Source organism: Podarcis tiliguerta (assembly GCF_965153285.1).
Source record: "Podarcis tiliguerta genome assembly, chromosome: Z".
Classification (NCBI taxonomy): Eukaryota; Metazoa; Chordata; class Lepidosauria; order Squamata; family Lacertidae; genus Podarcis; species Podarcis tiliguerta.
In genome coordinates, this window is record NC_139553.1 from 43967751 (window position 1) to 44039839 (window position 72089).

The window sequence follows — 72089 nt, forward strand, 5'->3', positions numbered from 1 at the left end:
TGATATTTTTCTCACGATAGTACCTGCTGATTGTAGTACAATCCAATACAATCAACTGCAAAAATGCATTGTCCATTGTACATAATGATCTTATATTGTACCAGGATTTACAGATTTGGAATTATATAGGGATTGGGGTGTGGGATTTTTGTTGTTGCTGCTGTTGTTGTTCTTTTAAATAAAAGTTTGATAAAAATCTGATTGCAGTTGTTGTTCTACAAAAAATATGATCTCATTCTTAAAATCATTATAAATTGTTTTACAAAGCATACACTAGGGGAGAGTGTGCTTTAAAATGTATGTTAGTGAACATAACATATAAAAGCTTATAATGTTAGGGCAAATTGCTTGCAAGGAGAGTGTTAGAAAGAATTGCATACAATACTGGTAAATTGTGCATTAGGAGAAATGCACATTAAAACACTGACAATTTTCTGAGAGGACTTGTTTTCTTTAAAACAGAAAAACTAGCAAGCTGATGGAGAAATTAGGCAACCTTAGCTGAAAACTGGACTTTTTTTTTTTTTTTTTTGAGAGAGAGAGAGAGAGAGAGAGAGAGATCATGCCCAGAGAAGTGATGTTTATGTTCAGATTCAGGCTTTATTTTATGTGGGGAACACTATTTCTTGAGAGTTTAAAAACTTTTTAAAAAGTTTAGAAGGAAAATTCAGCTCAACCTTAACTCTAATTTAAACTGAATATGCATGAGAGAGATGCATAAAAGAAAAAGAGTGGGGGGTGGAGGGTTCTTTCCAACCTGCAGATATAAGAGTTCTGAAACACCATCAGTCAGGTAGCTACTTTTAAAAAAATCTACCAGGTATTCTGTGCTGTGCATATGTTTATACAGAACTATCATTTGCATGCCTCCAAAAAACCCTATCCCTAAGGTTGATGTTCTAAGCACAGAGATTTCTCAAAGTGTAATTTATTTTTTGGTTCATTTGCTTCTCTTGGCTCCTGCCTCAGGAATACCCATGAACACTTCTGAATCAGCCACGCTTGCAAATTAAGCAAGAGACGATAAATTCTTTCTTAAAAATAATGTGTGTTTTTTTCAATTAAGTATACCCTGTGAGAGAAAGCACAAATGTGTTTCTGTTTTGTCTCTCTCCAACAGCGCCACTGGTCCGAATGTTTAGCTAAGTTCAGAATTATATCTATTTCCCACTGGATGGGAGAACGTGATTTGCTAGTTAGTTTTGGTGCGGGTGATTTAGTAGGGGCAATGATGAACCTATATATTAAGCCATAATACACATCCCTTAGAGCTAAATTTCGGCAAAAACCTCCTTATTGTTAGAATTCAGTATTTACAGCCCTTCGCTTCCAAATGATGCCTACAGCTATGATTGACAGCAGATACTCTCATACTCCCTTTGTATTTCCAGGAGCCCAGAAACCGATGATCTGCCTCACTATTTGTTCTTTTGTTCACTTTACCCTGAACCAAGAACTAAATTTCTGGGATCTATTCTGCCTCATCTATATTCCAATACCATTCCAGAAAAGGCTTTCTACCTTCTGTCGAAGACCAATTGTAGGGCAACCCACAAGGTCTCTCTCTTTGCCCTAGCAGCAAGGAAAATCCAGGCAAGAGTTATTAATGAGATTGCAGTCAACTGCTTTGGGGATGCTCTTATTTAACCATTATATCTTTTAATAACTAATGTTTCTTATCTGTATTCAATTTCACCCTTTTAATAATACAAGTTACATGTGATTTATGTAGTATTTTTAAGATGTAGGTTTTATATATGATTCTAGGTGGCAATGTGATCTTATGCAGTATTTTATACTGTCGGTTCCTGTATCGCACCTATTTATCTGACATGTGAATGGCCCATGGCCCAAGCATTAATAAACTATTACTGCGTTGTCTGAATTCAAGAGCTGGAATCATTAAATTTTAAACAATGCCTTAGAAAACCATAATGGGGTGATCTACCCCACACGGACACAGCTCCATGCACCGGAAGAAGGAATGTTAAAACCCATTGGGGTATTCCACCCCAACCCCTTTGTCTGTACACATTGGCATATGAGCTGTTTAATATTTTGCTTCTCCCTGACTTCATAGGATCATAGGATTCTGACAGGGGTGCCAACTTGAATAAAATATTGGGGGGGGGTGGAATGGTGGTAAGTTCCACTCCATATAATTGATCACATGATGAGGTGCATGTACACCATTTGAATGGCAATGCCAATCAACCGGAGGGGGGCTCAAATATTTTATTGGGGCCCCCAAAGACCCCTCTACCACTAAGAGTTGGCTCCTATGGATTCTATGGATATTCATCTCCACAGAAGGTGAAGGAGGTTTGCCAACAGAGACGTCTTTGTTGTCAACTGAGAAAACAGAAAGGAGAGGTTCCATCGGAATACTGGAAGAAGTTTTGAGTCCTCCTGTTTGTAAGAACATCAATGAACCTGACTGGATCAGGCCAATGAGCTGTCTGTCCCAAATCCTTTTCTCACAGTGATCAACCAGATGTCCAGCTGCTTGGATCATGCTTGCATCTGGTCAGCCTCTGTGAAAACAAGATGCTGACATAATTGGGCCACTGGCTTGATCTAGCAGGATGTTCTTATGTTATTAACAGGAAGTTAAGAACCTGCATGGTTCACGCTAGTGATTCCCAACAGTTAGTACTCAGAGGCAAACTACCAGTGAATCGAGAATCTAGTCATCCTTGTTAGTAACTGCCAACAACCATTCCCTCAACTAGCTCCCATAATAGGCAAAAGGAGGGTATATGCGGGGCCCGGGGCTGGCAAACAGACCTATGGAAAGGAAAACTTAAAGAAAAATGGGGGGAGCAAAGCAGGGAAGGGGAGAATAAAGAAATTGCATCCTTCCTTCCCTTCTTCTGTGCCAGCATGAGCCCGGCAGAGCTTAGGATTTTTGGCAGTTCCTGTAGCTTCCATCCACCCTTTCCCGTCGCTTTTTGGATTGCTCTGTAATTTAGCAAAATGATGCTTGATATTACTGGCTTAGAATTCACCAAGTCTTAAGCACTGCTGTTAAAAGACCCCCACCCCTGTTCAAGAGCAACATTTAGTCCTTTTTTAAAATACCAGAAACAGTTTCAATTGCAGAATTCTGAAAGCGTTCAAATTTCAAAATTTGGGGCCAGTACACATACATGTGCCACTGAAACTCCAAGTACTAGAAAGACTATCATATATTCACCATATCACTTCATATCAACCTTTCAATGTTTCTAAAATGAAACTCATATCTTTTTTTGGGGGGGGGAAACATGCTAAATATCAGCCTGTTTTTCTTTTACAAATATATACATATCATCTCTAAAATCTAAATATAAAATATTTAAGTGTGTTTAATCATCAAAATTCCTTCCCTTTACAGAAGCAAGCAGTCTGAGGTTTAAACTGGCCACATCCACACTATGCATTTAAACCACCATGATACCACTTTAACAATCATGGCTTTTCCTAAAGAATTGTGGGAACTGTAGTTCGTTAAGATTGCTGGGAGTTGCTAGGGTACACTTATTCCCTTCAAAGCACTAACAATCAGTTCCTCTTCCCAGGGAAATCTGAGATATGAAGATCTGCGAGGGGAATGTTGGTCTCCTAATAACTCTCAGCACCCGTTACAAACTACACTTCCCACAGTTCTTTAGGGGAAGCCATGGCAATCAAAGTGGTGTCATAGTGTTTTAAATCCATGGTGCAGATGTGGCCTCTTACACCTAGTTCTTTATTTAAAGGGGGGGGGGATACAGAACTGGTCTTACATGTGCACAAGTCTGGCTTCCCAGACTGGGACCAGAAAGTAATGGGAAATTCCCTTTCTTTCTTTCTTTCTTTCTTTCTTTCTTTCTTTGCTTCAGGTACCTTCCATTCTCCTGAGTGTCCACTGCATGAGCCAGCCAGTCTTGTGTAAGTAACTGTTGTTGGGTTCTGCCCTATTAAAACAAAAACAAAAACAAGCATCACAGAGCATTGTCAATACAGTGACATTTCCTCAAAGCCACATGAAAGGATTTTCTGTCTTTCCTCCTTTTGGTGGGAAGACATTTTACAGGGAATAAAATAAGGAAAGAGAGGAGTAAGCACAATGAGCAGGTTTTCAGAACAAAACTAGGATGAGGAGGGGGAAAGGAGTGTGATGTCTTGTGTCATCTATAAACAACAATTAGAAGACATCACTGTCAGACCTCAGTAGACTCCCAAGGCAAAGGCAGCACTGGAAGGTAATCGGCTGCCTGCTTTGACCTACTAAAGAAGAACAGAAATGATAGAACGAGATCCTCTATTTCCCCCATCTCTCTCTGAAAAATATGAGGCCTCCTTCTCTACATTTTCTTATGAAGAAAAACTCCTTTCTGATATGAACACTGGGAGTAAATGCTGTCACTGCAGGACCACTGCGCACAAACCTTTTCAGATGCCAATGAAGGTGATGTGGAGTAGAAAAAGGCATTTCCCCAACACATACAAACAATGTAGAATAGATTCACAAAGTTCACTGCCACAGCAGCCAGCTTACTGTGGTGTTTAAAGTGTTGGGCTTCGAGAATGTGGGAGCTCAGTGTTCAAATTCCCACTCAGTTTGCATACATGAAGCTCACTAAAGGTGTATTCAGATATGAGGATTGTCATCTTAGCTTTCCTGAATGCAGCGATAGTGCTTCTGTCTTGAATTCTAACCCCTGTTGTTTTGATGGAACTGTGGCTGTTTGTTCAATATGTAGTGAAGGTGCTAGGCTAGCCTCCCTAGGGAGAGCATTCCACAAATGAGGAGCAGGAAAACAGGTAACCAGTCACTTTCCCTGCCATTGCTTTCCCTCTCTGCTGCGTTCCTCCTCTGCTGCCAGTCAGTGGAGACAATGCTGCAGACGTGGCAAGTTTAGCTTTAAATGTGAAATTTTACCAGATTTCTCCCATATTTCTACTTCAAACCATCCAAATATTTCTAGCAAGCCCAATGAAAAAGCATGAAGACAATAGCTCTTCTCTGTCATTCTCGCCAAGCGGTCAGTGTTCAGAAGTATACAGTCTCTGAATATAGATGGCTGTAACCAAAAGCGTTTTACACTGAGTAGACCCACTGAAATGAAAGGACCTGATAGCCAGGTCCATTAATATCACTGGTTCTACTATGAACATTATTCAGCTTTGAAAGCTAGGCTGCAAAGTTGACCACTAGGCTGTTATTCCTTAACACTGGTTTAAATGTGTTTTACTGTGCTTTGACAATTGCTTTTAACATGTTTGTTTTTATTACTATGTATTTTATCATCATGTTTTCAAACATCGTAAGCCCAGGTTGGCCAAAAGATGGGATAGAAATGTTGGCATCCATCTGTCTCGAGAGAGAGAATGGAGTTCGCCTCTGAGGGTGAAGTCAAACTGCTGTGTAAGCTGGCTTGGGGCATAAGCCTGGGCAGGCTGTATGGAGGTCCTGGGCTGTTCAGATGATAAGACAGTCCTCTTGGCCTTGCTGACGGGGTCCAAAGGAAAGCAGAGCAAGATGTCTGGCACCAGACTGGCTGCAGGAGTTGCCAGAAGGAAGCATAACAAGGCACCGTTAGGTAGGCACCCTGGATTTCTGTAAGGTTTATTTCTAAGGCTTTTATTCTCCCGAAGATATCCCGCATGGCAGCGGAGATTCAGGATCAGAGTTTTTCATCAACTAGATGAGCTAACTTCCCAGGTGGACAAGCCCCATCTGCCCCTTATAAATGTGTCGTCATCATCATCATTATAAATCAATAAAATTAGTAATAAGACAGTCCCTCCACTCAGGCATAACACACAAGGAACAAAAGTTTGGTAGAAAGTAGGAAAAAGTGGAAGCTTTGGCTCCACTTCTTAAAGTCTCTACTCTCATAATGACACTTATGATGAAATTTAGAATTATAGAATCATAGAGTTGTAAGGGACCACGAGGGTCCAACGCACTGCAATGCAGGAATCTTTTGCCCAACATGGGGCTCAAACCCACAACCCTGAGATTAAGAGTCTCATGCTCTACCAACTGAGCTATGTATGGAAGTGCTTCCAGTAGCCTGCTGGAATGGTTGCCACTATGTGACAGTGGAGGAAAGGCCAGAGACAGCTGGTCTCCCAGCAGAGCTGGTGAAGCAGCCCTGCCTCACTTCTCTCCCTCTGCTCCACAGCTTTAATGGAACGGGAGAGTTAGCAGCAGTCAGTCTCTCAGCACTGGGGGTGAATAACCCCGTTTCTCCACTTCTTTCAGTTGCCATCATTACCCTCATTTTAGAACAGTGTTAATTGGCTGATGCTGCATAGAAACAGGCAAACTGGATTTGATTCACACTGAGGATGCATTGAAGGGTGGGAGAGAAAAGCTGGGCGCTGCTGCAGGCAGCGGGATCACAGAATCGCAGAATAGTAGAGTTGGAAGGGACCACAAAGATCCTCTGGTCCAATCCCCCTGCAACGTAGGAATCTTTGGTCTAACATGAGGCTCGAACTCACAACCCAGAGGTTAAGAGTCTCATGCTCTACCACCGACTAAGCTATTTGGCCCAGTGATGGGAGTCACTTCTTGGGGGAGACATCAAAATACATTGTCCTTTGTTCCTTCTAGCCATTGGGGGCCAGGGGCTGCACTGCTGATAGATGGAGAAAGGACCCGAGTGAGAGGCAGAGAAGTGAAGATCCAGGTGGGGAGAAGAAAGCTCTCAGGTGAGAACTGGACAGGCCTGTCATTTTCTGTCAATGGCTGGTATTGAGAGCTGGCTTTGGACAGAAAGAAGGTTCTATATTTGTGCACTGTTTTTCTGTATTCTAAGACACCCTGAAACTGATTTCCCTCTCCCTTTATTTTTTCTGCTCTTGTTAGAGAATCTGCATATTATTATGTACTTCTCCTTATTATGGTTGTTTTGATTTTTATGTCGTATAGTTATTATGATATGCAGTGGACATTTGTGTTCTATGTTATAAACTGCCCTGTGGTCATTTGAAGAAAGGTGATACAGACATTTAATAAATAAAACAAAACTTCTAGGCATGGGTAAACCTAGCCAATCAAGAACGGCATGATTAATAGGCTAGACAATCAGACTGGATGATGCCACCACACTATGCAGCCAGTCAGATTTAGGAACATGAGAATATTGCCAAGGGCATTCAAAGCAAATTCAAAGCTAAGTCAATTATCCCTGACTAGGGAGATTCTTTTGACCCCACTTGGAAAGGTCACTGGTGGGGTAGAGGAGTTTTTCCTGTCTGCTGGAAACAGATTTTAAAAATATCACCCCTAAGGATGCATTAGCAAAATTCACTCGGAGAGCAAAACTGCACTTAAAAAGAAAGGAGTATAAAGTATGTTGCCAAATATAAGAGATTTTAGAGGACCTAACTGTAACTCATAGAGAATGTAAAATTGACAAAATTAGGGCAACTTGAAAAAATAAAATAAAAAAACCTCCCAAACCCAGAAGCAAGAGAGGGAAAGATTAAAGCAGAGCAATGTACAAACAGCCCTGGCAGTAATCTTACTTTTTTTCTGTGAATATTATCCCTGCAACATTAATTCCCCTTAAAGGAAGCAACAAGTCTCAGGCTCACAGTATATTTTCCAAGCAGATTATCATAGCAAACATGTCAGTTGACAAGTCTGGTTGAAAACAGCAGGTTTAATGAAGCACATGAGTCTGGCTTACGTTACTAAGAGTGCTTTAGAACACCACATTGGAAGGTGTCTCATACTAGCAACATAGGAAGAGGCCTTATACTGAGACAAACCTGTTGGTTTGTCTAGCACACCATTGTCTACACAGGCCAGCAGCAGTGGCAGACTTTGGGCTCTCAAATTTCAGCAGTGTGGTGCTAATCTTTGGGGGAGGGGACACCTCTATTGCTCCATTCTACATCATTTCTGCTGCTCCTAAAATGCCTCTGCTCGTGATGGTTCTTCAAGGTTTCAGGAAGGTCTCCCAGCCCTACGTGGAGATGTTGGGAATTGAACCTGGAACCTTCTGCATGCAAGGCAAATGGTCTGGCACTGAGCAACAGTCTTTCGCTTTTTTTCTGCTACCAGATCTGTTACTGCAGAGGTCGGAAACCTCATGAGCAATGGGCAAATGTGGCCCTGAGTGCCTCTCTGTCCCACCCTCCAGTTTGCACCCTCTCCTCAGCACTCTCTTTTTCCCCCTCACACACCTCACTATTCTTGCTTTGCACTCCCTTTGTGTGCTTTTGCCTGCTTGGAATATGTCCTTACACTCTGGTTGTTATAGTTTTTTGTTGTGGTTTTTTTTAGAACACAGCATCAGTTCTATGCTAAAACTGTTTCTTTCTTTCTAAAACATGCCCTTTGAAATGCAAGTTTCTCCCCTATAGCCCTTATCTTTAGCTTGCAGAAAATGCTATAAAGGCCCCCAATTCAGAAGTCACCCCAAGGGCAAGGGTGCCATCTCCCTTGCTCTCTGAAGCTTTATTTGCAGCCCTCAGTCGGGATGAATGTACGCTGCTGTCTGGGTGAGAGCCAGAGTAGGAGTGTCTGCAGAGGTGGAATGGGACTCCTGAATGTCTGAAAATTGATCTTAGGGTCCAAACTATTGAGAATAGATGGATTTGGAGTGTATGGATGTTTAGTATACTATTTTTTCCCCCTGTTATAAGCATTGTTCTCTATCTTGTTCAGTTTTAAGCTGTCAAATAAGGTCTGTTAAATGATCTCATTTCTATTCATTTCATTCATATATACCCAGACCCTGGGATCAGCATCTGAGGCCCTTCTTCATGTGCTTCCTCCACAAGAGGTCCCAAGGGCAGCAGCATCAGGAGAACAGGACTTTTCTGCAGTGGCTCCCTTTGTGTGGAATGCTCTCCCCAAGCAGGTTCACCTGGCACCTTCATTACATATCTTAGGCAGTGGCGTAGCGTGGGGGGTGCAGGGGGGGCTGGCCGCACTAGGCGCAACATCTGGGGGTTAGGGTTAGGGGGCGCAAATCCACGGGTTAGGGGGCGCAAATTACTTGCCTTGCCCCGGGTGCTGACAACCCACGCTACGCCACTGATCTTAGGTGTCATGAATGATTTAGTTGAGATTCCTGCATTGCAGGAGGTTGGATTAAATGACCCTTGGGGTCACTTCCAACTCTACAGTTCTATGATTCACTTTGCCTATGGCCCCACCCACCACTAGCATGTGACACACACACCACACCAGAAAGGAATCAGGCCCTGAGGACAAAACAAAATTTCTCTACTCAGGTATATGGGTTGCACCTTTCTGATTGTGGTTGTTAGCACATGCTGAAATCATCACTGGATTCCATCACAGAGGTTTTCTCATTTCCACCTCCATGATGCTCTTGCTGCTCGAAGCAAAGCTAAACCACACACAGTTCTAGGGCATGTACAGAGTTCTGGCTGAATTAGGGTACTCTGCAACAATCGGTCTATCTTGCTAGGTTGTGTTTCCTTCCACTGGCCTTGAGATGGGGGAGAAATTCAATCCATTTAATAATATATAATAATTATTTATTTGTATCCTGCCCTCCCCAGCCAAGGCCTGGCTCAGAGTGGCTAACATCATAAAAACAATACAATATACATAAAAACAGACATCAATGAATTAAAATACATCTTTAAATTATTTAACATTTAAAAGTGAACCTATGTCACATCATCCAACATAATATGAGAACCAAAATTCTCACTTGAAATTCTCACTTCTCCAAATTCTGCAATGCAGTTTTCCAGTCAAGCAATGCATTACAAAAACGCATAAGCTAAGGGTAAAGCGTGCATACGAATGCAATTAATGGTGAAGGTAACATACAAAAATGCAGTAAATTAGGGAAAATAATATACTCATTTGTGTACATTATGAGAGAATGTGGTGAATTTTCATGAGAAAATTAATTCACAAACTGATGTTGAAATGTGTTGAGCTAAACTAGAAAAAATAAGAAACTGAGAGAAACTTAAATTTTCAGCTTCACTCATCGCTAGTGGCTAGTTTTGACAAGAATGACTAACCAATGACTCTGAGGTATATGGTCTGAATAGGGAAGCTCCACTTAACTAATAACTATTGATAGACCTAGCCTCTATTAATTCGCCCATCCCTACTGACACCTGACCTTCAGATTCCAGATGTCAGGCTTTTTGTCCACCTCTGCCTGGATATCCTGGACCCTGAATCAGAGACTTTCAGGATTCAAAAAACCAACAACCCTGAGCTTTTCCACTGAGCTACAGCCAGGTATCTGAGACCCAACCAATCTTATTTGCAACACTGCCCAGTCACAGGAGAGGGTGTGAAGACTAACACTTGCTAATCATCTCTTGACATGATACTACAGATGTAAAAAAATTAGCATTCCAATCAGCCCAGGGGGCAAGGGGTGGTAGGAAGGAAGGTGGAGGTAGCAGGGTAGATGCTAATAATTAGGGAGCCCCATAGGTTTGGGGTTAAGAAGCTTACATAGCCAAACAAGGAGAGAAGGGAATGCAGCTTGTCAGGTTCAGGACTTTGGTCCTCACTCCTTCCTTAATTGCATGAAGAAGGAATGCAAAGAGGAGGCAACTGAGAGGAGGAGAAGTGGCAGGATTAAGGGGCTTTGGAGATTGACAGCAAGGGCCCTACTTGCCAGATGGTGCCAACACCTAATGCTGGTTTTGCAGTGTGTGGTTTCAAGCAGCCACATTGGCTCTTGTGCACATTCCGTGTAGCTTTTTTAAAAAGAAAAATGAAATTGATGCAATACTGGAACAACCCAGGTAGGGTAGATTGAGTTCTTCTAGGCCTAAGAAATCCTGAGGTTATGTTTACAGGAAGCGGGAAATGCCCATAAATGGCAGTTTCTGTTTGTCAAATTGTATCTGACTTCAAAGGAAACAACTTGTTGTGAATAATGGATGCTATACAAGGAACCAGCCTCAGCCTTCGGAGACTGCAGTGAGAAATGTGCTCTTGGCTGACGCGTGCCTCCCTGATGCAGGCGGTAGGTTACTCGCAGTAGCTTGGAGAGGTCTCCTGGATAAACTGGAGGAAGCTAGCTGGAAGTAATCTGGAACCATGCGGAGACGCAGATTTGACGGCATTTCTTCTGCTTTATTTGGCACAGTGCTCGGTTGCAGCGGCTCTGCCTTCCGTGTATTTACAGCTTCATGCTGCTTCCCCTCACATCGGTTCTTCAAAACGGTTGCCTGTGCAAAGACAGATTCTGTGCTGGCTTTCTCTCTCTCCCTCCCTCCTTCATTCTACAACTCCGACAGGCAGTTGAGTTGACATATCCAGCGAAGGGCTGGGAGGCGGGGCGACCATTCCCTCGCTGCCTTAAGAAAGGACATGCCCAGTCATCTGAAGAATCATGACAAGACTTTTCTGTACAGGCATTTTGAGTTTTGTAATATCAGATGCTGCTTGTGGAGGAGAGCAGTTGTTACTGCTCCGTCTGGCAGGAAGAAGATGTTACAGACTTGTTAACTATAAATTATTTTGTCATGGATGTTCCAGGATTCAGCTAGGCTCAGGGCAGCATATATGCTTTGCTTCACAACAAACCAGATGTAGTGACAGCTACCAACATGGACAACTTTAAAAGAGCATTGCAGAAATGCATGGAGGTTAAAGGTTGTTAAGGGATAACAGCCATGATAGCTATGTCGTGCCTCCACTGAAAGAAGCACGATGCCCCAGCAAAACATTTCCCGGGTATCACAAGTGAGGAGAGTGCTGTTTCATTCAGGTTCCACTTGTGGGATTCCCATAGGCATATGGTTGGCCACTGTAAGAACAGGAGTCTGAATGAGATGCAGAGCTCTTCCTAAATTCATGTATTGACCAATCCGACTGTAAGAACATAAGAAGAGCCTGCTGGATCAGGCCATTGGCCCTATGTTCTCACAGTGGCCACCTTGATTCTTGTAGGAAACCCTCAAGCAGAGCCAAACCTGAGAGCACTCACCTCCTGTGCTTTCCAGTAACTGGTATTCAGAAGCATTTATGCCTCTGACTGTGGAGTTGGAGCACAGTTAGCATAACTAGTAGCCGTTGATCACTTTGTCCTGCATGAATTTGCCGAACCCTCTTTTAAAGTCATTCAAGTTGGTGGCTATCACTGCAAGTTCCATAGCTATTTTGATTCAACAACAATGCCCAGTGTTCAGGAAGTTGGAGATGTTCCTGTAGTGTAATCCATCATCAGTTTCATAGTCCATCATCTCTACCTGATGGTTGAGGATACGCGCACACACACACCAGCAACAGGAGGGCTGCAGCGGTAATAGCACCACTCTTTTTTGCCTTGGTCAGACAACACCTGGAACAGTGTCTCCAGTTCTGGCCACCAGAATTTAAGAAGGACATTGACAAGCTAGAATGTGGGCAGAGGAGGGCAACCAAGATAATCAAAGATCTGGAAACTAAGCCTGATGAGGAGTGGTTGATGGAACTGGTTATTTTTAGTCTGAGAAGAGATATGATAGCCATCTTCAAATATATGAAGGGCTGTCACATGGAAGACAGAACAACTTTGTTTTCTCCTGCTTTGGAGGGTAGGTCTCAAATCAATGGCTTCAAGTTACAAGAAAGAAGATTCCGCCAAAACATCAGGAAAAACTTTCTGACAGTAAGAGCTGTTTGACCGTGGAACCATCTCCCTTGGAAGTGGCAGGCTCTCTCTCAGTGGAAGTTTATAAGCAGAGGTTGGACAGCCAGCTGTTGTGGATGCTTTAGTTGAGATTCCTGAATCCCAGAGGGTTGGACTAGATGACCCTCAGGGTTCCTTCAAACTCTATGATTCTGTAGTATCCTCTCTGTCCCATAATACAAAAAATTGGTTACCATGAATCATTGGCTGCATTCACATTCCATTTTCCTCTTTTTTCCTGCATTTTATTGGAGTTTCCATAAAAGCCACTTCTGAAAATACTAATGGAATATCATGCATGTTTAGTGCTCATTCACTGTTGATGCTAGAAAAAAAAAATCATTTTCAGCCTTCTTTACTCAGAAAATAACAGGAGTAAAGTGATGAAATGTGGGGCAGTATATTAGCCTTTGGTTCTTTCCTCTTGTTTTAATCATGGGAGAACAGAAGCAGACATGAATGGAATGGGTGGGGGAATAGTGACATTGCCCAAAGGACTTTGTTGTGTTGCACGACACCCACTGATGTGAATGAAATTTAGCACAACATGCCAGTATATTGGCTTTAAAAAGCCACAGTTCTGTAACACAACGGGTACCGCATTGTGAAAGGAACATGGGAAAATAGGACAAAAGCACTAGAATTATAATCAGGAAAATTAATGCAATATGTCTGAATGCACCCATTGGTTGGCCATAGATATGGGGCAAACATACACAAGCCTGTCTGATCCTTAAGAAGCCCTGTTTGTGACCTGCAAGGAAGGGTCATGAGCCTGGAGCAGGGCTGGCAGAAGACATTTCAGCACCTAAGGCAAGCCACAAAGTGGCACCTCCCTGCCAGGGAATAAGAGGTGAGTGAAGCTCTACATCAGGACAGGGCAGATCTACTATGAAATAATAAAATGTGAGCTTCAGGGCTCCTAATCCCTGCTTCAGGGGCTCCAGAAGCAATTTTAGTCATGCCCACACTGCTTAACATTTTGCCATCTAGGAGGCCCCATTTGAGTTGTACAACTCAATTTTTATTTTTATTTTTTTGTATATATTTTGACAGTGCCAAAGTCTGAGCATCAATAGCACAGATGCTGTAAAGCCTCTTGTAAAAAACCCACTAAAGAAGAGAAAAGCGGCTGCCCAGATCTTGTTGCTGGTTGTGAAGGGGCCCTCATAACCATTCAAGTTTCAGGCCCCCCAAAATGTAGGCCCACCACTTCATCAGGAAGAAGTGGGGGAGGGAAATCAAATCAACCATGTTCAATGGTTGAACTGGAAATCAAAGGCCATGGCAGCGGGGCGGGGGAGCTACTCTGAATCATGCCAGGCACGTGTAGACTCCAGGAGACCCCAGAGGGCAGTGCCCACTGTTTCCTCCCCTGGAGTGGGAAGAGAAGAGCAGCACCCCCAATTTGCCAAGAGGCTGCTGTAGAGGCAGCCTTTGAGGGTGCATCATCCTAATAGGTCTTCTGCCTCTACATAGGGGGGAAGTTGCTGAAAGGCTAGATCTCAGCAGGAAGTGATCTGACCATGACAAGGGACTGATGTCAATATCCCCCACCTTCTTCCTGCCCAGCTGAGAAAACACATCCAGAGTGTAACCTGTCACATGCATTAGGCTGATGATGTTGGGACAGCCCCGTGGTTATCATGGCAGCCATAAAGTGCTGAACCACCCCAAAGCTAACCACTTTGGGCCTTCAGCATGGATGCTAAGTCCCCCAACACCAGCAGTCTGGGAGTCCTCAACACTGCCTCCAAGATCAGCTCTGTCAGGGAGACTGCTGGGCAGTGGGGTGGGTGGTGAACCAGCAGAATCCCTAAACTGCCCTGATTGCCTAGTACCAAGAACACACACTCTGGATCCCATCCCAAACTGGACACACAAACTGTACACACTGTGTTCTCTATAGAACACAGAAACGCTGCCTCCCTTCCCTTCAAGTCTGCCTTGATGCTACCCTGAGTACTTAGAATATCCAAAGACACACATTTAAAAGAAATGAAGAAAGGAACTACATATGTGCATGCGCAGTGAGGTGTTATGTCATTTCTACCAATGTTTATGGGGTGTGGAGGTGACACTGATGCACCACTTCATAAACATGCCCACATATATGTATAGGAACAATGCACAATCCTTACATGAAGATATGCTCAATTTCAAAGGCTCTGCACAAAACTGTTCTGTCAAAAACCTCAACCCTGTGTATTTCAAACCCTATGAGTATACATAGCCCTAATCCACAAAACCATAACCCACCGTACATTTGCTAACCTTTAGGGTGCCCCGAGATGCTTTGTTGTTGTTGTTTTGCTACAATGGACTAATGCAGCTCCTCCCCTGGAAATTCAAAAGAAGAGTTTATTAACAGCTGTCAAAAGTGATACATGATCAGTAGCAGTATATTTATGAGTATTGGATGCTGGAAACTGACAACTAGCCTAGGTGGGTTAGTTTCATACTGTGAGGCTTGTAGGCTTCCCTGAAGTCGGTATATTGTGGAAGTGATGTGAGCACATACTGAAAATTTAGGTTTGCACAATTAAAGTGGATTGACGTGATCTGTTGCACATTCAGAACAAATCCACAGCAATGCACCTTTTGTAGCTAGGAAGGCAACAGGGAAATGCAGTGAGCAAATGTGGAATTGAAGTATGATGAACTAGAAGATACAACAAAGGCAAATCAGTATGCTCAGTGTCATAGCGAACATAAGAAGATCAGGCTGGATGAGCCCAATGGCACTTCTAGTCCACCCTCCTTTCTTTACAGATCCCAACCAGATGCCCGTGGGAAACCTGAGTGCAAGAGTACTCCCCTCTTCCTGGTTTCCAGCAATTTGTATAACCTTCTTGCAAATGCTCAGTAAAGCATGGACATAGCCTAACCCCATTTGAGCTTTTGCGCAAGGAAATCAGGATGAATGCCCAATAAACAGTTTGACTTGTAAGAGATTCTGGAAGCACGTAGAAAAGGATAGGCCTTTGGTTTGGCCTGGTATGGCATTCTTATGCTTTTACGTGCTAAGAAAACACTGGCGGATTTACAATACTATGCAGATTATTTATGCCAAACAGTGGTAGTTTTCTCAGGCCACCCTGCCTAATGCAAACCAGCATCCCAAAATTATATCAGTTACATGAACCCATTTGTCAGTGTGGAGCTGGTTGCAAGGCTAAATAGTTAAGGAAGGTTGCTCTGCTCCTTTAAAACCCTCAATTTTCCCCTTGCCTGGCTTAAGTGCATATTTGCATCTTCAGAACCCCCCCCTCCCTCCCCTCCCTTCTCCAATCTGACATCTCTAAATAAAAACTCTCTGCTTGGACTAGTTGCCTCTTCTCCTGCCTTGGGAAAAATCTGTCCCGGTGCTCCGGGAGATATTCATTGCCACTTTAAATCATATTACAGCGTGCAAAGCAAAAATATGTGGGGTGGAGGGGAAGAATAAATAAAAATAAACCAGTGGTCTCTTAATGAGCTGACTGTACTTTGCATCAAGGGGAAGAATAATACTAAGGAGGGGGAAGAGTGAGAAGCTGTATATTTATGTGTGTTAAAAATAATATATAATTGGTTCCCCCCCCCCCATCATATTGCAGCTGTTGCCTAGGCATAAAGAGCAGAGCGAGAGGTGGGATATATATATGAATATGTATATGTGTGTGTTGATATTGTGTGTGTATATATATTCCTCCTTGCACAGATAACCTCTCTCTTAAAGGTAGAGAGAGAGATTTTTCAAAAAGTTATTATTGGGAAATAGCAAAGCGGCTGGTATTCTCAGCGAACCGAAGTCTGCAGAATTGCTCCGCCCTTCTCAGCTTGTTGGAAGGGGTGTTAAATTCTTGAGCATTGGGAATGGGAGCAGAGGCTTCGCGCTCTCCTTTCCTCCTCTCTCCCCCAGTATCACTACTGACCCCGCCTCGTTTTCTAGTGAGATGCGGTGCAGACACTAAGCCTTAAAGCTCAGGAACGTGCCCCCCGAGAACAAGACGGACTAGTCACCTAGGTCAGAAGGACTGCTAGAAGCGTTTTCTCCTTCTTCTCCTCCTCCTTGTTCGCCCCCCGCCTCGCCTGCCTTCCACTCTTCTCTGCATTACCTGGACGCTGAGCATCGCTCGCTCTCTGTGCGTGGGGGGGGGGGGTGCAGCTCCATCAGAACCTCGAGTGATCCATCTCGGGATGACGCGACAGGGATCCCAACTCCTCGCTTAAAGGCAGCTTCGTTTAGGAGGCAAGCGGTGGGCTCCGGAAGGGCTTTCCCGCACCCACATCTTCTTCCTATTTATTTTTATTTCCACCATCTCCAGCTGGCTGAGTAGGAAACTGGACGAAGGTACGGTGGCACTTCTCCCTCCCTCCCTCCCCCGCCAAAAAAGCACCCAAGCTAGGAACGGCGCGGTTGGTGGGGTGGTTTAGCGGCGCGTATTTCTTACTGGTATGGAGGACGGGGGTGGATCTGTGCCTGTGATTCTTTTGCTTCTCCCTCCCCGCCAAACTAGGTATTCGTCTTCTTTCGTGTATTAAGGGATAGAGAGAGGTGTCTGGTGTGGGGGAGTGGAGTTATTATTATTATTAGGAGTATAAGAAGTATATTCGGTTGCGTGGACGAGGTCTCTGGGTCTTGAGGTTTCTCTGGACTTTGTGCAAAAGAGGATTACTCAAAGCGCAGAGGGAGAGTGCGTGAAACTCTCCTGCGGTTGGACTGAGGGACCTAGAGCCGCGGGCTGCCGTCTAGGTGGACCTGCTGATAAGCGGCTTTTGTGTGTGAGAGAGAGAGAGTATGCAGGCAGTGTGTGTGTACACGACCTCCAGCGGCGTGTGGCCCGCCGTGCGCCCTTCTCTCCAGGCCGTGCGGTCGTGAGAACGCGCGATCCTCCCGTGCAACGTGTGAATATATATTTTTGCCGGTGTAACCTTGGGGGGTATGTGTGTGCGCGCGTGCGCCAATGTCTCCTCGCCTCCCCTCCACGGTTCGGGTCCCTGCATTAGCTCGCCGTATATGTGAGAGTTTTGCATGGAGGACTGTCGGTCCTGTTTCTGTGCGTACGCGTATCTTCTCTTGCACTGGGGCTGTATCCTGTGGCTCGCGCGCATTTTAAGCGCATCTCTGGGCAGCGTCTCTCAAGTGCGTTTTGGACGCCGGGCGCTTGTGTGTGTGTGTGTGCGCGCGCGCGCACGCCTTTGCGCACCTTCTGCTCTCCCTGCCTGCTGGTGTGTGTGTGTGTGTTTAGCTGGTTCCTTTCCTGATCCGTGTGTTTGTGTGTGTGTGTGTGTGCGCGCGTGTGCGTGTGCGCGCTCGTGCGATTCTTTCTCTGTGTGCCCTGCGTTGTGTCGCATGGAGAGCTGCCGCTGAGTACGGGGCTCGGTAGCCTGCTTGGGTCTCCTTTGTGTGTGTGTCTGTGTGTGTGTGTGTGTGTTTTGGGGTGGGGAGAGAAGAGAAGGGAAAGCAAGCACACACACACACACACACACACACACACAAGTCCCCATCACGTAGAGAGACAACCCCAGAAACTGCATAGCAGAGAAAGGGAGAGAAAGACAGAGGAACCAGAAGCCGCGTTTGGGTAGCTTGAGCCGGCTAAGCAAGGTAAGGATGGGGGGGGGGGGTTTGAGAGAAAAGGGGTAGGCTTTTGCCCAAGATAAGAAAAGCGCGCGGGGGATGGAGATTGCATGCATTTCAGCAATGGGGGGAGTGTGTGTGCAGAGGGACGGTTTCTCCTTTGCAAATGGATCTTTCGCTTGCAGTTCTCTGTCTCACCCCCTCCCTATTTCCTCTGGAGATCCACGTGAAAGGGGTTTGTTTGGTGAGAAAGAGAGAACTGATTTTGGGAGCGACGGGGTGGGGGCGCTTGACGCTGTCTTCCACCCACCCGTTTCCCCGCCGGCCCTCCGATCCGATATATCTATCTATCTCCCGGGCGGGCCGCGAGGGTATGAAAGAGAGGAGGAGGTGAAAAGAGAGACCCTCTTCCGAGCGCCCCGAGGGAGCTGCCCGCACGCCGGAGGCAGGCGATCCGGGAGCGGCAAGGCTGCGGCAAAGCATTGCGGTGGAGCACCCCCCGCACCGCACCGCTGCCGCCGTCCCTAGGGAGAAACCGGGCAGGGAGCCCGCCAGCTTCGGATTGGGGGGCGGGGGCGGAAGGCAGCCCAGCTGTGGGTTCTTCCTCCTCAAGTCATAGCCTCCCTCTTCCATCTCATAGCAGTCAGCTTCCCCGTTCCTCGATCCTGCCCCAGAGGCCTCATTCAGTGCCATGGGAAGGGTCCTTCTACGAATTTTTCAGACCTCCGTCCATCATCCACGCCACCACTTTCTCTTCCAAAGAATCCCAACGCTCCCTCAACCTCTCCCACGTTGCCCAGTCCTCGCTGTATCCGTCGCCCCCAAAAGATCCGAGCCTGCATGTTCCTCTCTCTTCCATCCTGCCTTTTCTACTCTTCTTTCTGATTCTCTTACCCCCCCCCCCGTCTGCCACACTCTACCCCTGTTCATCCCTGATTCCCACCCTCCTCTCCATTTTTCTTCCCTTCTGGTCTCCCATGACCTCCACCTTCTCTCCAGGCTCAGTTTTTCCTTACTCACTTTCCTTACACACTCCTGTCCTGGTCTAATCACACATATACTTTCCTTTCTTCCCCACCGGACACAGATTTCGGCATCCTTTTCATCCTTCAAATTCTCCTTGGCCTTCCCTTCCTCCCCCCCCCTTCTTCTCCTTCTCCTTTCTTCTTTTTCTAACACCGCCCCAAGTTCCATTCTGTGATCTTCATTGTTCTCCAAGACAACTCCTGGACTTCCTTAGCAACCCATTTTATTTTATTTTATTTTATTTTGCAACTCATTTTTCTTCTCTTTTCTCCCTCTCCCTCTCTCTCCTTCATAAAGAAGGCAACCCAAATGTTTAAATGTCACAAATGCGGTTCAGCAACTTCTTCCCCCAGGAGGTCAGGCAGGGTCCTGTGTTGAAATAAAACTTGAATGCACATCTGCTGCCAGATTAGGCCATAGATGTGTGTGTTTGTGTATGTGTAAGATTCATGGAATCCACCTCCTGTGAGAATGCAGAGTTTTGGGGCAAATTATATAAGGTTCTGCATGATAAAAGTTGCTGGACAGTTTGGATGGATTTCAGCCTAGTGAATTATGACTCTGGTTTGCACTGCCGATTAAGGTGCCCTTTTGGGATGCTGGATGCACGCACACACACGCCTATAATAAGCACTGTTAATTTGTAAATGTAGAGAGCTGTAGCCTCTGGGTTATGAGGGGGAGTAGTTAATGTTCCTGGGTTGCATTTTTTTGGGGGGGGGGATTTTTAGCATAAATCTAAAAAAAGAACAGGAGGCACATATCAATGGCTGGCACAGAACTCAGAATCAATAGGGGGACAGCATGCATTTGCAATGAGCATTGTGTAAGAGCAGATGACCATCTTCTCTTCCCTAGATTCATTCCTTGCTCACTCCCGCTTGCATCTTTGCCTTTCTGTGCTAGATTGTCTCTCCCGCGCCCCACACACTGCCTCTCTTTCTCCTGCCTTTGGAATGGATTATGCATTGCTTCCAAATACGTGATCCAAATCCTTCTGACTATGTGCAAAATGACCGGCATTGGAATGCTAAGCATACATTACAATGGAAATGCAGTTTAGCGGGGGCTCATTCTGTTTTGGTATTCACGCCGTACACAAGACAGAGTAATGCACTGTATCCATGCATTGTGTGTATTTGAAAAAGAGAGGCTGAAGCTATGGATGGATAGACACTGATCAGAGTTATAATTTCAAATGCAAGGTACATCTGTGCCCTTTTTTGAATTGCCGCAATACATTTTATGTTGTCCTTGTACTGTACCTATTCTTGTTCAGCAACAGTAGCTCAATGTGTGCTGTTCACCTATTTACTATTAGTACTATTTTTATTTTTTATTCCTGGAATTATTACTACTGAAACATATTCTATCTTTGTCCTCCTTCTTTTGTAGATTATCTGTCTTTGTTCAGGAGCAGTAGGCTTGATTGCTGATCCTAAAACAAAACAAAAAAGATGCTTCTGTGGTTCTTTCTGGTGTTGTCCAGCCCAGCTTCTTCTACGGATCCAGAGACTGACTCATCTGTGGAAATTTGCAATGTTTGCTCCTGTGTGTCGGTGGAGAATGTACTTTATGTCAACTGCGAAAAGGTTGCAGTCTACAGACCAAACCAGCTGAAACCACCTTGGTCTAATTTCTATCACCTCAATTTTCAGAACAACCTCCTCCTCCTCCTGTATCCAAATACATTTCTTAACTTTACTCATGCTGTGTCCCTGCAGCTGGGTAACAATAAATTACAGAACATTGAGGGAGGAGCTTTCTTAGGTCTCAGTGCGTTAAAGCAGTTGCACTTGAACAACAACGAATTAAAGATCCTCCGAGCTGACACCTTCCTTGGCATCGAGAACTTGGAGTATCTCCAAGCTGACTACAATTTAATCAAATATATTGAAAGAGGAGCCTTCAATAAGCTTCACAAGCTGAAAGTCCTCATCCTTAATGACAATCTGATTGCCTTCCTTCCTGATAATATTTTCCGTTTTGCTTCTCTAACCCACCTAGATATACGTGGGAATAGAATACAGAAGCTGCCGTACATTGGAGTTCTGGAGCACATTGGCCGCATCGTTGAGCTGCAGCTGGAGGACAACCCATGGAATTGTACTTGTGATTTGTTGCCTTTGAAGGCATGGCTGGAGAACATGCCCTATAACATCTACATTGGGGAAGCCATCTGCGAGACTCCCAGCGATTTGTATGGGAGGCTTTTGAAAGAAACCAACAAGCAAGAGCTGTGCTCCATGGGAACAGGGAGTGATTTTGATGTGCGCATCCTGCCTCCATCACAGCTTGAACCTGGTTACAGCACACCTAATGGCCATGCAACACAAACATCCATGCACAGATTGGTAACCAAGCCTCCCAAGACGACAAACCCTTCCAAGATCTCAGGGATAGTCGCTGGGAAATCACTCTCCAACCGTAATCTCAGTCAAATAGTAAATTTTCAGACCAGAGTGCCACCTCTGACACCTTGCCCACACCCTTGCACTTGCAAAACACACCCTTCAGATTTGGGATTAAGTGTCAACTGTCAAGAAAGAAATATTCAGTCACTGGCTGAGCTTACCCCCAAGCCGCTGAATGCTAAGAAACTCCATGTCAATGGCAATTATATTAAGGATGTGGATACTTCTGATTTTGCAGAGTTTGAAGGGCTGGATTTACTCCACCTGGGCAGCAATAGGATCATGACCATTAAAGGGGAGGTTTTCCGCAACCTTACAAACTTGCGGAGATTGTATCTAAATGGCAATCAGATTGAGAGGCTGAGTCCCGAAATGTTTGCTGGCCTCCACAATCTCCAGTACCTGTATTTGGAATACAATGTCATCAAGGAAATTTTAGCAGGCACTTTTGACCTCATGCCAAACTTGCAGCTTCTCTACCTGAACAACAACCTGCTCCGGAGTCTGCCAGCCTACATTTTTTCTGGGGCTCCCCTTGCTCGGTTGAACTTGAGAAACAACCATTTCATGTACCTGCCTGTAAGTGGTGTGCTCGATCATCTGAAATCCCTGACACAGATTGATCTGGAAGGGAATCCGTGGGACTGCACTTGTGATTTGGTTGCTTTGAAGCTGTGGCTGGAGAAGCTCAATGATGGCATTGTGGTGAAGGAACTGAGATGTGAGACGCCTGTGCAGTTTGCTAACATGGAGCTGAAGACACTAAAAAATGAGATCCTGTGCCCCAAACTTCTGAAGTCTGCTGTTTTCACTAGTCCTGCACCCTCTGTCACATTTACAACACCATTGGGCCCCATTCGTAGTCCTCCAGGTGGTCCTGTTCCATTGTCTATCCTCATCTTAAGCATATTGGTAGTGCTCATTTTGACTGTCTTTGTAGCTTTCTGTCTTCTTGTCTTTGTCCTCCGCCGCAACAAGAAACCGTCAGTGAAGCACGAAGGTCTGGGGAATCCAGAATGCAGCTCCATGCAACTTCAGCTTCGGAAGCATGATCACATGTCAAACAAGAAGGACACTCTGGGGGCAGAGGCCTTCATCCCCCAAACCATTGAGCAGATGAGCAAAAGCCATGCCTGTGGCTTAACGGAAACAGAAACAGGCTTCATGTTTGCCGAGCCATCGGGGCAGAAGGTCATCCTGCGAAACAACAGTGAGAAGGATAAAGATTTATTGCACATGGATAGCAGGAAAAGACTTAGCACAATTGACGAACTCGATGAGTTATTCCCAGGTCGGGATTCCAATGTCTTTATTCAAAATTTTCTTGAAAGTAAAAAAGAATACAACAGTATAGGGGTCAGTGGCTTTGAAATACGGTATCCAGAGAAACAGCAAGACAGAAAAAACAAGAAATCTTTAATAGGGGGTAATCACAGCAAAATAGTCGTTGAGCAAAGAAAGAGCGAATATTTTGAGCTGAAAACGAAACTTCAGAGCTCACCAGACTACTTGCAAGTCCTTGAAGAACAAACAGCACTGAATAAAATGTAGGTCATGCAATCTTATATCCTGCAGAGGACCTGTATTTAATGATGCAAGTGCCTTTTGTTGACTTTTAATTTCCATATAGATATTCAACCAGTAGGCATAGAGGCAGGTGATCTTATGGGTGTGTGATAAAACTTGCTCCAAACAGATATTATTTCATGAAACTCTTGCGCTGTGGAATCCTGTAGGGGTTTACTGCAAAACTCTATTGCCAAAGTGTTGCTTTATACACGTATTACACTGAATTTAACCTCAAGAGGCATATATGTTTTGTACCCTAGTTGCAAAACTCTTCATCACTTTGTGATTTGTTAAAGCAAATGCAAAAGTGAACAGGAACGAAACTGGTACCGCTGTTAGTGTACTCAGCTGAGTCATCCATCTGCACATGGATTAAAAAGTTGGTGGAGGAACTGGAAACAACCATTCCCTATGGTGTGTGATGTTGTAAGCAGCACTGTTTTAGAGAATACCTGAAAAAAAGTTTTTACAAAACAAAAAACTTTTAAAAAGCATGCAAAAGAAAGAACAGTCGATAGTATGTGTAAAATTGGTTACCTTTATGGCCTGCATCTTGAAACCGCTGGATTTATAATGTTAAATTGTGCAGAGATCTTTGTTTAAAATATACCATGCATTGCATCCCTACAAATCAATTTGACCATCTGACGCATACCACAAATTGGCATAAGATGGAACCAACTCAACCCAAGCTTATGAACAAAACAAAAATGGTGGTGTACACAATTGGAAGAAAATACTTGATGTGGGACTACTCTGTGGCTTCTCAACCCCTGTTAACCCATTCTCAGTGATGTGAAACTCCTTTCAAACCCCTAGAGGTTATCCAAAATTTTCAAAAAGATTGCTTGCTGTGTGAGCGTTTCAGAAATTATTTTTGTAATATAATTCATATTTATGAAATACTTTGTATACTAAATAGGAAAAAAAATATGTACTCCTCAATATGTATTTAAATATGCCTGATTTGTTTTCCTGGTCACAAAGGTGCATTAATCATTCAGTATAATTTAAAAAAAGAACAATATACCAAACAGAAACTGTTGATGAAATGTATAGATTTATTTGAAAGTCAATGTGATCAGGTCTAAGACGAATAATAATAATAATGATAATAAAATTATGTTCTGTACTACGCTTGTGAAATTAGCAGGTGATCTTACTTAAGATTTGTCCCAAGAGAATTGTACAGAGTTAGGTAGATTTGCTCTAAACCTTTTGATATTTCATATGCTTCTGGTTGCCGCTAGTGGTTTTGAAACACCCGGACTCCATTAGGCTTTCATTTTGTTCTTAAGTCTACTCAGATTGGGTGTTGGGGAACTTTAGCCCTGCAGATGTTGCTGAACATCCCTGGCCATTGACCATCTATACAATATGAAGGCAGATGGGGAAGCTGTGGCCCTCTGGATGTTGTTCGACTTACTCTCATCATCCCTAACCATTTACCAAACTGACAGGGGTGATGAAAACTGGAATCAAACAAAGGAGGACCATGACTTCCCAATCCCTATTGCAAAGTGTGTAATGTTGATTGTAGTTTGTCAGGTGTTTGTAAACCATCACTGGTTGTTTTTCCCCAGCTTCAGGCTGGAACCAACAACAGGAGGTTTTCCAAGACTTTACTTGGAGGGTTGCACACAGCCATACATGTAAATCGTGTGCACATAGGTCAAATAACCCTATGAACGGTAGTTGTTCACGGTGCTGGGCTCTGTGAGGGGTAAACTACAGTCCCAAGATTCCTGGGTGGGTGTGCTTTAAATGTACAGTGGCTGTGCGCAGCAATTTCCCAGGGACAGTGCTACTCTGTTTTCCAGTTCCTGAGAATCACTTGGCATGTCTGTGTTCCTATTTTTATGTCGTTTGGTGGTGCTTTCTTAAACCTTTAGTTAGTGTCAGTTGCTAGATATGTTCAGGGTTCTGCAACCTATCCTGGTCTCTAACAAGTTCTGTAAGCGGAAGGGGGATACTTTTCCCCTCTAACGCACATTTATGTATGTGTGTGTGTGTGTATCATCAACCACTGCACAATGCAGCTACCAAGGTATGTTTTGAACTGTTGATAACCCAGTTTAGGACAGCCTTTTAGCATGCACTTAATGCAAAAGACAATTGGCTTTAAAATCAGTGGGGCATAAGGAGACAGAGATGGGATGGAGCAACTGCGGCCATGCAATGTTGTTGGTCTCTAGCTCCCATCATCTCTGGCCATTAGTCATGCTGTTGTCCAATAATATCCCAAAGGCACCACTATGCTGGCTACCTATGGTCTAGGAGGATTGCTGAGACACACTGAGCCCATTATTTAGCTAGCCACTGTTTGCAAAATGAAAAAGAAAGTCGGGTTAGAGGAGGGACTGGGACTTGTTATCCTCCAAATGTTGCTGAATTACCAGTCCTATCACCCTTGAGAACTGATCATGCTGCCTGGACTGGAGTTGATGGGAGACGAAGTCCAACATCATCCTTTGAGATGCAATTTGCTCAACCCCGAAGTCAAGCAATTGGTGAAGACCAATGTGCAGTTTTTGTGTTTGTGTTGGGGCAGTTCTTAGGTACTGATCTTTTCTCCTTGGAATTGTTGAAGGATATGCAGTTTTCTGTGCATCCCATGTGGGTCACATTCCACTTGGTAGGCCACCATTTGTGCAGGCTGAGTTTTGAGATATCACTAACTTAGCAGAGGTGGTGATATGCAGTGGGTTTTAATGATAATTTTGTAACACACAGGGCCTGCTCCACCATTAAGCAGAGAGACAGACACATCCAGCAGCAGATGCTGGGGATCAGTGGCTACAGAGCCCGTTCTCACAAATACACCTGAGCCATGGGCATCCTTCTAAGACACTGTCCTGTTTTTGATTCTTGCTTATTGCTGTCCTCAACTGTCCTGACTGTCTCACCTGTTGGCTTTCTCCCAACCTGTCATGGGCAAAGGCCCTTGAATGGAGCAAGCAAGAGGAAAGGCAGACAGCCCAGGCCATGCAGTCTATCACACATTGTACATGTACATGCACTACTCTGCTCATGCAATGTATGCTGCTATTGCCACCAGCTTGCAGAATTAGTTTGATAGTGTCACATGCAGGTGCCAGGTGGAGCAGTGAATGACTGACAGTGAAGTACTGGAGGAAAAAGCTGTGTATGTTTTAGGCAGTTTGGACTACAGTGTTAAGCTAGCTTTCAGCTTTCGTGTTGTTTTGGTCAACATTTAACTCAGGCTTCCTCAGCCTCGGCCATCCAGATGTTTTTGGCCTACAACTCCCATGATCCCTAGCTAGCAGGACCGGTGGTCAGGGATGCTGGGAACTGCTGTCTCAAAACATCTGGAGGGCTGAGGTTGAGGAAGCCTGATTTAACTGCTCATCTGCTCAGCTTCTGTATGTGGAATGGGTTGCTATCTGGGCCTTTGCATTGAGCAACCAAATGTAGCTGGCCAGCTTCACTCAGGTTCCTTAGTAGGCTTCTCATGGCATGGGCTCCCATCAGCTCTGTTCCTTAAGAATGAATGACATTTTAATTCTATGTCTAAAGCCACATAGCATAAAGTGGTGTCACACTTTTGGTCAGATATGTTTCAGCTCAATCTATTCCTGAACCTGCTTTCAGTCCCTGTGATGTCTCAGGCCTAGTTGAGGTAGTCAAATTTGAATCATATTTTGGACGGATGGGGCAGAAGAGATAATGCAAATTTCTGTTGATTTTTCTTCTGTGCTTAATTTGTATTAGCATAACAGACTGAGCAAAGAGCTGTAGAAATGTTAAAAGATGTTTTTGATTAGCCAGTAAACAGGTATTGGTGTGTCTATAGAAGAGAGATTGTCTTGCATTGTAGCACATGCCATCTTTTTAACACATCTCTTGAATTTCTTCTGGTGTCACATTATGGTGTGGAGAGTGCAGGTTAGAAGGATGCATGTTGATGCAAGGAAGGTCCTATCTTTGGAGAAAAGGTTTGAGCAGATGGCTAGTTGATGACCGGGTTGTCACAAACAGTAGATGGAATGACAATAAACCTGTGACTGGCCTATATGTCTTCAAAATGCAGGTGGCAGCCCACAAAGGCAGAACCTTAGAATTCCAGGATGAAGGCTTTGCTAGATCCTTTTCTCCTGGCATCTCATCAACTATATGCAGCGATTTTGATTTTAAAAGTGTATGTGAAGGAGCATCCCATCAAACATGTGGTACCCTCCAGACACAGCATTAAAACTCCATCAGCTGTTTGTGGGGATTAGGTCTACACAGAGCTATTTTCTGGTGATTATGTAAAAAAGAGAAGACAAAGTAGATGATCTGTATCTTGAATATGTGTTTGTGGGTTTCCTGGACCTCCCTACCACCACATCTTAATGAAACTGGCCTTGATTTTTGCTTTAGCAGAGCTCTCCACAGCCTGGATCCCTCCAGATGTTTTAAGACTGTTTCACCCCTGAGCATTAGCCATGATGGATGGAACTGGTGAGTGTTGCAATTGAAAATGTCCACAGGGCACCAGGTTGCGGAAAGATGGGAAAGTCATCAAGAGTTGAGTGATCCAGAGGAATCAAATGATTAAAGGTGACCGTGAAACAGTACATAGATAGTACTGCTTCATATTCTCTGTGATCCTTCACACAGAGGGGCCCATGGAGGAAGCAACAGATGACCTGGTGCACCCACATTGAAAGGCATTTTCCATCCTCCTCACTTGCATACATATCTCTAAAGAAATGTCAGGGGTCAGTCCACATTTCTCTGAGCTCCTAGGTTGCTTCTCCATATGACTAAAGTCCACCAGGCTGTTCTGCATCAGGGGTTGGCTCCAGTGGTTGGGCATCACTAGGCACTTGACAAGGCCCACACCCTTATAGGATGCCCTCTGCTGACCCACCCCCAAAACCCCCTCTTTTTCATGCTGTTTCTGCTCCTTGGTTTCCATTTGCATCTCTGAGCATGAAGTAAGAACGAGGAAGAGATGGAACAGGAACACCTTGCCCTCACCCCCCCCCCCCGGGTGAGGCCTAGAGGGAGAGGGCAAGCAAATGGAGAGTGAAGGCATTGGGGCAGTGGAGATTAGGGCAATTGTCACAGGTTTCCAAATCCTGGAGCAAGCAATGTTCCTCTCTTCGTGGAGAATTTTAGAGTATATAATCCTATCAATGGACTGCTTTATGCATGTACACATTATCTGTTACTTTATTGTTTGCTACTTGGTGGTTTTTTGCAATAGTAGGGGTATGGACATTTTGTGCAAGTTGATCTGATACATGCTTTGTATGCAAAGGATCTTAGGCTCAGTTCCCCAACATCTCCAGGTAGGGTTTCTGAATGAAACCCTGGAGAACCATTGCAAGTCAGTGTTGAGAATACTGAGCTAGGTGGACTAATTAGTTTGATTTGGAATAAGGCAGCTTTTGAGGTTCTGACTGATCTGGTGGCCCATTCACACCTGAAAATCATCACTTGATGTTGCAGACATCAAGAAATCGGCATGTGTCTATAAAGCAGGACTGAATCCCACTTCATAAATACATGAGTTTCACTGTTTTTCAGATTTTTCGGATGCATGAGTTTCACTGTTTTTCAGATTAGTTTCTGAGTTTCTGAGACAGAATTTATATTTTGTCTTCATTTTGATTTATCCATATGAGTAGGGGAGATGATGATGATGTTGATAATTTATTATTCATACCCCGCCCATCTGGCTGGGCTTCTTGGCCCACTCTTGGCGGCTTCCAACAAAATATTACAGTAATCCATCAAACATTAAAAGCTTCCCTAAACAGGGCTGCCTTCATATATCTTCTAAAAGTCTGGTAGTTGTTTTTCTCTTTGAAATCTGGTGGGAGGGCGTTCCACAGGGCAGGTGCCACTACCGAGAAGGCCCTCTGCCTGGTTTCCTGTAACTTGGCTTCTCGCAGTGAGGGAACCGCCAGAAGGCCCTCAGCGCTGGATCTCAGTGTCTGGATAGAACGATGGGGGTGGAGATGTTCCTTCAGATATACTGGACCAAGGCCGTTTAGGGCTTTAAAGGTCAGCACCAACACTTTGAATCATGTCATATGCTCTAAAGTCTAATGTTGAAATGTACCACAGCCATGTACATAGCAAAATATAAATATTAGAAAAAATATATGTTGTATAAGAAATGGAAAAAGAATGGATCCCCTTTGATGTGCATGAAAGAGATTACATCTCAAATGAATAGATCTAAACAAGTAAATCAATCCCAACAGAAAATCCATTGTAGGTTGAAGAAAAACCTATAGCCACCAACAGTTTAAATGAATTTCAATGGATTTCGGCTCAGGCTTTGTAGATGTTCATCCAGCATAGTGTCTTGTTGTATCTGTTGCTCATGGAATCATTCCTCATGGAATATTCAGGTAGTGCAGAATGCAGTGGCTAGGCTGCTTGTGGTGTCAACCTACAGCCAGCATATACCTTACTTATGGGATTTGCATTTGCTGCCAGTTTGCTCCCAGGCCTAGTTCAAGATGTTGGCACTAACATGTACAGCTCAAGACCACGTTATGTGAGAGACCACCTTATTCCTTAGATACCTAGTAGGGTCACTGCAGCCTGCAGAAGAATGTCTGCAAGTTCCAAAGATATCAGAAGCCCTTTCCACAATAACTTGGAGCAAGGCTTCCAGTATGGCTGCTCCTGTTCTGTGGAACAACATTGCTGTCGAGATACAACAGTCGAAACAAAATTTTAAAAATTCCTTCCAGTAGCACCTTAGAGGCCAACTAAGTTTGTTATTGGCATGAGCTTTCGTGTGCATGCACACTTCTTCAGATACACTGAAACAGAAGTGAAACAGGTGCCCACTCTCAGCACTTTTGGAGGAGAAAACTAAATACAGTGGTACCTCGGGTTACAGATGCTTCAGGTTACAGACGCTTCAGGTTACAGACTCCACTAACCGAGAAATAGTACCTCAGGTTAAGAACTTTGCTTCAGGATGAGAACAGAAATCACATGGTGGTGCGGCGGCGGCGGCAGCGGGAGGCCCCATTAGCTAAAGTGGTACCTCAGGTTAAGAACAGTTTCAGGTTAAGAATGGACTTCCAGAATGAATTAAGTTCTTAACCCGAGGTACCACTGTATACCCAGCATTCAGAGATATGGCATTTGATATAATTTGTTTGCATTGGTCTCATGAACTTAACCCTCCAGCCCCATATAGGGTTATAACTCTTTTTGCTAGCCAGCTGTTAAGAAATGTAAAAGAGGCCAAAATGTGGGGGCTTGACTTCCTTTATATCACTTGCTTTGGCAGGAGAAGTTTGGGAAATTTTGTTGGTACAAATCAAAACTGAATTAGGAACCTTCATTTTCCGTGTAAACAACTACCTTCCCTTTGCTAATAGTCTGCCACCAAGATTTGGTCAGATTTAACATCCCCACTGCAGCAGATCAGTCATAAATTCCCAACACAGCATTTATATTTCTTTGTGGGGATTTTAAAGCCTGAACTGAGGCAACTGCTGAGGGTCTCTTGCTACTTTTAGGCTTAGACTTTGAATATATTTTCCTGACCTCTCATTATTCTTTGGACAATAAATATAAGGCCTGAAATGGCTGGAATTTGTATTCTAGTGTAATGTATTTATGTTTCATCGGAGTCTTGTAGACATTTCTATGGAGTCAGTATACTAACATACAACACCCCATATAGTTTGGGACCAGGTAACCTGAGAGGCCACCTTGTTCCTTATATGCTCAGAAGGTCTCTGTGTTCTTCCAGGGAGACTGTCCTTGAAGGCACTAAAATATCAGAAGCTGTCTCCACAGCAACTCAGGCAAAGACTTTCAGTGTGGCTGCCTCTGTTTTGTGGAACGGCATCCCTGTTGAGATATGACAGGCTTTGACTATTTGAAGTTTCTGGAAACAATTGAAGACATTTTTGTTTCAACATTTTTCCACCTGAAGGAGGAAGTGAGGGGGATGAAGAGCTCTGCCTCAAGAGTTTATTTGTATTGTTTTAATGTTATTTTTAGTTTTTATTATGTGGTGGTTAATCAACTAGAGACCTAGGTGACCTTATTACAGTGATAGCTAGATAGCTAGATATTTGAATTGCAATAGAAAATAAACCTTTAATCCAATTCATGAATTTCAAACAGAAAATATGCCAGTGAAGGCTAAATTTGTTGTGGCTATGTCAGCTTTTTCTCCATGATCAACTGCTAATTTCCGAGTTTTCAGATATTGCTGGAAATATATGTTTCTGGGATGGTCCTGGGCAGAAAGCCAGCATTTAGAAGAGTCTTGCTGCAGAAGAGCAGCAAGTCCGTGCTAGTCCAGCATGCTGCTTCTCAAAGTAGCCAAGTTAGAAAATCCTAGGTGGGCTTGAAGGCAGAAGCTCTCCTTTTGCTATCTGCCCCGAATTTTTGATACTTAGGATATATGCTGTGTCTGAAGAGGGAGGTTTAATTTAGCTGTCATGTCTAATAGCCTTTGATAGGCTCGTTATCTTGTGAATCCATCCAGTCCTTCTGAAACAGAGAAGGGAAACCTGCTGTGCTTCTTCAGATGTTTCTGGATTCAAACTCCCAGTAATCCAAGCAGACAGCATGACCAATGGTTAGAGATAATGGGAGTCTACCATGATTTAGTACCATTTTGGTTTAGGTTCAGGTTTCAGAAGCAAATCAGCTTTTGTCATCCTGAAGGATGAAATTTGTATGGGAAGAGACCAGGGGTGAGTGACCATGTTACTTTTTCTCAACCTCACAATGGCTCTTGATACCCTCAGTCATGGTATACCTCTGGACAGCCTCTCTCAGGTGGATTTTGGAGGCACTCCTTTGCAGTGGCTCCAATCCTGCCTATGGGGTTGGGTCCAGAGGGCAGCATTATTGAGTGTGCCTCTTGGCCCAATAGCATTTGTGTCATGGGGTATAACAGGATGAGATGTAACATTTATATGAAGCCACTGGGAGTGGTCATTAGGAGTTTGGGGACAAGGTATAACAAGTATGTTGATTACACAGAGCTCTTATTTCCCCATTACATCAGAGTGAGATTAGACCATGCAGCATCTGAGCTGGTGCCTAGATGCAGAGGACTGCTTGATGATGGCCAGCAAATAAAATTACAAAGCTTGGCTAGAGGGAAACACTGTGAATGAGTGGTTCTCATGTTGGGGGATAGGTTAGTTGCCTTTTCTGGACAGGGTTGCACTCTGATTGAAAGAGCAAGTATGCAATCTGTGTCTACTACTGCATCTGACTTTGCTCCTTGTGGCTTGGACTGCCTTCAGCTGGTGAGCCAGCTGTGACTGTTGCCGGTGGTTCATGCACTGGCAATCTCAAGACAGAGTGCTATAATGCAGAAAAAACTCTTAAGTGCTGGCTGCCATCAACATATAACACCTGTGTTGAGGGACTGCTCTGGCTGCCAGCACACTACCAAGCTCTAAACAACCTGGGATCAGTATATTTTTTAAAGATCACCTTATTCTGAACAGCTTTTGCATAGTGCCACTGAGGCATGTCTGATCATGCCCGGCAGCCTCTGGCTGTCCTGAACAAGAAATGGTCTGCTTAGTGCAGTGACACTGGTGTTATGGAACTCTTTACCTGATGGAATCAAGCTGGGGCTGTCGGTAATGAGTTTTACACATCAAGTTGAGGTTGGGTTATTTCAGCAAGGCTTTTTATGAAAACAGATTTACTGTTTTTATAATCTGCTTGGCAGATGACCATTCAGTACTTCTGTTTCTTTGGTGTATTTTTGCTGTGATGTTGCTTGCTGTGTTCTTTTTCATTTTCGCTGAGATCTTGCACGTTGCATAGATATATATTTTATATGAGCTTGCCGAACAGAAATACAATCCTCTTTTTCCCCTCCTCCTCCTCCTTCTCCTCCTCCACATCTGGTGGGCCACACGTTCCCCATCCTTCTTTTGCTGTTGATAGCATCTATTTATTTTATTAAATATATTCATAGGCCGTTGAACATCTAAAAATCTTTAAGTGGTGTACAAATGGATATAAGGCATGCAATGGCTGCCAGCAAATTAAATCAGCTTAGAATACAGTTCAAACTTTGCTGTGATCAGATACAGTAAAATGCATGACCAACAGCTGTTCTAGGAAAGATGGGGCAAGGGGAACATGGTATTTAGCGTGCACCAAGTGTTAAAGCGTAGTAGCAACCACTATATCATGGGGCAGTGAATTCCATAAGTGTTGTGTTGTGTTGTGTTAAATACTTCCATTTAAAATCCATGCTCAGGCAATGCCTTTATTAGGACTAATCAAAATGTTGCAAAATAGCAAGCAAAACATTGCAAAATCGTGAGAATATGTTGAAGGACTGTAGCTCTGGGGCAAAGGGCCTGCTTTGCATGCAGAGAGTCCCCAATTCAAGCCCCGATGGGACTAGCAGGGAATATCCCATTTGAAATCTCAGTGAGTCACTGCCCATCAGAGTAGACAATACTGAGCTAGATGGACCAGTGATCTGATTCACTGAGATGCCTATGTTCCTGCTAAGCAAATGTTAAGGATAAGATGGGGGAAGAATGCTGGTTTGAAACCCAAACCAAAAAGTCTGAATTGAGTCAATGTCTCAAGGTGGAGTGTGGGAGAAAATGGCAGGTTTAGGGTGCAACTCTGTGGGTTCCTGAGAGGGCATCTCAGCATACATTGGATGTTGTAGACCTCTCCTGAAGGCCCCCCATGCCCCTTAGTGGGTTGTGGCTTTTTTCTTTCTTTCTTTCGTTCTTGGTTCAGTGATGTTGCCTGCTTTTATTTTGTGTATGTTCTATTTGTGTCGGGGTGTGTATAGGTGTTCTACCTGGGTGCTTCTTGGCGGGGGCGGGGGGAGATTTGAGCATTTACTGTTTTTCTTCTGTGAAATGAGTATTTGCTGGTGCCAACCACATATTTTTTCAGATATCCAGTTGAGCCCCTGGACCTCCAAAAGGTTGAGGATCCCATCACTAAAGTATTCCTTTGGAGAGACTATGACAATCAAAACGAGCTCAACATTATATTGCAGGCACTGGATAATTGCTAATTTCAACATCTTCTTTGCAATTAGGTTACCTGATTCATCTGAATTAATTGCTGACAAAACAAATTTCTGAACATTCTGGTTGTTTCTGTGTTGTTTTGATACCCTTCTGTTTCCCTGGCTGCTGCTGCTGCTACTTCCTGACATTATTTTTCTTCTTCACCTTTACTGCCGTTGGTCTCATTAGACTTCACTGTGCCTTCATTTGCCCTCAGTTTCATCAGCAGGGCAATCCTAGATGTCTACTGAGAAATATCCATTGAGCTCAAGGCAGCATACTGACAGGTGAGTGTACATAGGAAAGAAACATAAATCTGATCAGCTAGGACATCCTCTGTGATGGGATTTTTCTCAAAATCCAAGAAGTCTTGGGTTTCTTTTTTAACTGTTGACATTCACTAGTGAGAACAGGGTTGGGGAATGTTTTTTCAATCCAAGGGCCACAACCCTTTCTGAGATACCTTCTTGGGGGTACATTCCAGTTCTGGGTAGGTCCAAGAGGCAGGAGTGGATGGAGCAACAAATGCATATTTTACCTGTGTACAATAGACTAGTTTTCTACGCTTACCCACACACCCATCTCTCCTTGTTGGCATCTGTTGGCCACAAAAGAAAATGGAGTGCATCTCCAGGGGTGAAGTCAAACTACGGTGTTACCAACACCAAATTGACCTCATCAGACTGAAAGCTGCCCAGATGGACATGACCCTCATCTCTACCTTGCTGATGTGGTCCAAAGGAAAGCAGAGCAATACATCTGGCACCAGCTTGGCTTGATGGCAGGAATTGCCAGAAGGAAGCATACAATGTGCCATCCAACTGTCTTAGGGACTCTACTCTGGATTTGTGTAGGGTTTACTCCTTAGCATTTTCTTCTCCTGAAGATATCCCACAAGGCAGCAGAGGTTTAGGACCAGAGTTTTCTTTCTCCCAAATGGGCTATCTTCCCAGGTTGACAAGGTCCACCTGCTCCTGACTTCCCTCTACAGCACATGCAGAATCTGCCTTCTTGACCATCAGACCCACTATTGGTCTCACCCACTCAATCCACTGGAACCTGTCACACTCAAATATTTCACAAATCCACCAGGCAAGCAAAAGGTGTTATCAGAGTTTGAGGACACATTCCAGAAAGGCAAAAAATCTTCAAGGGGAGTTCAAAGCAAGGTAATTTGAGAGGTTTGGCATGAGGAAAGTCCTAAGGACTAGCAAGAGAGGCTTGAAGGGCTAGATTTGGCTTCAGGCCTTAAATTTCCCCAACCCTAAGCTGGAACATTAGCAGTCCCAAGTGAACATCTAACACTAGCATCACTGTCTGTAGCAAAAAATATCATGAGCTGGAAATACCACTGCAGCTCTGCCAAAGCTGGGGAAAGTGTTTTTATCTTTTTGTTTTAATGAGATATGTATTGAACATGGTCTGAATGCCAAGCTGCTGCTGCTGCTTTTCTTTTTTTACAAAGCTGAGCAGTTAAATATTGATCTGTGCAGCAACAACAAAATCATTCCAGAAAAGAATGTAATGCAGATATTCTAATATTTATTGCCCTACATGCAGAGAGCAATAAATATGAATGACCAAATAATTTGAGGTAGAGCATTCAATATGCTGTTCTACTGTACTTACTGTTCAGCTTTTGGAGAAGGGATGGAATAATCTCTTTGTGTTGGTGTCTCTTGGTGTCTTTTTTTCTCCCAGTCTTAAATTCACCCAATGTCCACATCAGCTTGCAAAATCTGCATGCAAAGCTGTATGGTTGGGGTTTTTTAATGCAACCTCCCCCCCCCCCAATTTTTTTGTGATCAGTTTCCCCTAATGGAATGCATTTTGTATGCTTATTCTTCCTGGTACTTGCATTTCCAGGCACACTTTCTCCTAATACATGCCTTTCTGCACAAATTTATGGTTGGAAAAAATGTTGATTTCAAAGGACAGCTGTTTCAGAGCAAATTAGGCAGGCTTGCAAAGCAAACAAATATCTCTCCCAGCTTTATCAGGAGCTCAGATTGGTTACCCCAGTCCAGGCATAGGCAAACTCGGCCCTCCAGATGTTTTGAGACAATTCCCATCACTGATCACTGGTCCTGCTAGCTAGGGATGATGGGACTTGTAGTCCCAAAACATCTGGAGGGCCAAATTTGCCTATGCCTGCTCTAATCTTTGATGGTGCTAGCAGTAGAAGTAGTGACTTGGGGAAGCGGGGTCCCAGGACCTCTTTGTTATGCTTAAATTCTGATTCCAATTTCTTCACAAATTTTAGTATCTCAAATTTCTTGCTTTTTTAAGAATCTTATGTTGAAGATAAAACAGTTGCACTACTCAGTCCAGGCAATTCTCAGTACTTGACAGCCTGAATTCCAGGTGTTCTCATTTATTGTTTGATGCAATGGTTTTATGCCTTGTGAATTCAAGACGAGGGAGCCAGCATATGGCTCAGCAAAGGTCTTTAATGTCCCTTGACTTGGCATTGCTTATCTAGTCTCTTTCGCATTCAGACCTGTATGAGCAGGCACCACAGGTGTATAAACACTTCTTACTGGGTAGATAAGCAAAACATAGGGCTCCCTGACAGATTTTGCAGATAACTCAATGGGAAAAACCTGCATGAAGCCTATCTCCCTGCTCCTTGGCAGAACAGCAAGAATTCTGCAATCCCATCATAGCATGATACCCTTTGTTATTGAACAGCAAACACAAGGTTTCAAGGGATTAGTTTTTTTAAAGTCGTTTCTACCCAATAATAATTGGGCAAAAAAGAAGGAAGGAAGGGAATATGCCTATATGTTTAGAGAACTCAGAGTTCAAATGTATTTCCCCATATTTAAACCTGAAACATACACTAGGCTATTGCACATTTTTGGGTGGAAGGAAAATGCTTTTAGAAATTTGCTAGGTCACAAACAAAGACCAAATAATATCTATAGAACCCCACTGTTCATACAGAAATCTCCCTTCCTACAGCCTGATATCAGGATGCCATAAAACATAATACAGTATGTTTTAACACTGATTATAAGCCATTTGAGGAAGAATAAAATTAAAAAGTGGCCCATAAATTGAAGTAAGCAATAAAACAAAATGGCATTAGTCCTCCAGACGCTTGAATAAATGTTTGCTATTATTGCACGACTAATTCTCCAGTTTTAACAGGGGACCTTCTTCCCACAAGCAGCAGCCCTCCCTGCTCCAGCCAAATGGCGAACCCAATAGGACCAGCAACAGCAGAATGAAGGATCCTTCGGCAACAGCTTATGTTTGCAGATGTTTGTTACTAAAGCACCAGAACAAAATAACATTGTGGCAATTTTATGTACCCCCTGCCCCCAGACTGCTTTTCTGCAGTGCTTTATACCAATGGGTACATTGAAGTAGAGGGGAAATGAAGACAGAAATGAATGGAAGGAACGGAAGCCTGAGCTGAATTGTGCATAGGGCACTCTGGACAACACTGGGAAATCATCATTAAACTCTTCTTCGTACAGCACATATTCTATAGTAATGGCCAGTACCTTGTATAGCTTTAAAATTTTAGACCAATACATGGTGACTATGCTCTGCCTTGATGGCTGGAGACAGTAATGCTAGAAATTGCAGTAGTGTGGTTGCAGAAACTGCCAGTTGCTAGAAATTGCAAGGGTGCTCAGCAGGAGGGGAGAGGGTTTAAATCCTACTTGTAAGTTTCTCACAGAAAGCTGGTTGGCCATGGTGAGAAAAGGATGCTGGATTAGATGACTCACTGTCCTGACCAAGCAAGCTCTTCTTGTGTTCTTATATCATCATCATCATCATCATCATCATCATGCAACAGAGGAATTTGGAGTCCTCTGCTTTGGAAGCAAGAATGGATAATTCAGAGCTCCAAAATCCAGGGAGCATTTCAGATAAGAATTTAAGAAGTATCCCTAGGAATACTTGAGGAATTAGATCTTCATGAATTCTGATATGAAATGAACTCACCTGATCTGTATCCCCTAGATCAGGGGTCTGCAACCTGCGGTTCTGGAGCTGCATGTGGCTCTTTTACACCTTTGCCACGGCTCCGGGGCAGATACTAGTGAGGGGAGGAGGCGCATTGTGCGCCCCGACACTCCCCACTGTGGCGGGCACTGTACTGGCTGTGACATCGCATGGGGGCGGTGCATGCGTTAGTCACGCACCGTCCCGACGTCACCTTCCCGCCCGCTGTCAGATCGCAGCTCCGGAGATATATTTGTTTTAAATGTCGCAATGATTTTGCGACTCCGTTTTTTTCCCTTCGGAAACGGGTCCAAGTGGCTCTTTTTGTCTTAAAGGTTGCAGACCCCTGCCCTAGATTAATGTGTGGTTAGGAACATAATTACCCTTCATATTTTGCCTTTCTCCATGCACTTATTTGCTAAATGAAATGAAATGAAATTCCATGTCCCATCACCACTGGGAAAGCTCTGTCACAAGGAATCATACATGTGATCTCTATCAAGGAAGATATTTGGGTGAAAACATTCTCAGTACCCCCACACCCCACACCCACCCAACAGAAAGGCACTAAAAGGAGATGGCATGGATATTGGGTTGGGTCTGCTTTTCTTTTCCTTAGATTAAAAACTCCTGCCAAACATAATCAAGTCCTTAAGCATACCCAGACTGCCCATTGAACGGTAGTCAGCACTGTATGTATTTTTTGAGCCTTCAAGCAAACCTTTCTCTTTCAGCTTCAGGGAAGGGTGTAGTTCAGTGGTGGAACATTTGATTAGCAGCCAGAATGTCCCACGTTCAATCCTTGCCACCTCCTTGTAGAGCTGCAAGAGACCCCAATCTGAAACCCTGGAGAGCTGCTGCCAGTAAATGTAGCCACTCCTGAGATTGAAGGTCCAATAGTCTGACTCGGTATAAGGCACCTTCCTATGTTCCTTGTATTCTCCAGATTTTGAAATATCTTTGTTGGAAGCAAAATAAACAAATAGATGTATTTCCAATAATGGTGGTTTTGTAAGAAAGTCACTGACATGGAGAGTTGATTGACATGTACAGTGTTAATTACTCAGCATATGGTGGATGATTTCATTCCAACCATTCAAGGCTATTCCTGTAGAATTTGCAGCTTCTTCTGCCCTTGTGTATGGGAAATCCTCATTCAACCTTCACCTTCAAGACTCAGAAAATCAAACAGGACTTTGCGCATGGATTTTTTCTTTTTGCCTTCAAAATCCATTAAATTTAATAGCTGCAAACTTTGTTGTGAATATCCATCTCTGCTCTCTTCTAATCCTGTCTCTGACACATATTCTTTCTCTCTGTAGCTTTGAGGAAGCCGGCAGAAACATCCGACATCGATTTTCCTATCTGAAAAACAAGGATAATAATGCTCAAATGCTTGAAAGAGGGTGTTGTGAGGCCTCATTTATATTTGTAATATGCTTTTTGAGATGAAAGCTCTATGCAAATCATAAATATTATTGGCACCCAGTCAGTTTCACAATAGGGATACCACTGGCTTGTGTGAGAGCATTTGCTTGTTCATAAACAGAATAGGCACAGGAGATGAATGGATGTCCTCAGCCCATTCTTGCTATACACGTTTTCTTTTCTTCTCGGGGTTTAGCCACGAAAACTGACAATGTTCCCTGTCAGGAAGAGGGAAATGTATATGCTTGAACTAGCCTGAATTGAGTAAAGAAGAGCATGCAATAATGCAATCCAAACCATGTCTACTCAGAAATAAGTCCAACTGAACTGAATGGAGTGTACTCCCAGGTAAGTCAGGTTAGGATTATAGCCTTAGAGTTGCTGGGCAACTATTCCTTTAAAAGGGGGACTGTATGCCAATAGCCAACAATGGCCAGTTGGTGTCACTCCAGTGGCTGAACGGCAGCCAGTAGCTACCTATCAATCAATAAATGCATGATTGGCCAGTAACTGTAAATAAAGCAAACAAATGTTGTGTTTCCAGTGCTTTGCCTACCAATGGAAAAACAAAACTGGGTTGTTCTGATCCTGTAACTTTTCCCCACCACCCCAGGGAGAACACACAACAACAATATTTTGTTGGGTGGCAAAGCATCTGTCCTTAACAATTAGGGCACTTTGAACATAATTGTCTTCACTTTGCATGGAATTTGATGTATTTGGAAGTCTGTTCTATTTGATTGGCACTACTATCCCACTGGCAGCATATCAACATCACATCAGTTTCTCTTCCATCAGATTAGATGACAGGGGCTTCCAGCCATGCTGCTGAAGGTTTATGGGTGAAGGTGGTTTTGGATAATCAGCTATCAGAGGAAGGAAGGAAGGAAGGAAGGAAGGAAGGAAGGAAGGAAGGAAGGAAGGAAGGACTCTCCCATGAACATTTACTTTTGCATAATCACCAAGTGAGAGAAGAATACAGTTGAGCCAGATTCAGAAGGACTGTAACTCAGTGTTAGAGCACCTGCATGCAGAAGGTCCCAGGTTCTGTTCATGGTGAGGAAAATATAGGTATAAAAGGATAATTCCTGGATGTTGAGATTCAAGTGTTGGGGCAGGTACTCTTTGCTGAAAGAACCCCAGCAGAGATTTAAAATCACAAAGTATGCAGCAAAGTAAAGCATGGGAATAATATGCCCTTTCACTTTCTTTCAAAAGTTTCCATTTTCCCCTAGCATAGAAAAAGACTATACATTTGGTAAGTTAAAAATGGTTTGCTTACAAACTCTACAAAGGTCAGATTCATGTGCTTTTCCATACAGCATTCAGAAAAACTGCACAGGCAGTAAAACTTAATTCCAAAGTGGCAAAAGTTACTATATTATTGGTATTGGAGCTCGAGTGGCTTGTGGGAGCAATAAGGTCTGAGCTGCACCAACCAAATTCAAACCTCTTCACACGCTGAGCTTCTCAGTTAAACTGAAGGATAACAATAGGCCTGATTACCTATTTCCTCCCAAGGTAAGGGCAATGGACATCACTAAGCCTGGCAGGTCAGCTTACGCTATGGTTTTAACCACTACATGCATTAATTAGACTTAAGCACGTTGGTTATCTAAAGCTGGTTATCCCACAAGGTCAATCCGTCCAGGTAGGGCTGGGAGAGACTCCAGTCTGAAACCTCAGAAAGCTGCTGCCAATCAGTATAGACAATACTGAGCCAAAGGGTCCAATGACTCTGTATAAGGTAGTTTCCCATAGGAGATCCAACAGACCACAGGCACTGATACTGCCAATTGGACAGCATTGTCAATGGGATACAAAAGGAATTTCATTTCCTTTAGCAGCAATATGATGTACAGAGAAATCAACAGGTTACTGTTTTCCACAAGAGGGTAAATATTCCCACCAACTAATGTATGGTAAAGATACATCTCCAGGAGCCAAGAACATAAGAAGAGACTTGCTGGATCAAGTCATAGGCTCACTCTAGTTCAACATCCTATTCTGACAGTGGTGAGCCTGCATGAGGCCTGCAAACAAGTCCTGAGTGTAATAGCAGCCTTTGCACTTCTAATTCCAAGCAACTAGCAAGCTGTTGCAAAAGTTGGTAACTCTATCCAACAACTTCGGGCAATTCCAAATGCATCTCAACCAAAATCTGTTTTGAGTCAGATTTCTCCAAGATCTACACTGATCAGCTGCAGATTTAGGTCTGACTAAATAAATGACTTATTCACAAGATGTACTGGTGGCTATGGTTTGGAGGGCTTTAAAATGGATAAGACAAATTCATAGGGGAAGAAGATGTCTAATTTCCAGCTATTGCCATGGTAAGTTAATGGAACTTTAAGATTCAAAATCCATTAAAGATGATTTTATTTGGAGGTGGGAGAGAGACAGGAGGGTGCTATTGCATTCATATTGTGCTCTTGAGCTTCTTGAAAACATCCTCTTGGTCAATATGAGAATACTGGAGTGGATGGATGCTTGGTCTGATATAGCAGGATTCACATTATGTTTTTATTTTTCTGAATAGGTTCCAAATCCTCTATTGCATGCACATACATTAACATCCTCCCTCTCTTGCCTCATGAGTTCCCTGCTCTTTCCAACATGCAAGTCTGACTGCAGTTACTTACATAGTTGAAATGGTGCTGTCCAGACAGTGTAGTGGAGGGAGGCACCAGCAGACTCAGAGAAAGTCAAAATTAATCCATCCATTCTATCAATCAGTACAAAACAGCTTTGCAATAATAAGGTTCCAAATAATTAGCAAAAAGTGGGGGGATGCAAAAAAAAAAGTCTATGGGGGAAAACAGCCCAGTGAGAAATGAACATGGTCTATGAACATGGAATGGTGGGTGAGAATGAAAACTGGAAGGGGAATGGGATGGAGCCACATGGAAGTCTCCAGAGTGTGACTGACATCATCTTGCAGATCTGACTTGCAGACCCAAATAGTAAGAATATTACTCCGCGCAGATCACTTGTGAGGTGGTTATTATTTTGTAATGAAAAATCATTAGGCAACAGCCATCAGTGAGTTTACTAACATATCTTGCTTCAGAAGGCAGTGCAGAACAAACTTGTACAGTGTAGATTAACTGAATAAATAGAGAAGAACTTTCAATGTAGTCTAAAATGGAATGGGTAGAAATTATTGGTGTGAGTTACAAGAGCTTACAAATTCACAAGTATCCCTACCAGAATATGTGTATATGTGACCTGCTTTCTGCACTGCAGCTGTGAACAGGCTCATCTAGTTTACGTAGGAACAGAGGAAGCTGCCTTATACTGAGTTGGGTCGTTGGTACACCTAGCTCAGTAACATTTACACTGACTGGCAGCAGCTCTCCAGGATTTCAAGCAAGGAGTGTTGCCCAGCCCTACCTGGAGATGCTGCCAGGGACTGAAACTTGACCTTCTGTGTGCAAGTCAGATGTTCTGCTAACAGAGCTCCAGCCCTTCCACAAGTTTGTTTTTTTTGCAAAAGCCTTGGTACCTGTGACAACACATTTCAATGTGGAGTGGTCCTGCTCAGGATGCAACCCATCCATGCTCTTTTTCAGAATTTGCCATTCCATTCCCCTCCCTATATATTTCCATGACCACCCCAAAAGTCAGTGTTCTGTGCCTGCTGAGCATCTGCAATGGGCATTTTTCAGACTGCCCCCCTTTAATGACTCCCTAACAAGTGGGTGGTGCTGTGGGTTAAACCACAGAGCCTAGGACTTGCCAATCAGAAGGTCAGCGGTTTGAATCCCCGCGACGGTGTGAGCTCCCGTTGCTCGGTCCCAGCGCCTGTCAACCTAGCAGTTCGAAAGCATGTCAAAGTGCAAGTAGATAAATAGGTACCGCTCCGGCAGGAAGGTAAACGGAGTTTCCGTGCGCTGCTCTGGTTCGCCAGAACCGGCTTAGTCATGCTGGCCACATGACCCGGAAGCTGTACGCTGGCTCCCTTGGCCAATGAAGCGAGATGAGAGCCGCAACCCCAGAGTTGGTCACGACTGGACCTAATGGTCAGGCGTTCCTTTACCTTTACCTTTTAACAAGTTCTATTTTCCTACTGCCACCCTTGGGATCCCCCATGGTCTGCTTAAACCCACTTCTAATGCATGTAGATAGTGTTGTTTGGGTTTGACTAAGTAAGAATCCATATTCTGAGAACAAGTTTGTTATTAGTACAGACTGAGCCCCTGGCCACGCGGATGTTTAAATCAGGTAAGCCTCGCCCTCTAGTCGACCAGATTGGTCAACCATGGGGCGTGATGCAGCCAGGACTCTCAATGACATAGGCGGCATTGCCACACACACACACTGTACACGGGGAGTGCTCGTGGCCAGCCTGCAACTCCGCCCCCCTGGGAAGGTGAGCGGTTATACTGTACAATTCACCCCCTCAAAATAGTTTTGCTATAGGAAACATAAACTTCCATAATGGTTTCCATAAGCTAATGGTTTTCTTAACCCAGTTCTCACTGTTCAATACTTTAGTAAGCACGCTTGGTCCTGTTGTTCTTTTCTTAAAGCACTCTGATGTATTGATAAAGACTGGTGCAAAGAATAGAAGCAGAATTCCTCTGCCCTTAACTGTTCAGCTAAATGGGGAATGCAATTAAATGCAGACCACATCATCCTTCCTTTTCATCAAATGCAAGAAAAGTTGTCACTGAAAATTGATTCCATCCTCTCTTCTAGAATGGCTACCACCACTTTTTATAGACTATATTTCTGCAGATGTCTGTGATACATCCAGTTATCCCCTCCCCGCCACCACTGGAACAGTTTGGAATTCCATTTACAATCAAATGGGACAGATTCTGGATTTCCATTTCTTCCTGGGGTTACAGCTCAGAATCTTAAATACACAACTACTACTAACAACAATAAACCTCCAATGTTATGGGCGGGAGGGAGAATCAAAATCTACTTTGTATAATGCTCTGAAGATGGCACTGCAGTAACAACTTCTCCCTTAAAATGGCTACAAGATGCCAACGTTTGTTTCTAGGGCCTAGAGTTTTAAAATGCATTTATTTTCTTCAGCAAAATCTGATACTGAAGGTCAGTTTTTAGTGTAGCATCAACCAATGTTGGTAGTATAATTAAGGATGCATTGATGTGGGTTTTATTTAATTCAGTGCACAAGGCTGATGCAGCCCTGTCCTGTATTTCTATACAGCTTAGCTGATCGCATTGATTTAATTTAGTACCCAGATTATTATGTATTTAAAACACAAAGAAAATGCTGTTCTCCTGGTGGAGTCTATGGCCTAATTGCTTGAAACAGGAAATGCAATGGTCAAGTTCTGCCTGGTCTATTCCACTTCCAACTCTATGTAGGGGCTCCTGCCACTGAATTTTCCTCTATTAAAGCAAAATTAATAATGATAATAATAATAATGATAATAATGATGATAATAATAATAATAAATTGCAATAGTAATTTCAGGTGCACAGGCAGCTAGCATGTCAAGGATGTGCAAGCATTCCCAATACACTAGAATTCCATGTATTTTATTTTTATTTTGTATAGAGGAGCATCCAGATTTGTAAACCTCTTCACCTGCTGTTTGAAGTGGTATGATCCAGAATCTAAGGGTGAAAGTATCAATCAGTTTCAATCCTCTCTGTTTCATTCCCACCCCCAACCTAAAATTCATTTCACCAGATATCTGCAGGAATTTGCATTTAAAAAATGCTCATGAAAATTCATTAGCATTTTAGTGCAAATTTATTCTAATGAACACAATAAGATTACGCAAGGCCTAACCCTGTTTTATTTTCCTTTGGGAAAATGCATGATGTTTCTTCAAGGCCTTTCTTACTGACTCTCACATATGGCTGGTCATTATCATAGAATCTTAGAGCTGTTGAGTTGGAAGCGACCACACGGATCATCAAGTCCAACCCCCTGGACTTGGGGCAAAGATTAAGAGTCTCATGTTCTACCAACTGAGTCATGTGGGTTTTTGCTTTGCTTTACATTCATGAAAGACTCATACCTCCCCATGACTCCCTTCACTTCTACCCCAGTCACCTCTCTGGTGGAAGCCCAGGATTCACGAAACAAAAATGCAAAATACAGTGGTACCTCAGGTTACATACACTTCAGGTTACATATGCTTCAGGTTACAGACTCTGCTAACCCAGAAATATTACCTCGGGTTAAGAACTTTGCTCCAGGATGAGAACAGAAATTGTGCGGCGGCAGCGCAGCAGCAGGAGGAGGCCCTATTAGCTAAAGTGGTGCTTCAGGTTAAGAACAGTTTCGGGTTAAGAACAGACCTCCAGAACGAATTAAGTTCTTAACCTGAGGTACCACTGTACTTACTACTCTGCTCTCTCCAGTGTACCTCCAGCCAACCATATTATAACTGCAATGATACTAATTATAGAACAGAGCACTGAGGATAAGTGAACACTTCAGACCTCATGCCACTATAAGGTACCAACCAACCATGGGACATGGGTGGCACTGTGGTTTAAACCACCAAGCCCATTAAGCTGGTAAGGTCAACAGTTGAAATCTGCCTGATGGGGTGAGCTCCTGTCACTTTGTCCCAACTCCTGCCAAGCTAGCAGTTCACAAGCACGCCAGTGCAAGGAGATAAAAAGGTACTGCTGTGGAGGGAAGGTAAACGGCATTTCCATGCTCTCTGATTTCCATCACGGTGTCTTGTTGCACCAGAAGCAGTTTAGTCCTGCTGGTCACATGACCTTGAAAGCTGTCTGTGGACAAATCCAGACTCCCTCAGCCCGAAAAGCAAGATGAGCACCATACCCCCTAGTCGAATTTGACTGGACATACCCTCGTTAGGCCAGGACACTCCATATTTGCAACAGCTTTATGATCCCCATCTACGCAGAGCTCTTTCTCAAGCAAGATTTAACGTCTTACCATCTGCAGTTTTGCAAGATTATATAAAGAAAAACCATACTCTGAAAGACACTGCCCTTGTGGCACAAATCAGGTCGAATCCATAACACACATTTTATTTTATTGCCCATTTTATGAAAAAAAAAATAGGATACAATGTGTCCTCCCTAGAAGAGGGAACATGTTGTTTCGAGACCTGGAAACCGTCCTCCTGGTTGTGGGTATTGGACAGCCACAACACCCAATTGGTATGTTCCTCGTTGCTGGGTTTAATCTGGCTAATGGGGAGCTGTTTAGATAGGCCGAGGGACCTTTATATGCATGTGACCCAGAGCTTCCTCTTTCGGCTCGTGCATCAGAACACCCACCCACCTCTCCCTATATTTAGGGCATCTTGTGATTGACCTTGCTATGCCATCGTGTATCGTCTGTCGTTGGGACAGGGGCACGGCAGGAATTTCCCCCACTTGGCTGATTGGCTGCTGCCATTTGGGTTTCGCCTGCTGCATAGCAAATTGTCACAACTTGTAAGGTTGCGGATAGGCACTAGTTCAGGTGATAGGGATGGGAGAGCGGTCTTGCCATCCCTATGTGAAGGGTATTCTGTGAAAGGAATCCAGGGACTCAGCTTGGTTTGGTCAACCCCTGAGAGGGGGTTGTCCCCATGCCTGTGTCCAGGGGAGCATCTTGGGTGTGGGCATAGTCCGTTCCTGGGCTTTCCACCTACCTCAGGTGTTCACCCTTGGCAGACCTATGATAGAGCTCTGGGTCAGCGCTACCTGAAAGGGTGCAGGGAGCTAGTTGAACCAGAGCCTATGTGTTAGGTTTCCAAGGGGTTGCTCAAGAGCAAGCAGGCAAGTACCTCCCTGCTCGGCTGTGAAGCCTTGCTTTTAATGCAAAATAAACTTTATCTGTCTGGAGTGCCACTCTCCCATGGCTGACTCATTCACTGGCAGAATCCATGAGTGGGCGGGGCTTAAACTTTCCCCAGCAAAGTAATTTCTTGACGCCCAGTCTGCGCCTCCCCTCTCTGCGTGAAACCTTACTGAGCAAGTAGGGCGTGGGTAACGGTGGACCTCTCCCCTCCCCGCTTTGCCTAGGCAAGGTGTCCTGGCAGTGCCTCGCCTCCTCCGAACCCTGCAGCTCCTCTCCACTGGAGGTGTGGTTACTCTTCCCCGCCGAGGAGGAGCTGCTTCCCACGATCTTTGGGGGCTCTCTGTAATCCATCCGGCTTTTCCTCTCTCCCTCCTGAACCGATGGCAGGTCGCCTGACACTATGCAACCACTCACTTTCTGTAATCAATAAAGTTGTGGCCTAAATTCTGCCAAAAAACCAAACCAAAACTAAAATTTGAGTCAAATGTGTGTTTATTTAAGGGGGAGGTCTTTGGGTCTGAACATGCAAATATTATTGAAGGAGGGGATTTATCACACTGACTCTTCCAGGGTGTCTTATGTGCTGAACAATTGTAGGAATGACATTGTGGAGAATGTGTGCAAGATTTTTGACTGACGCTATGAAATTATGTCACCATAGGTCCTAAAAGCCATTTTCATACCTCATAACGTTTGGACAGTTTTATCCTAAAGTATCTCCTACTATGTTTTGTTAACTGTGTAGTGGTCTGATCCATGTATATGATGCACTTTTTACTGGACTTAACCGTCCAGGGGTCCTCTACCTTTTTTTTACCTACCAACCAACACCTGCAGCTGGTCACCTGTTTCATTATAAAGAAAACAAGGCTGTGTGCACACCATGAATTTAAAATACAGTTTACACCTAACAGAGCTACAATTCCCAGCACCCGTAGCATGTGGGGGAAGTAATGTGCTTTAAATGTACTTTAAATTATGGTGTGTGCACAGCCCGCAGGAAGAGTTGCCAATGACGACAGTTCCTTTTGTGTTTATTTAAGGAAATGCCTTAAGTACTCACAGTGCTCAGGGCAGCTTATACCACCCCATATGCAGTAGTTACAAAATAATTAATAACAGCAACCACAATAAATATGTGTGGTGCATTATTTTTGAAACAGGAAGGAAATAATTAAAAAGCGGCAAAACAGAAATAGGTACAGAAGGTTGAAACAGCTTCTATGCTTCTTGTTTTCCTTTCGGAAGCACTCAGTTCTAAATTCAAATTCTAGAATGAAAATGTAATAGCTAGAAGGCATGGAGAGAAGGGGGAAATGAATCTACCAAAGCAAGGTGTTCCATAATCTACGCATGGCTACTGATTATGGGTTGCAGCCAATGTTCTACACAGAGCTTACCCATTCAAAGTGATGCGCATGACATATTAATTTTGAGACTTTGTAACCCTTATTTGAATACAGCCCAAGGTCTTCTCCAGCATCCCAAACAGTTATATCTAGGTTGGCAGAGAGGCAGAGAGAAGAGCAAACAAGCTGGAAGAGAAGAAGGTTAGTTTGTTTTAGCTGGCCTGAGCTGAAGCCAGATAGAACTGCAGGGCTCAAATCCCCATTTAGCTGTGAAGTTCCGTGGGTGACCAATCACTGACTCACAGCCTAACCTACCTTGCAGAGTTGTTGTGAGAATGAAACAGAGAGGGGGAGAATGGTTAAGGATTCCCTGTCTGAAACCATGGACCGCTGCTGCCAATCAGTGTAAATAATAATAATAATAATAATAATAATAATTGTTGTTGTTGTTGTTTATATGCTGCCCATCTAACTTGGTTGCCCCAGCTACTCGGGGGGCTTCCAATAAATTAAAACAAAATTTAAGGACCAACACTGAAATAAAGACTTGTCTGTCTTCATCAGGAGACAGACCATCTGTGAGTGCTCAAGGAACCCATGTCTTCCCTCAAATGATTGTTTTTTCTGTCCACATGTCTGGTCTAATATCTGCAAAACACCAGTCCTTTGGGCAAATAAAACGTCTAAAAATCACAGGGATCTGCTTCTCAGTCATGGAACCCAATCTGTCAAAAAATGGTGAATTTAAAAGGGTCCCAGAACAAAAGGCAGGCTCAGGATCTTTTCAGTTGGCATCACAGCTGCACTGCCTGGTTTGTCAGAGCTGGACTCGCTTTTCCATAAGGGCTTCCAGTTGCTCTTGAAGAGAGGCCAGCTGAACTATGTGGACCATTGGTCTGACTCAGTACAACGCAGCTTTCTGTGTTCTTGTGTTGGAGGAAAGGGGGGATATCAACATAATAAGAGAAAAAATCAAGCACCTCTGGCTGTCTTGACATCCAGTAGTAAAACGAGGCATTCCCAGACTCCAAACCTTGCTTTCCAAGAAGAAGAGTTTGGATTTGATATCCCGCCTTTCACTCCCTTTAAGGAGTTTCAAAGCGGCTAACATTCTCCTTTCCCTTTTCTCCCCCACAACAAACACTCTGTGAGATGAGTGGGGCTGAGAGACTTCAGAGAAGTGTGACCAGCCCAAGGTCACCCAGCAGCTGCATGTGGAGGAGCGGAGACACGAACCCGGTTCCCCAGATTGCAAGACTACCGCTCTTAACCACTACACATCCATCAAAAATAGGCTGACTATCCCCCAAGATTGGTCCCTCAGATAACACCTGCTTGGATTACAGCGGTACCTCGGGTTAAGTACTTAATTCATTCCGGAGGTCTGTTCTTAACCTGAAACTGTTCTTAACCTGAAGCATCACTTTAGCTAATGGGGCTTCCTGCTGCCGCCGCGCCGCCAGAGCACGATTTCTGTTCTTATCCTGAAGCAAAGTTCTTAACCTGAAGCACTATTTCTGGGTTAGCAGACTCTGTAACCTGAAGCGTATGTAACCTGAAGTGTATGTAACCTGAGGTACCACTGTATACTTAATTGCATTGGCTTTTAGCCAGACCATGACCATAGAATAGAATCATAGAATCATAGAGTTGGAAGAGACCACAAGGGCCATCGAGTCCAACCCCCTGCCAAGCAGGAAACACCATCAGAGCACTCCTGACATATGGTTGTCAAGCCTCTGCTTAAAGACCTCCAAAGAAGGAGACTCCACCACACTCCTTGGCAGCAAATTCCACTGTCGAACAGCTCTTACTGTCAGGAAGTTCTTCCTAATGTTTAGGTGGAATCTTCTTTCTTGTAGTTTGGATCCATTGCTCTGTGTCTGCTTCTCTGGAGCGGACACGGAGCAATGGATCTTCATCAGAATATCAACAACTTCAGTTGGAATCAGTTCTGTGAGGGGAAGGGCCCAGTGGATGTTGAACCTGGAGAAAATTGTCTGAAACAGAACCAATGTGGAAAGTGGGGGGTAACTGTAATTCAGTGGTAGAACATCTGCATTGCATGCAGAAAGTCCCAAATTCAATCCTTGGCATGTCCAGGAAGTACTGGGAGAGCCCCCAGTCTGGGAGAGACCCCTGGAGAACTTCTGCCAGTCCAGGTGGACAATACTGTGCAATATAGTGGTAACGCCTCAGGTTGCAAACGTTTCAGATTACAAACTCTGCTAACCTGGAAGAGTTACCTCGAGTTGAGAACTTTGCCCCAGGATGCGAATGAAAATCATGTGCCGGTGGTGCAGCAAGAGGCCCTATTAGCAAAAGCACACCTCTAGTTAAGAAGAGTTTCAGGTTAAGAATGGACCTCTGGAACGAATTTAGTTCATAACTAGAGGTACCACGGTATAGCTTCCTATGTTTCTAACCAATTCAGCCACAGTTCAACCTGAACTAAACATTGACTCACTGGATGAGATGCTTGTCTTCCTCCTACCTGCAGCAATAAGTATGTAGGAAGGAATCATATTTTGAAAGGAGAGTTTCTTACCTCACTAATATGCCAATAATCTCTCTCTCTCTCTCTCTCTCTCTCTCTCTCTCTCTCTCTCTCTCTCTTTCTACACCAGTGTGGTGTAGTGGGTAAGAGTGGTAGACTCGTAATCTGGTGAACTGGGTTCGCGTCTCTGCTCCTCCACATGCAGCTGGTGGGTGACCTTGGGCCAGTCACACTTCTGTGAAGTCTCTCAGCCCCACTGTTTGTTGTGGGGGAGGAAGGGAAAGGAGAATGTTAGCCATTTTGAGACTCCTTCGGGTAGTGATAAAGCAGGATATTAAATCCAAACTCCTCCTCCTCCTCCTCTTCTTCTCTCTATGGCCAGGGGCAGATCTACTATGAAACCAATGAAGCTTACGCTTGAGGGCACCTAATCCCAGAGGGACCCTAGAAGTAACTGTAGTCCACATTATTTTTTTGGGTCTAGCAGATCCAATTTGATTAATTTTTTTAAATCAAATTGATATTATTATTATTTATATATTTCAACAATTTCAAAGTTTGACAGTCAGCAGCACAGATGTTGTAAAGGTGTGGTGATCTGTTGTGGAACAAGCGATTTGAAAAAAAGATAACAGCAGTTACCCAAACCTCACTGCTTTGTAACCAGCAGAGCCCATGACAATTCAAGATTCAGGGCTCCCCAAATGTAGGTGCACCACTGTCTCTGTCTCCATCCTCTTTTTCTTCTTTTTTAGGTTGATGGATAAAATCCCCAAACACACAAAAAGTAAGAACCTGGTCATCACATATCCTATTGAATTATATATAATATTTACTCTGTAGGGCATTGAGCTGTCATACTTCTATCTCCACTGTCAGATGCAGTAAATCAGAAGTAGGGGGTGTGTCCTTTGCTCATGCTTATGGGCTTCCCAGAGGCATCTGACTGGCCTTTATGAACAAAGTAATGCACTAGATTGACTTTTGGCATAATCCAGCGGGGCTGTTCTTATTACAGAAGAAGTATGTGTGTGTGTGTGTGTGTGTGTGTGTGTGTGTGTATTCTACAGCATTCAAAATTTATCAGCTTCTACCTCTTTCAAGTCTCCTCCTTGCCCAAAAGCTATATATGTGTGTGTGTGTGTGTGTGTGTGTATTATTGTTGTCTTTCTTTGAAGGGAAGGCACTTCAACCTCCAAGTTGCCAAGGTTGCTCTTTTTTGACTCCTCCTCCTAGCTCTCAAATACCCTCTATTTATTCTCTTTTTTCAAATTGAGAAAAAAAATCACTGCACATGGTTCCTGATCCTGGGACAGTGGGTGGTATCCAAATAATGTGCCCCATTAGTGCAGATATTTCTGCTTCTCCTCCCTCTCCTCCACCATATGCGCACCCTGAAACCTCCCTAAATCCAGAGGATTGGGGAAAACCCTTGAATAGAGTTGCTGGGTTTGGGGTAGGGGGACCCTGTTGTGCAAGTGGAATCATTGTGCTCATGGGAATGTGACTTGGAGCTTTCTTAGATACAACCCAAAATGTGCTTCTCTCTTTTCCGAATTATAAGAATATAGGAAGAGGCTACCTGGCTCAAAGGCCCATCTAGTCCAGCATTCTGTTTTCACAGTTGCAAACCAAATACTTAGGGAATTATAAGTCTCTTGTGAGCACTCCACTTTTTGCCATTAAGTAGACATACTTGGGACGTGGGTGGTGCTGTGGGTTAAACCACAGAGCCTAGGACTTGCCAATCAGAAGGTCGGTGGTTTGAATCCCCATGATGGGGTGAGCTCCCGTTGCTCAGTCCCTGCTCCTGCCCACCTAGCAGTTCAAAAGCACATCAAAGTGCGAGTAGATAAATAGGTACCACTCTGTCGGGAAGGTAAACGGCATTTCCGTGCGCTGCTTTGGTTCGCCAGAAGTGGCTTAGTCATGCTGGCCACATGACCTGGAAGCTGTACACTGGCTCCCTTGGCCAATAAAGTGAGATGAGTGTTGCAACCCCAGAGTCAGTCACCACTGGACCTAATGGTCAGGGGTCCCTTTACCTTTACCTGGACATACCTGATAGTTCTTTTTCAGTCTACTTTTTTTAAAAAGCAAACTGACCTGTTCTACATGGACCTTATCCTTTTTCTGTTTGTTTTTATTTGTTTTTGCAAGACAACACAAAATTTTGTGTTGCATATGTCAACTCAAGAAGAAGCCTACCAAAAATATGTTTTCTAAAATGGAGATTTATATTAAAATGCTCACAAATCCCTCACTAAAAAAGTTGGGGATGCCTGAACACATTACCATCCAGTCTGCCGTAGTTTTGCATAGGAACAAACCTAAAACTTGGAGTGGAAGTAAAACCACGCTGCCCACGCTCACCATACAACTCCTAACGAAAACAATATAATTGCATCAGGTCTCGTTGCTCCCAGGGAGACTTGCTCTATTCTATTCAAAATGTGCAATGGCAAGAACTGTGTGCCAGCTATGAGTGGATGTATAATTTCTGAGGCTTTTTAAAAGGATTTTTGTTAATGGACAGAGGCTGGAGCACGGGAGCCCTCAGACTGCCTCACAATGGGATCTACAGGACTGCAGATTCTATAGCAGATAAAAGTGAGTTCATGATCTGAGTTATGCAGATTTGTCCTCCATCCCTAATAAAAATGTATACTGAAATATTTTCAGTAATAGTGGAGAAACAGGGATGGCGCAGACTTAAGAAGAACACACGTGAAATGGATATGGTCTGGAAATAGACATATCCAACCATACCCGCTCTAAGAGAATCTTTTTTTTGGGGGGGGGGGGGGGCTTGGGTTTTTCTGCTCCATGTCACCAGAGAAGCAGCAGAGCAGAAGTAACCATGACTTCAAGTCATGTCATTAAACAGGATCCAAGGTGGCTTCATTCTTCTTCCTCCCCACTACCCTGAGTCATTGCATCAAATAGGTCGAACTCTTTGTTACAAGAGATGCTGTCTCAGGAGCGCAGGCAATAAATCCAGGAGGTTCCTTTATTACAGCTTCTTCCTCTCAAAACACTATTGTAAAACAAAATGAGCACATATCAGAATGCCAACCTCCTGGAATGCATTTGAGCATTAAAAAAATAAATAAAGAGCTTTTGAATTCCCCAGCGCTTACGCCCACAGATCAGATTTATCTGAAAAGACTTCTTGGTTTTAAAAGGAAAGGAAAAGTCACAAACCCATTGATGGAAAACCTGCCTATCATCCGTCATATAGCAGGAGAATTGAGCATCAGGCCCATCTATTTTAGGGGTGGGGAATGCTTTTCAGGCTGAATGCGACATTTGTTCATGAACAATATTCTAGAACCTGTGATGAGCAGGGCCACAGGCAAATGTGGAGAGAGCAGTAGATGTGATTCATTCTTTTGTGTGATAGGCAACATTGCATCCATGCAAAAGCCATAGGCTTTTACACCACCACCCACGAACGTGATACATCTTGTCTGCCTGTAGTCCAGAGAACATAGCTCAAAATCATAGCTCAAGAATGCCTTCCAGCCAAGAAAATAAATAAACAAAGCATTCTAGGGGTCCAGAGCAAGATCAGTGCTAAACCCAATTGAAACTTTGGCCTGTACCTCTCAAATCATGGTGGTGGGCTCTAGGGTCTTGGCCAAAGACATGTGACACCAAACTGTGATCTTGCAGTTCATCAAACAGAAAAATATCAAGCTTCACATAGAGTGAAGTGTACGTGCATGCCAATAGAGGTATAAGTAAAGGTAAAGGGACCCCTGACCATTAGGTCCGGTCGAGACAAACTCTGGGGTTGCGGCACTCATCTCGCTTTACTGGCTGAGGGAGCCGGCGAACAGCTTCCGGGTCACATGGCCAGCATGACTAAGCTGCTTCTGGCGAACCAGAGCAGCGCACGGAAATGTCGTTTACCTTCCCGCCAGAGCGGTACTATTTATCTACTTGCACTTTGACGTGCTTTTGAACTGCTAGGTTGGCAGGAGTATAGTGAAGTATTAATTCTGCCACAACCATGATGCAGTGCGACCTGAAGCAAAACATACATGTGTGGGACTGAAAGTGGGCATATCGTCTTAAAAGCAACAAACCTCATGATACAATGTGTCTGAGAATAACATTGCTATCTGCTCAAACACCGAGGACCTTTAATTGAAATGAGGAATGGACAATGTGGAAAGGATGGTAGAAACAATTTAAACACTGAATGCTCAGATAGGCAAATTGTTTTTTCACAGGAAGATACATTTGCTTCAGGGTTTGGAACATGGAAATAGAAACAAAACATCTCCTGCAGGTTTCAGACCTCACTAATTTCATCCTGCTTCCACAGATAACCACAATACTTCTCATTTCTAATCCCAACTGATCAGGAACACGCTGCTATGTGTGTGTACACTGCTTCTGGTTCACCAGAAGCAACTCAGTCATGCTGGCCACATGACCCGGAAGCTGTTTGCAGACAAACGCTAGCTCCCTCGGCCTATAGAGCGAGATGAGCGCCGCAACCCGAGTCATCCACGACTAGACCTAACGTCAGGTGTCCCTTTACCTTTACTATGTAATTATATTTGGTAATCACTTTAGGAATGTCTCATGGGAAGTGATCCATAAATGGAATAAATAATTAAATAATATTGAAGGTCCCCATTCTTGAACACAACAACTTAAAAGAGAAACTCCAGGGTGAAACCGATGAATTACAATTCATCAAAACATTCTGTTCTATCACCTCTGCCTTGAATTTGGATAAATTGCTTCTCTTTTTAAAGTTTCACTAAAGGTGTTAATTAACTTGCCAGTGTCAGAATGTTTTGCGAATGACCACTGTTAATACTGTGATCATCACTGTTTGTATTTTCTGCATTTTCGTTCCCTCTGACCTTAGTGTTTTACAGCTCTTCCCACAACTGTGTGTTTATATTCCCATTAACATGAAATGCCAGACTGTCACCACACAGCCCCATTGGAGGATTTGTAGTGCTGCATAGGGAAACTACATAGAATACAGGTTACACAACACCAGTGGCTATCACATGATTTTCTTTTTAAACAACAAAGCTGTTACGATCATTGCTAAGGGCATTGGTATTTAGATATTGGGCCGTGATCTTTGGGCTGGCCCACTAGGGTTGCCGTACGTCCGGAATTTCCTGTACATACCCAGAATACTGTGGTCGGAAGCAGTGTCCAGGTGGAAATCAGCAAAATGTCTGGGAAAATCCAAACGTATAGCAACCCATGTTGGCAGTGTTGTTGTTGCCAGTTTCCCTTAAAAATAGCTCAAAAATGGCATTTTTGGATGATTTTGCCAAAGAAGCTCAACAACTCGAAAAACATAGAAAAAAACAAAGTTAACCACCAAGATCTTGGAATTATTATTCTTTCATTAATGTTTGCATTGGCATTATAGAATAAGAGGAGGAATCAATGGAGGTTTTGTAGGTAAGAAAGGGAAAGGCTTTACAAACTGCGTTCTAAGTAGGGATTTCCAACAAAAATGGAAACAGAGTGGGAATGGCTGGTGTTGGCTTATTCATCCCATGTCCAGAACAGAATCAATCCAGTGAATATGAAATGTGTTGGCTATTGTCATTCCTTTCAGTTCACAAACAATGCATGATTGATTACATTTGCATTTTGTTTCCTTGGCATCAAGATGAATGGGGTTGAATAGTGTAATGACAATGCAATGCATTTAATTAATTAATTACATAAATATGTTAAAATGTGTAATTAATTGATTACATAAATTATGTGATTTTGTCACCACAGACAGTGAGCTATATGACATAGTATTTGGAAAAAGGTGAACTGCAGCGGCATGGAAACAATGTTGCATGTGACAAATACCGGGCAGGACATAAAGTGACACCTGCTTACATCCCTAGTTCCAAGTATGGATGGACAGATCACTGTGTTCCTAGTCCATGTCATCGTCGTCATCATCATCATTATTCTATAAACACTTTTATTACCAAAGGAGCTGAGGACGACAAACCAGAAAGTAGAAACAATGCAATTAAAATCAAGAACAGAAACATATTTAAAAATTTAAAAACAATCAATTTTTCATAAGTTCACTCCCTGAATTAATACTAAGTTATTTGTTTTTAATTACAAAATGCATGTTTAAATATGTACATAAATATGTATTTTTATCACAAAATACAAATCTAAAAATACATTTTTATCTACATATATGCATCTCTAAATGTATTTTATTTAAAGATAACTAGCTTTTTAAAAAAAATAAAAAATAAAAATTATTTTGGTACTTCCCCCGCCTTTTTTTTACTATTGAACTCTCTTGCAAAATTCAAAGAACAAAATCCAAAGAATAACATAAAGGTAAAGGTACCCCTGCCCTTACGGGCCAGTCGTGTCCGACTCTAGGGTTGTGCGCCCATCTCACTTAAGAGGCTGAGGGCCAGTGCTGTTCGGAGACACTTCCGGGTCACGTGGCCAGCGTGACAAAGCTGCTCTGGCGAGCCAGCACCAGCGCAGCACACGGAAATGCCGTTTACCTTCCGGCTATAAAGTGGTACCTATTTATCTACTTGCACTTAGGGGTGCTTTCGAACAGCTAGGTGGGCAGGAGATGGGACCGAAAGATGGGAGCTCACACCACCGCAGGGATTCGAACCACCGACCATGCGATCGGCAAGCCCTAGGCACTGAGGTTTTACCCACAGCGCCACCCACATCCCAAAGAATAACATAGAGGTGTGCTAATAAGATTTTGTGTTTGCTATGCCATATACAAATTGAAGCTTCTAACCCGCCTCCATGCAAAAGAGAAGACAAATTTGCAGAAACCTTGCAATTTTTTGTCCTAAATGAACAAGATTTCCCTTCTCAATTTTCTGAATCTAGAGATAATATCTAGAGTGACTCATGCATCAAGGAAGACCCAAAATCACACTTAAAATGAACCTGGGAGTTATTTCTTCACCTTCTGGAAATGACACTTTCTAGATCAGTTTTAAGCTGGTTTGGGGTCTTCACTTTGTAGCACTAGGCAATCACAGCTTTAATTCATCCATAAGCTAAGTGATTCATCCATAAGCTAAAAACAATGAAAGGCAGGTGTAGGCTCATGTCTCACATAGCAATCATACTGAATGGTGCCTGCACATTTTGCTTCATAACTTTTGTTCTAAAAAGATTTACTTTTTAAAACAACAACAACTAAAGTTCAGAATCTAGGGCCCTGCTGGGTCTGGGCCCAGCACAGATGCTCCTCTTGTATCACTTCTTGGCAGTCCTCCACCTGAGGCCAGGTTTTCTTTAAGCAGACAGTGCTGAATTTAAAAAAAAAAAAATGTGCCATCTCAGGGAGGTGTTGAGTGTGCTCTAGGACTCCTGCTCAATGTGAAACATAAATGGAGCCTGTGCCTTTGAGCACTTTCCAGAATCCTTTGCAGCCTGCAGTGGGTCCTGAGCAGACATGCTGAAATGGAAAGAATCCCTGAAACTAGAAAGTTTGAATCCTGCCATGCCAAACATTTCTACAGTAGCAGCGTTGGGAGAGAATGTTATCTCAACGTGAAACAGGGTGGATAATTTAGGGATTTAGAAATAAGAAGCAATAAGGCAAGAGCTAAAAAAAGAAAAGAGAGAGGGGGAGAAAAGCACCCCTCACATCACACATTGTGCTTACTAAATCTGCCTTCCCTTTTAATCATGTATGGCCTGCTCCTCAAAGCACTCAATTGGCATTCTGACTGCTAAGCTTTCTTGATCACTTAAAAGTGACATTGAGCAGAGGAAGCAGAAAGAAGCAGTAGGGCAGGCATTCCCAGAACAAAGCTGATCTACTAAATAACTTGTCAATTTCACTTGTGGGGAAATCATGATATACCCTCCAACATTTCTCCAATGAAATAGGGACGTCCAATTCCATAATGATAATTTTGCTATTTATACCCAACACATTTTACTGGTTTACCACTCTGGGCAGCTTCCAATTTATATAAAAACATAATAAAACATTAAACATTTTTTTTAAAAAAGCCCATCCTTATACAGGATTGCCTTCAGATGGCTCAGGGGTCAGATGACTCCACACCCTCCAACATTTCTCCAATGAAAATAGGGACATCCTGAGGAAAGGTGGGTTATTCCAAGATCAAATCAGAAACCAGCACTGCTTTTCCAAATCAGGTATGTCCCTGGAAAATAGGGACACTTGGAGGGTCTGTCATGATGTGCAGATCTATCACAAAACAGTTTCACTCTATGTCTCATTTTCCAATCATCTCTCTCATGGTTACTAATGTTGGTCAAGGCCTGCATTGATTAGCTCATACATACACTAGATTTACAAAATGGCCCTGAAACCTGGTGGCTGAAATCTTAAAGTTTAGTTAGCCATGCTGCAAATTTAACGTGGCTTGGCAGCCAATCTCTTGCTCAAGGTGGAGGAGGGACTTGGGCTCTATAGAGAACTATAGTGGGCTAGAGAATTTAAGCAGAGAAAACAACCAGCTGTTAAAGTATGCATAACTATATTTGTCATGACTTTAGTTATGGGCCACTCTGTTTGATAGCTTTAGAAGAATATTAGATGAATTCATGTGCAGTGGTACCTCGGGTTACATAAGGTTCAGGTTACATACGCTTCAGGTTACAGACCGCTAACCCAGAAATTGTACCTTGGGTTAAGAACTTTGCTTCAGGATGAGAACAGAAATAGTGCTCCAGCGGCACGGCAGTAGCAGGAGGCCCCATTAGCTAAAGTGGTGCTTCAGGTTAAGAACAGTTTTAGGTTAAGAACAGACATCCAGAACGAATTAGGTTCTTAACGCGAGGTACCACTGTACAGGTAACTTGCAACTTACAGTTTTATATGCATTGCCAGATCTTATTCTCTCTTTTTTTCATGATGCAAAAATAGTGCAAAAAAATGACAAGCACAGGAAAAGGGGTGGCTGTGAGAGCAGGGGGGGAATGGGCAGAAGCTTTGGGTGCAGAAGATGATACGATCAAGGCTGAAACAGTGAGTGTATGCTGGCTAAACTTGTGAAAGGAATGCATACACAATTTCAAGGGATTTCTAAGCATTGCCACTGATGTAGAGGATATTTTACATATGGCCAGGCAAGTAGGTGGTGGTGGTTTTGTTGCCCTCATCTAGGAAGAAGTGGAAGAGCTGATTGAAGGCCAGTGGATGGTGGCTTTTGAAGATCTGGTCAGATAAAGTTCAGAATGCAAGGATGTGGATGAGGACGACGAGCATGAGCAAGATAGCTGGAACATGCAGCAATTGTCTCAGCTCTTCCAAGTCATAAAGCACACAATTTGTGTGCTTTATGACTGGTTTCAGAGTTTGAGCCTTCCATAGAACACAGCCTCAATATCATCCATGGGATTACAGACACTCTGAGGCCGTACAAGGAAATGTTTGATGAACTCAAGAGGCAACAGCAGCAGCTGCCAATCACCATGTTACTCACATAGAAACCAGCAGCAGCAGGAACAGATGTGCCTGGGCAACCTGCTTCTGGATATGAACCACAGCCAGGCACTTCTTCTGGCTACCTGTCAACCCCCTGGTCCTCATGTTATCTGCAGCAGCATCCAGCAAGAGTACATTTGTAACCAGAGCTTTTAAAAAACATTTTAAAAACTGTTTTCTATTGGTTTTTAAAAAAATATATATTATGAAGGGTGCTCTGGCTTTACAACTTTTGCTTATACATGCAATACCAGAATCACAACCCTGAGAATTACCTGCACAACACTTGTGGGGACCACTTGACCCTCCAGATGTTGATGGGCTGCAGCTCCCTTCAGCAGGGAAATGATCTGAGATAATGGGAGTTGTAGTTCAGCAACTTCTGGATGGCCAAAGGTTCTCCACACCTAATATATGAATAGGCCTCTGAAAAGCAGCAGTCAGGTAGCAATAACACACATAACTGCTGCCTCCCGTGTTGTTTTTGCTGTGTTTGTGGTGTGCTCTGTTTGAGGCCAGGGGTGGATGAATCTGTTGATTTTGGTTTCTTAAGTTTCCAAACTTACGTTCAGTTCATCCCATTTCAGAATCAGTTTGAGATTCCCCTCCACCTACAAAATCCATTTAAACCCATATGCATTTCAAGCACATTTCTCCTAAGAGACACACTTTTAAATATGTAGTTTTGCCTACATATACATTTCTACAAGCTATTTCCCCTAATATAGCATCTATTTTTATGTTATCTCCATTAACAACAGACCCTCCAAGTGTCCCTATTTTCCAGGGACAGACCCAAATTTACAGAAGCTGTCCCAGTTTCTGATTTGATCCCAGAATGTCCTGCTTTTCCTTAGGATGTCCCTATTTTCATCGGATAAATGTTGGAGGGTATGGAGTTATGTGATCCCTGATTCAAGGAAATATGTAACTATACAACTTTTAGGAGACATCTGAAGGCAGCCCAGTATGGGGAATTTTTAAAATGTCTTTAACATTTAAAACACAATGTTTTGTTATGTTTTTATATATGTTGGAAGCCGCCCAGAGTTCCTGGGGTAAGCCAGTCAGATGGGCAGGGTATAAATAATAGAATAGTTGTTGTTTTTGTTGAATAGGACACCCCTGTTTTCACCAGATAAATATTGGAAGGTATGATATAATGACTGGGCCATAGTAACCATGGATGAATAGGTATTTGAGCCCTGGTCTCCCTGGTCTCCCTGGTCCAGCATTCTCGCCACTGCACAACATTGGCTCTTTAGTTTTCAGTGAAAGCACCCATTTTTTATAGTGGCAGTTATACCTGCAGTGTTTGGCACAGGAAAAAATTGCAGTCTAATCTGCTGAGGAAGGAAAGCAGCAGCAATTATACAGGAAACACTCCTCTCCCACCCCCCTCCCAAGTACACACAAAGACTGTGCAAACATTACACAAACTTTTTGTTTTTGTTGTGTTCTATACTTAGAGGGTTAGGTTGTTTTTGCCAAGCTACACTTTATCACTATTTGCATAATTTCTCCTAATTTCAGCCAACATGTGCAAAAGCAACAAAGTTGCTTCTACTGCATTGTGCTTTAATTCCTAAGAGTTCATTAACCACAAGATGAAATTATGGGGGGGGGGGATCTTTGTCCCATTCCCCGCAAACCCTTAAATAGCTTTTCAGATACAACTAGTGTGAGATTTAGAAACCTTGAATTCCAGCAGGGTAGTAAAAAAAAGAAGAAGAAGCAGCTTACAAAAACAGCCTTTTCTTTTTCAAAACAACTAATTTTACATCCTTTTTTCAACAGATGATCATACTGTAAGAAGGGATATCTTCTGCATAAGATCCCGGTTTCCAAGGGACAGCTTTTAGTTCTCTCCCTCCTCTGCCCAATGCTAACAGGAACGAGCTCTGATAGAGGATGGTAAGTCACGTGTTAATGATGGTTTATGTCCTCCAAGAAATGAACAAAGAAGCCCTGTGAATGATGTAGATGTGGAACGTGCTAATGTTACTGAACAACTGTACATGTTGTTGTCAGCATAAGCATACATCAATTCTGATGAAGGGGGCAACCATCACGTGACATACAAACGAACATGACTTTTGGTCTTAATGTCTGGCTGCTGCTAATTTAAATTCCTTCAGAAACTAGGGGAGGAGAAAAAGCATATATTATTCATAGCAATAACATATTGGATTGATATAGCATTCCTTCTGCCCCCCTCTGATCAATAAATAAAGTTCAATACATCTTGCATATTCAAAAGAGCACAGATTTTCACAGCGCCATCAGCAGCAGAACTCCTACAAACAGCAGCTGAAGTGGGTTTGAACCAAACTGGGCTGTCATTCAGTTAAAGAAAACAGAAGTAATCACATGTATTTTAGGTGATTAATGGATTAACCAACACACAGGTTTTAGTTGATTAATCAATTGTCTGCACAGGTCTGAATATAGATAAAGCAGGGATGGGGAATGTTTGGAATCCTAGACTCCAGTTCCTGTCACTCTCCAGCCAGCATGGTCAGGGATGATAGGATTTGTGGTCCAGGGGCAACTGGAAGGCACTACATTAGCTACTCATGACATCACTGATTAATTGATTAAAAATTGAAACCCCAGAGCCAAGTACACACAAGAATCTGAACAATTTGTACATCCGAATAAAGTCGCATAATTGAGATTTGAATGTGAGAAAACAAATGTGAAATGCACCACCAGAGATTCAGGGAATCTTGAATTCATTCTTGCCTAGTTCTCATATAGATGACTTGCTGTGTTAGTATTGGGTTGGTTGTTCAAGTTAACATAATGTTTTAGGAAATGTTTGATGCGCAAATCTGTTGGAAGCATGTTCGCACAGGTGAGAATTTACTTGATCTTACAAAAATCAAAAAATGAGTGGCCAGTCCCTATTTACCCAGAAACAGGTGTCTTTGAACACACAACACCTTGATGGGGGGTCACCAGGGACAAAGGTAGGAACTTTCAGTGGGGTAGGTGTGGTGCTCCTGCAAGGTGAGTTGCCCATGGGAACATCGCTCTGTCAGTCAAGTATAGGGATGGGTGAATCTGTTAGTTCCAGTATATCTCCATTTCACATTTGTCCAGTCTTAGGTTCTGTTCTCCATATTTCCACATCAGTTTGGTTATTCTTTTATTTCAAAGTCCTCATGTTAAAATTCATCAAATGTTTCTCCTAATATGTACATTTGTGTATGCTATTTTACTCAATTTTGCAACATATATTTTCCCTAAGGCAATGCATATTTGTATGCTATTTTCACCAATATGTGCATTTACCTGAGCGTGTTACTTGGTTAGAGAACCACAATGCAACTCACAAAAATGTGAATTTCAAAGGACAGCTGTGTTTTGGTTTGCTTATTGTTTTGGAAAGTATGAATTAGGTAAGTTTGCCTTTAAATAGAAACAAAATTTAATTTCTTTTATCTCCAGTGCTGGTTCTGAGTTATAAAGTCTTAAACAGCACACGACCACAATGCCTCAGGGATTGCTTCTCCCATATGAACTAACCTGGATCCTGCATTTACCATTTGAGGCCCTTTGTCATGTGCCCCCTGTATGAGAGGTCTGAAGGGCAGCAAGATGAGAATGGGCTTTTTCTGTGGTAGCTCCACATTTGTGGAATGCTGTCCCCAGGGAGGCTCACCTGCTGCCTTCAGTAAGTGCCAAGCAAAAAACTCTCTATGTCTCCCATGCCTTTGGCTGATGAACATGCTATGGCTTTTTAAGTGTGTTGGAGGGAGTTGGGGGGGGGGGTTGGTTACTGGTTTGTTTTTTGTTTTATTATGTATTTTTTCATTTTGTATTTTTATGTTGTGAACCACCCTGTGCCTACAAAAGCTAGCTATTGGACTCTTTTTGGCAGGAAACCTCTTTCGAAAAATGGGGGAAAAACACTTTTGGGAAATTAAAAAGCGGGCTTGCTGCAGCACTATTTTCCATCTTATGGATACTGTAGCAGGTATTTAATATGAAACATGCCTGAATAACAGAAGTGAGTTAATGCCAGGAGTTATAAAAATTCAGCTGTCATTTCCCCCTTTCAGCCTTCCATGGTCAGCTCATTAGTCAAAGACATGGTTGCTAATTGTTCAAGCTGTGTGAGCTGCAGGGACATCCATACTCCACATGGGAAAGAGATGGCAGTCTCACATCTTCAGGCTGAAATCTGCTGGTATTTTAGCATCCTTCCTCACATTTTGTCAACCCCCCCCCCTTAAAAAAAATATGGAGAAAGGTATAATGCATATTCATTGTTAGATGGCTTTTTCTTTTGTACAGGGAGAGGGAAAATATCAAGCAAGCCTTGTTATGCTTCAGGCTACCATTTGCAAAAGTGCCAGTTATTACAATACACTGTAACCTCAAGGTACCTCTAGAGGAGTTCCACTGCAATCTTCTTTCAGATAGTGAATATTACACACTTAATTATTGGGCTGGAGACCTGGGAAGCTAGTTAATAGAGTTGTTATGAAGGACGCAACAGAACGTGAAAAATAATTAGTCAGTTTGACATGAGGTGTCATAGCTTCTTTGGAGATACACCTGGATTGGATGCACAGAGATGCCTTTCCCCAAAGAGAATACTAGATTGCTATAAGTATTATCCTACCTAATTCTTGCTTTTCCACAAGAATCTACTCTTTGTTGCTATTCTCCCCCCCCCCCCTTAAATGCTCAGATAAATTTGAAATGTTTCCAATTGTTTGCATCTTTCAGCCCAGTTCATCTGGGGAAATCTATGTGTGCATGCATTTCCTAGCTATGAACAGGTTCACTCACATACCCCAGGTCATATATCAAAACTGAATGTGTGTTCACATTCCATGTTTATACAATGTGTATATACTCAAATATATATGTACTCAAATGGTTGAGCTGTACACTCGCACAGTTATTCACTTGTAGTATGCAATGTAGTATGCAATGAGAGTACAGTCTTTGTCTCTTTGGGCATAATTGTTGAGCTTGTATAGACACTTGCAGACTGAGATAGTTTGTGTTCTGTTTAACAGGTCTAGAGTTCTTAACACAGGAGGAGAGGAATTTTTGTGGAAGCTTTTAGTACACACAGGAAGTGTCACCCTTTCAGAGGTTTAAAAGGAACATAAACAGAGGCCAAAATGTTCCTCCCACTGTGAATGGGAGATACCTGGCAGGAAGGTAATATACTTGAGAAGCTCACCAAACCTTTATCTCTGGGGAAGAAGGCAATGGAATAACTTGCAAAGGAGGAAAAGAAACAGGAGTCACTTCCAGACAACCTGTTTATTGAGCATTCATCCTCAATTGTTCCTGGGGAAAAACACTTTCCTTATCACAGAATCTCCAGATTTATGGGGAAGTGAGTTCATTGCACAAGAGCTTCCAATCAACCTTCATTGTTCAGTTTCTGAATTTGCTGGCATGTGATTGAAGCCCATCTGGGATTAGGAACAGTCTGGAGGGGCCCAGGAGTGTAACCCATCTTCCTCAAATAGGTTAATTGGCCACACTGGTTGGGAGGTGCAGGAAGTTATGAGGCAGTTCAGGCTTGGTGAGCACACTTGGGTACTTTTAAAGGGGAAGACTATAGCTCCAAGACCTGGCTTCATGGCTGTGGGACTTGATTGCATCAGAATCATAGAACTGAAGAGTTGGAAAGGATCATGAGGGCCATATAGTCCAGTCCCCCTCAGTGTAGGAATCTTTACTTGTGAAGGAGCACCTGCTAGGAGTGGTGTGGCCACAGTAGAGCATAGGCCAGGAAGGCCTCTCTGCTCTGTTGAGTATGGGCTGAGGCCTTTGGTTATTAGTTAGATCCTGCACCTTGTCACCCCATATGCAGATCAGTTCTGGGTTTAAATAATTAAATAAATGTGGGCCAGTCCACCCAAACTCTACATCTTGCCCCCCCACCCATCCACCATGTGGTCAAAATCTCTCAGCTACATTTATCATCACTGCCACTATCATCATTAACATCTGTATGACGCCCTTTCTCAGGGTGGCATACATAGGCACAGGCTGCATTTAACCACCAAACAGCCCTGTGAGGTAGGTTAAACTGAAAGAAATTGATCACCCAAGGCCATGAATGGAGGAGGGGTGTTAACACACATCTCCCTGGATAAATCACCCACACTCTAGCCGCTACACTGCACTGGCTATGTGCACTACTGTAGAGTAGTGGTTAGAGTTTCAAGTCAGGCCTAAGGAGAACAGAGTTAAAATCTCTGATTGACCCTGAAGCTCTCTGGGTGACCTTGGGCCAGTCACCATCTCTCAGTGTAACCCACCTCACAGGGTCATTGTGAGGGAAGAGCTTTGTACACCACCCTTAGGTTTCCTTGGAGGAAAAGTGGGATACAAGTGTAAAAATAAATACATAAAGGGTTTGACTGGCATTCTGAGACACCTTCAGTAGATGCAGAAAAGGTATGGTATGCATATTAAAAAAACAAAATGAGCACATTTATTTATCTATCTTGATTTTTGCACTGAAAACTGTACTTACATGAAGACCAAGGCAGGACTTAAACAGTTTATGTTCCTCTGTGTTACCTTTTTCAACTGTCCTTAGTGATGTCTGTAATTTTCTCTCTCTTTCTCTCCTTATCTTAACACCAGCAGGTGATATTGTTGTGACATTATGTTTTCTTCTTCTTCCAGGTAGTGCTAGGGATGACTCTGGGTAAAGAGCACTGATCTTTTGTTCTTTGAGTCACTGTGTTCTTTTCTTTCTCCTTCCAGAAAACAGGACTGGGAGGAAGCAAACTCAAATGAAGAGGAAAAGAAAGGATCCAACCAACACACGGTGCAGAAAATTGATTTTGGCCAGTAATGAGGGAAGCAGTGGTATCTCTCCTCTTCAAATTGTAATTAAATCAAGAATTGTGTTTGTCATGCTATTTTTGAAGCTGTCATACACTTCAGTAATCAGTGATGCTACACTGCAGGATTACTAAATAATATAAAGCTCTCACTCCAACACACGTCAGCAGCAACACCTGTCCTGGTGGTTGCTGTTCAGAAAGACTCAAGCTACTAGTTTGTTTTGTCTTTTGAGGAAGGAGAAATTGCAGGAATCAGCTAATGCATTTTGATAGGAAATATTGTTTCTGCCAATTGCACTGAAAAGAAAAATACAAAACGACTCTTACAACTTCCTTAAGACTAGTGTGGTGCAGAGACTCTTGCTTGCACCCCCTCCCCCAATTTTACATCAGTCAATGCTAGTGAAATTCTCCATGAGTCTGGAGCACATTTTTATGATTCATTTACCTGTATTTGGAGATGGCTGAGTCGTGTATGTGATTGTCCTGTCTTTCATTCTGAAAATGATCTCCTGGTGGTCTCTGATTTGCAGACCTCCAAGGTGCATGCACTTTAATAAAGACCAGGGGAGGTAATCAAGAGGTTTGTCCTTGCACAGGGCTTTTCAAGATCCGGAAGTGTGAGCAGGCAAGGAGGCTGCAGAATGCTGGGGAAATCTTAAACATGTAAGAATAGCACATACACCAGCCAGGGGCCACTTAGGTACACTTAGGTACACTTCTAGTATACTATTAATGCACCAAAATGAGAAACAAGGGAGAAAACTCACTTCTATTTTCCCTCTTCCTGTGATTGCACTGTTGCTGCCTTTGGAAAAGGAGAAGAAGAGAAAGGATTGGAGGGCTTTGTGGGTGGGGTGGGGGTTGTGTCTAAAAGAGTGGGGAGGACAATAATTCTTCTCCAGCTCAGAATTAACATCTTTTCTGGGGCAAGCTGTATGAACCCCCAAGGATGCATTCATGTTATAATTATTTAAAATTCTAAACCACCCTTCCTCTGAAGACTACAGGGCAGTTTGCAACATAAAAACACCAAAATACACGCCATAATAACAAACAAACACAACCCACCCCCCTCCAACAGTTAAAAAGGCCATGGGTTATTTAATTAGCCAAAGGCCTGGGAGTAGAGGAATGTTTTTGCCCGGCACCTAAAGATATGTAACTAAGGTGTCAGGCAGTTATTACATGGCAATTTATTCCATTTATGTAATATTCCCCTAACTGCTAATTTACACGTTATATTTCAGCTTTCACATGACAAGAAAAGCCACTCTGGAAAACTAATGGTATATATTGCACATTTAGTGGGGAAAAACCCATGTTCATTGCTTCCACAAGAAATTTGATTCCATCCCCATTAACCCAGAAAAAAATTGTGGGAGTGAAATGAAGTAATCTGGGGTGGCATGCAGTTCTTTCCTGCCATTTTCATGGATGACTCGTGGGAGGAGAGACACATGTGCGTGCAGGAAGCTTGTGGAATTGGCAACATTGTCCAATGATGTCCATTGTTGTGTCACACCATGTACACTGGTGTGAATGAGATTTGGTGCAACATGCCGGTATAGCCATTCAGAAAGCTGCCATTCCATAGCATTACACTGTGAAAGGAACACCAGGAAATGGGACACAAACACTAGCATTAGAATCAGGAAAACTAGCACAATATTCCCCATCTCCGAATGCATTCTAAATTTTGTATCTTGGTCTCGATGAAGCGAGCTTTGCCAACATCCCTAAAGGCAGCTCCTTATTGGGGCTTACTTACGACAATATTTTATGGGCATTATTTTCCTTTCCCCCTCCTTCCCCTGATATGTATTTTCCCCTTCTTTGTAATGCCAGGCTGCCAATTTTTGCCTATGATGCACGAGACCGCTTGTGAGAAAGGGTCTCCCTCTGTGTAATGCAGTCTGTCTTCTATATCAGAAGGTGCAAAATTTGCAGAGCGAATGAGGTTCCTTGGGAGTTGTTTGTCTGCCACAGTCTGGAAGACATTGCACGGAGGAAGGCTGGGGGTCGTGAAACGGAATGCAGTTAATGAGCTGCACTGAGCACAGACACAAGAGAGCAGTTTTGAAAACATTGGCCGCAACGTGGGAACGATGTATCCAACATGTAGTCCTGCTGGCTACAAAGTAATAGGGACTCAGGGGGGAAACTTTCTGGCGTTTGCTGAAAACCTCTTCATTTCAGTGTTGTTGCCAGGAGTGAATTGCGCAGAGTTTAGCATTAAATAATTCATTGAGATTTGGGTTGTTGTTGTTGTTCTTTTTAAAGGAAGGTGGGCTTTTGCAAGGCAACCTGGTGGGCTCACTTAACCTGGAAGATGAATGATAAGAAAAACCAATAAATCTAGAGAAAAGGCAAATAAGGGGAGACATGACAGAATAAAATTACACCTGGAGTGGAGGGTGAGTTTATTTCTTTTCCCTTCCCTCATAATGCTCAACCATGAGACCATCCAATGAAGTTGAATGATGCGTGATTTGGACAGAAAAGCAAAATTGTTTGGAGGTCCATGTGGTTCAAGAGGCAGGCCAATTGCCTGTTCTTATTGGGGTTGCACTCCCTCTGAAAGGAGCATGTTTGCAGCTTGGGATTCACCTTGATCTGTCTTTGTCACTCCAGGTCGAAGTGGCCTCTGTGGCTAGTAGTGCTTTTTTGCCAGCTTTGGCTGGTTCTCCAACTATATGGCCATTCCTGGACAGGGATAGCTTGATCACTGTAGTTCATGCATAGGTTGGGTTACTGAAATGCACTCTATGTGGTGCTGCCCTTGGGTCTGGTTCAGAAACTCCAGGTGGCATAAAATGCAGCAGCCAGACTGCTGATGGGGGCATCTTGCTGACAAAATGTGACACTATTGTTAAAGCAGCAGCACTGGCTTCCAAATTACTCTCAAGACAGGTTCAAGACAGGGGTGCACTTTGGGCTTTAAAATTTCAGCAGTGCCTTGGGCAGCACCAACATTCAGCAGCCTCCTTGCCTTCTGTTGTTCATCATTTTTACAGCACCCCTTGAGACACCCTCTCAGCTTGGTGCCCAGTGTGGGTGAACTGGTCATGCTCCCCTACATCTGCCTCTCTTCATGGACCTTACATTCATGGACAACATGAGTGCAGGTTACGTCAGGGATTACCCCAACTCTTATATCCCAGTTTGATCACTAAAGACATCTGCAGGAGTATCGTTGGTCGTTCTCCAAATTGGTGAGGCTCATTTGACAACAGCAATAAACTGAGTCTATTGTGTGATTGCCCCAGTGCTGTGGAAAACTCTGCTAATAAAGATTCAGCAGGCACCTTCTGTGCCAACTTTTAAATGCTTGCTGAAAACTTTTTGATTCCACCAGTCCTATGTAGCAGACCCACCACTTAATACCACCAATTAATAATGCAGTGGAGCCTCTCCCACTAACTGCCCCCAGTTAAATATAGTGCACTCACCTCACAGTACACCCATTACACAAATTTCTACAATTTACCACAGATTATCTAGTGTGGGACTTGTGGGAGGGAAAACTTAATGATTAGAGTCTTATGCAGGAGTTGATTCAACAAACAAGAAAACTTTTGTTAAACAAAGGGGGTTTATGAAACAGAGTGGGTCAGGAAATGTGCTCTTTCAGGTAGAAGTTAACTTGTTTACTTTAGCTAACTCTAAGATGCTTCAAGCTTAAACACACCTCAACAGGCACAGCTCTTCTTAAACTTCAGTTTAAGATGATTAGCTTGACTCAGAACCAGTTCTCCATACCTCACTCCCTGTCTCCCAACCTGACACTTGTTTAACGTCTCAAATCATATCATATCCCTCTTCTCAAATCCAGCCCTAACTCTCATCTTAAATCCAGCGCTATCTAACTCCCCCCACCCCAAGTGCTGTTCATCCCCCTTCTGTGGCTAGCTGACTTTGAAGCCCATCAGAGAGAGGCTCCAACACTCTGGCGGAAATTCAGAGGGACTGCATCACCAGGCTCTGCTCTGGCTCTGCTGTCAGTCACAGTATCCTTCCACAGTAGTTAACTGAAGTCTGTTTTTTTAACCCTTAATAGCCTTTTATGCTTCCATTGTCTATTTTCATTGTTTTAAACTGCTTTGATTTCTTCCTTTTTTATATAAATAAACATGACTCCCTTATGTATCAATTATTATATTTGTCCACACCTCCATTTGTCCCTTGCTTAGAAAGCATGGGGCTGAGAGGGCTCCCATGCAACATGTGATTTCTAAGCCCCGCTTCATTTGCCCCACTATTTTCCCCTTGGGAAAAGCCACTCTTTACTGCTGAATTAGAGTAAATGTCAATTCAAGGAAAACCTGATTGATGTTTGCTCCAATTCAGCATGAAATAGTGGGTTATCCCTGGGGGTGGGGGGGGGGGAGTGGCAAGTCAAGTGGGAGTTTTGGACCAGCCCTTCATTGCATCACAATTCTGTTCTACTGTTTTATGTTGTTGTTGTTGCTAAACTTCACTCTAGGAATGAGGGAGAAATTTGCTTCACTTTTCATTCAAAGCCAAACTCACTTTCAGAAACAATACACAAATGAGTCCCCCACCCCACCCCCACCATGCCCATACTAGAGTGAA

At 43.3% G+C, this 72089-nt stretch overlaps 1 protein-coding gene and 2 long non-coding RNA genes across 5 annotated transcripts; 2 read left to right on the forward strand and 1 right to left on the reverse strand.

The window, feature by feature from the left end:
• Positions 1–2626: 2626 nt before the first annotated feature.
• Positions 2627–16725, reverse strand: LOC310669049. The gene is made up of 3 exons (XR_014506990.1): positions 16620–16725; positions 3768–3938; positions 2627–2961 (listed from the first exon to the last, which is right to left on the reverse strand). It is a non-coding gene; the product is annotated as an uncharacterized lncRNA (long non-coding RNA).
• SLITRK4 (SLIT and NTRK like family member 4) lies at positions 16464–24553 on the forward strand. Of its 3 annotated transcripts, none has more exons than XM_083422463.1 (2): positions 16464–16950; positions 20602–24553. In XM_083422463.1, exon 2 carries the CDS (start codon positions 20664–20666, stop codon positions 23169–23171), a length of 2508 nt encoding a protein of 835 aa, XP_083278589.1. In that variant the 5' UTR covers positions 16464–16950; positions 20602–20663; the 3' UTR covers positions 23172–24553. The 3 variants fall into 3 exon arrangements, with proteins under 3 accessions (XP_083278589.1, XP_083278590.1, XP_083278588.1); XM_083422464.1 differs by lacking the exon at positions 16464–16950 and adding an exon at positions 16997–17116; XM_083422462.1 differs by lacking the exon at positions 16464–16950 and adding an exon at positions 17166–18207 and having other exon boundaries at positions 20602–24552.
• A 5578-nt stretch (positions 24554–30131) lies between these two features.
• On the forward strand, positions 30132–37906 carry LOC310669050. Its single transcript, XR_014506991.1, has 2 exons — positions 30132–34491; positions 37358–37906. It is a non-coding gene; the product is annotated as an uncharacterized lncRNA (long non-coding RNA).
• Positions 37907–72089: the final 34183 nt, after the last annotated feature.

Excerpts from the sequence above, each read along its gene's own strand:
- SLITRK4 (XM_083422463.1), top strand. The coding sequence starts at position 20,664 with ATGCTTCTGTGGTTCTTTCTGGTGTTGTCCAGCCCAGCTTCTTCTACG.